General features: G+C 42.8%; 1 protein-coding gene across 1 annotated transcript; it reads right to left on the bottom strand.

The window, feature by feature from the left end:
• Positions 1–46,753: 46,753 nt before the first annotated feature.
• LOC141100268 (caspase-7-like) lies at positions 46,754–53,663 on the bottom strand. The gene is made up of 5 exons (XM_073588610.1): positions 53,534–53,663; positions 49,210–49,426; positions 47,474–47,646; positions 47,255–47,384; positions 46,754–47,019 (listed from the first exon to the last, which is right to left on the bottom strand). The coding sequence occupies exons 2-5, from the start codon at positions 49,415–49,417 to the stop codon at positions 46,799–46,801; spliced, it is 732 nt and encodes a 243-aa protein (XP_073444711.1). The 5' UTR covers positions 49,418–49,426; positions 53,534–53,663; the 3' UTR covers positions 46,754–46,798.
• Positions 53,664–72,089: the final 18,426 nt, after the last annotated feature.

Raw genomic sequence — 72,089 nt, 5'->3', positions numbered from 1 at the left:
GAAATATCCATCCCCTGCGTAACTTCAATTTCGTCACTGATTCTTGCACATTATTGTCAAGGATCTGCTGATACTGAGTTGAATCCATACGACCCTCAACTTTAACAAGATTCCTGGTGCCGGCATTGGCCACACAGCCCCAAAGCATGATGGAACCTCCACCAAATTTTACTGTGGGTAGCAAGTGTTTTTCTTGGAATGCTGTGTTTTTTAGCCTCCATGCCTAATGCCTTTTTGTATGACCAAACAACTCCATCTTTGTTTCATCAGTCCACAGGACCTTCTTCCAAAATGTAACTGGCTTGTCCAAATGTGCTTTTGCATACCTCAAGCGACTCTGTTTGTGGTGTGCTTCCAGAAACGGCTTCTTTCACATCACTCTCCCATACAGCTTCTCCTTGTGCAAAGTGCGCTGTATTGTTGACCGATGCACAGTGACACCATCTGCAGCAAGATGATGCTGCAGGTCTTTGGAGGTGGTCTGTGGATTGTCCTTGACTGTTCTCACCATTCTTCTTCTCTGCCTTTCTGATATTTTTCTTGGCCTGCCACTTCTGGGCTTAACAAGAACTGTACCTGTGTTCTTCCATTTCCTTACTATGTTCCTCACAGTTGAAACTGACAGGTTAAATCTCTGAGACAACTTTTTGTATCCTTCCCCTGAAAAGCTATGTTGAATAATCTTTGTTTTCAGATCATTTGAGAGTTGTTTTGAGGAGCCCATGATGCCACTCTTCATAGGAGAATCAAATAGGAGAACTACTTGCAAGTGGCCACCTTAAATACCTTTTCTCATGATTTGATACACCTGGCTATGAAGTTCAAAGCTCAATGAGGTTGCAAAACCAATTTAGTGCTTCAGGAAGTCAGTAAAAAGTAGTTAGGAGTGTTCAAATCAAGAAAATAAGGGTGCCCATACTTTTGCACCGGTCAAATTTTGTTTAAATGCAGATTGCACATTTTCTGTTAGTACAATAAACCTCATTTGAATCCAGAAATATAACTGAGTCCATCAGTTATTAGATATATGAAACTGAAATAGCTGTTGCAAAAACCAAAATTGTTATAAAGAAAAAAGGTTAACATTAATAGGGGTGCCCAAACTTTAACATATGACTGTATCTCTAATCCTGGAAAAGGAGGTGATGCAAGTACCATCCCAGATATCTCCAACCTTTTTTATATTTGAATCAAACCATATATTGGGTAAAGAAAACTTATATATCCCTGTAAGCAATTTAAGGGGAAAGTTTTGTATAATAGTTTTTTTCTTTAATTTGGCAAATTTCTTCCAAGCCTCAAGAATAGCATGAAAAATTGGGTGCTTATGGCTTTTAAGTGAAGGTTTTAGCATGTAGGTGAAAAACAAATCTTGTAATGGAGCATAAGTGTTTGAAGCCGATTCCAAGTCGATCCACGACTGGGATTCCTCCTCCCTAAACCATTGCTGGCTGTGCCTAATCAGAGTTGCCTGATAGTACGCCCAGATGTTTGGTAAGGCTAGGCCTCCATTAGTTTTCCTTCTATACAAGATATTGGCTGCAACCCTCCTTTTTTGTTTCCCCATACAAATGAGTTTATCAGATTTTGAATTTTTATTATTAGTTTTGCAGGGTCCTAAAGATATATAAAATATTGGGTAATATAATAATAAATTTTATTTCTATAGCGCCGACATATTCCGCAGCACTTTACATTTCAGAGGGGATTTGTACAGACAATAGACATTACAGCATAACAATAACCACATAGATCATAACAAATACCAAGAGGAATGAGGGCCCTGCTCGCAAGCTTACAGTCTATGAGGAAAGAGGTAGACACGAAAGGTGGGTGGTAACGGTTGCCCTGATCGTATGGACCATCCATAATGTTAAGTGTGTAACAGTACAGACACAGAGGGCTAATGGATGCATAAAGCATGTGGGAACATGATGCAGGGAACCTGGTTATGGTAAAACTTTTGGCTGTGCCACACAGGGATAGATTAGGTTAATGTGTTGAGGCGATAGGCCAGTCTGAATAAATGCGTTTTCAGGGCACGCTTAAAATTGTGGGGATTGGGGACTAATCGTATTGACCTGGGAAGTGCATTCCAAAGAATTGGCGCAGCACGTGTAAAGTCTTGGAGACGGGAGTGGGAGGTTCTGATTAATGAGGATGCTAACCTCAGGTCATCAGCAGAACGGAGGGCGCGGGTAGGGTGGTTTACTGAAACAAGGGAGGAGATGTAGGGTGGTGCTGAGACATGGAGGGCTTTGTGGGTGAGGGTAATAAGTTTATACTGAATTCTGGAGTGGATGGGTAGCCAGTGTAATGACTGGCACAAGGTAGAGGCATCGGTGTAACGATTGGTGAGGAATATGATCCTGGCTGCAGCATTCAAGACAGTTTGGAGAGGGGAGAGTTTGGTAAGAGGGAGACCGATTAGAAGAGAGTTACAGTAGTCGAGACAAGAATGAATAAGAGAAACAGTAAGAATTTTTGCAGAGTCAAAAGTAAGGAAAGGTCGAATTCTAAAAATGTTTTTGAGGTGCAGATGACAAGAGCGAGCCAGTGATCGAATGTGGATGGCAAAGGAAAGCTCGGAGTCAAGTATGACCCCAAGATAGCGGTCATGTTGCTGGGGAGTAATAGTGGAACCACACACAGAAATGGCAGTGTCGGGTATAGGTACATTTGTAGAGGGAGGAAACACAAGGAGTTCAGTCTTTGACAGGTTCAGTTTCAGATATAGTTAGACACAGCGTTTCGACAATCGCCGGTGTTTTCTAGAAAGGCTGGCGTGATGTCAGGAGAAGAAGCGTATAATTGGGTGTCATCAGCATAGAGATGGTACTGGAAACCAAATCTGATTGTTTGACCAATAGGGGCAGTGTACAAGGAGAAGAGGAGGGGGCCTAGAACCGATCCTTGAGAGGAACCCCAACGGTAAGGGGAAGGTGAGAGGAGGAGGAACTGGCAAAAGATGCAGTAAATGTGCGGTCAGAGAGATAGGAGGAGAACCAGGAGAGAACGGTGTCCTTGGGGCCAATGGAACGGAGCATGGTGAGGAGGAGCTGATGATCCACAGTGTCGAATGCTGCAGAGAGATCCAAGAGAATTAGCATGGAGTAATGACCATTGGAGTAATATTTTAGTACCAAGACTGTCAAATAAGGTAAGATCAAGAAGATTAAAATGCGCAAAGTCTTTAGTAATCTTGTCTATGAAAGAAACAATATTCGTAGCCACAATTGATTGGAAATTACTAAAAATATGAATGCCCAGATATACCAAACTTTCCTTCTCTAGTTGAAATTTAGTCCTATACAGTACCTCCTTAATATCACTATGTAACACATTAAAGGGCAAGATTTTAGATTTATGTATATTGACTTTAAAAAAGGAGATTTTAGAAAATTGCTCCAAGACAGTCATCAGGGCCTCAATTGATTTAATCGGATGTGACATAGAAACAAAGAGGTTATCTGCAAAGAGAGTGAGTTTATGGGAACGCAGTCTGGTGTTTATTCCTGAAATGAGTGTTAGTCCTGATTGCTTCGGCAAGAGGCTCAATTGCCAATGCGAAGAACAGAGGAGAAAGTGGACACCCTTGCCTGGTGCCATTTGAGATATTAAAAGGCTTAGAAAAATGATTATATAGATTTTAGCGTTTGGCTCAGCATATAGGGAGAAAATGATGGACACAAATTTATTGTCGAATCCGAATTTAATGAAAACGGTTTTTGGATGTAACCAATTTAAACTGTCAAACGCCTTCTCTCCGTCTAGAGACAGGAACAGAGAAGGAACGCTTGAAGTCTTGATCAAGTGGAGTAAATTCGGAATTCTCCTGGTTCCATCAGGCGCCTGCCTGCCTGTAATTAACCTGACTTGGTCATTTGTTATTAATTGTGGTAGGGCATTTTTGAGACGATCCGCCATAATTTTAGAATAAATTTTTATGTCCCCATTGAAAAGGGAGATGGGCCTATCGGTGTAAATTTTTTTCTGACTCACTTTTCTCCTTGGGAAGCATTATTATTGTGGCCTCTAGCATATCTTTAGTGAAGGAGCCAATAGTGGATACATGGTCGAATAGATTTTTTAATTGCGGGGAAATAACTGTAGAATGTTTTGAAATATTAGTGAAACTGTTAGGACCAGAGGATTTTAGTGGTTTCAGCTTCTTGATAGTATTGGTAATCTCTTTAATGCTAATAGGATGGTTTAGTAGTCTTAAATTTGCTGGAGATTTAAACCGGCCAAAAAGGAATCAATCGCTAATTGGTCCTGAATTGGAGTTGAGGGGTCTTTTTTAAGTTATACAGCTCGCTAAAATATGCCGCAAAAACATCTGCATTGTCTTGCGAGTGAGATTTAACATTCCCTGATGGAGATTGAATCTTCTGCATTCGTCTGATTGCGCATTCTCTTTTTAACTTGTCCATCATATGTTTCGTTGGCTTGTTAGATGACGAATATTAAATAAATTTAGAAGCCCTAAGGCTACTTTCATACATGCTTTGTTTTGCAGCGCGTTTTTCCCGCAAAAAAACGCATGGAAAAACGCATACAAATGCTGCGTTTTTTTCAAGCATTTTTATGAACATGCATGAAAAAAAGCAGCGTTTTTAGTGCGTTTTTTCCAACATTAGTTGGCCCCTCACACTAACCGAAACCATGACTTTACTAACCCTGACCCTTAACCAAACCATACCATAACCCTGACCCTAACCCTTAACCAAACCATACTAACCCTAACCCTTAACCAAACCCTACTAACCCAAACCCTAACCCTTAACCAAATCATACTAACCCTAACCCTAAACCCCCTTAACTAACCCTAACTCTAACCCAAACCCCTAATTTCCATTGTCTAACTAATGGTCAACAAAAAAACGCATACATGAGCATGCCAATGCGCACCCATAGACTTATAATGGGTGTCTTGCTTTAAAAAAACATTGCGTGCACATGCGTTTTTTTGAGGCAAGTCGGACGCCCAAAAAAATGCAACAGGATGCATTTTGTGTGCCCGAGCGCACACCACAAAAAAACGCATGCTCGTAAAAACGCATACAAACGCATGTGTATGCGCACATAAGCGCATCCCATGCAAAATATAGGGGAAAAAAAGCATGCGTTTTTTAGCGCTAAAATACAGCGCAAAAAAATGCAAGTGTGAAACCAGCCTAAGAGCTGAATCATATTCGGTCAGGATCTGTGAGCTATTTCTAGAGGAAGGGCGTGGGATGGGGTAGCTAGACTGCTCTGTTGCTCTTCTTTGGATTTTATTTGTAATTGTAGCGTGGTTATTTTTTCTCTCCTTTCCTTTTTGTATCTTGAAGAGAGCTGCATTAAACAACCATGAACAGCAGCCTTATGCGCCTGCCATAAGGTACATGGAGTCATTTCCCCTAAAGAGTTTTCAATAATATAGTCACTAATGGTTTTTTCTATAATTTGTTTGTGTGGGAATTTTGAGCAGAGTTTGATTAACTTTCCAAAGAAAAGTATTCTGTGTTGAAGGCCCTACATTAAATTTTGCCATGAGGACTTGTTCAAAATTTCCACCTTTCTGAATCTGGACAATGAAAAGATATTAATAAGAAAAAGGTCAATTCTTGATGCGGAATTGTGTATGTCGGAGTAATGTGTGTCCTCCCGAAATGATGAATTCGAGGCATCTGAAGATGTCAAATAGCTCATTTTTCATTAGCCAATTATTCAAGAAGGAAGATGAGTCGTGCTGGGGAGGACGAGTCCATATATCAGGCACAATATTGAAATCACCTACCAGCATCAATTCCCCTTTCTTAACTTTGTCAATTTTTTGAATTTAGTTATTAGAAAAAGGGAATTTCTTTTTATTAGGGGCGTAAATGTTGACTATTGTAAACAATTAGCCATTGATTGTACATGCAAGAATGTGGTGTCGACATCTAGTATCGGCCTCCTCACTAATCAGTTGGAATGATATTCTGTTGCTGATAATGATTATGCACCACCTTTTTTTTTTTTTTTTTTTTTTTCTTCTTCTCACCCAATGCTTTAAAAATGGCTGGGACCCTAGGAGGTAGCGACCATGCTATTTTAGAATTTTGGATAACTAGAGGAGGAAGACCTGTGAAGACTCAGACGTCAAGGTTAGATTTCAGAAAGGCAGATTTTAAGGGATTCAGAAAGAGAATTGGAGGGATCCAATGGCTGGATATCCTTAAAGACAAAAATTTCCAGGAAGGATGGGAAATCTTGAAAAATGAAATTCTCAAAGCACAATTGTTAACAATTCCGAAAAGAGGGAAGAATAGGAAGCATTTAAGGAAACCAGGATGGATGAACACAGAACTTAAGCACATGCTAAAAAGGAAGAAAAAAATGTTTATAAAATGGAAAGAGGGAGGCATATCTAAAGAAGAATATAATGCTGTCTGCAGAACCTGCAGGGCACAAATCATATTAGCTAAAGCTGAAAATGAATTGAGGCTTGCAAGAGATGTCAAAAGCAATAATAAAGGATTTTAGGGATATGTCAAAAGTAAAAGAAAAGTCAAAGATGCTATAGGATTTTTACAGGATGAAAATGATGAAATGGTAAGACAGGATGTTGAGAAGGCCAAACTTTTAAATTCCCATTTTGCATCTGTTTTCTCTCAGAAAGGAAACATAACATCAACTGTTCTTCACTGTCCTATTAAGGGTATAGAAGAATCCAGGATATCTATAAACAGAAAGATAGTGAGGAAACACTTAGCTAACCTAAATGAATTCAAGTCTCCAGGTCCAGATGAATTGCACCCCAGAGTACTGAAGGAGATAGCAGAAGAAATTTTTGAACCCCTCTCCATAATCTTTGAAAATTCTTGGAGAACAGGAGAAGTCCCAGAAGACTGGAGAAGAGCAAATGTTGTTGCTATCTTCAAAAAGGGGAAGAAGGTGGACCCAGGCAACTATAGGCCGGTGAGTCTGACTTCTATACCAGGAAAGATCTTTGAACAAATTATTAAACAACATGTATGTCAGTACCTGGATAAGAATGAAGTGATTAAACAGAGTCAGCATGGGTTTGTAACTAATAAGTCATGTCAGACTAACTTAATTTCCTTCTATGACGGAATCACTGATTGGGTGGATCAAGGAAATGCTTTAGAAATAGTATATCTTGACTTCAGCAAAGCATTTGACAAAGTATCTCATACAATCCTTATTGAAAAAATGACTAAGTATGGAATGGACAAGGCAACTGTTAGGTGGATTCATAACTGGCTTAGTGATCGGACCCAAAGAGTGGTCGTAAATGGCTGCACATCCAGTTGGAAGAATGTCTCAAGTGGGGTACCACAGGGCTCTGTCCTGGGCCCTGTATTGTTCAACATCTTTATCAACGATTTAGATGAAGGAATTGCGGGTAAACTGATTAAATTTGCTGATGACACAAAGCAAGGAGGGATAGATACTACTAGAGAAGAGAGAGAGAGGATTCAGAAAGATATAAATAAACTGGAGAAGTGGGCAGCAACTAACAGAATGGTTTTTAACAGGGAAAAATGCAAAGTACTACATCTGGGCAATAAAAATGAAAAAAGCATATACAGAATGGGAGGAATAGGGCTAAGCAACAGCACATGTGAAAAAGACTTGGGTATACTAATAGATCACAGACTGAATATGAGTCAACAGTGTGATGCTGCAGCAAAAAAGGCAAATGCAATTCTAGGATGTATTAACAGAAGCATACAGTCTAGATCACGTGAAGTCATTATTTCCCTCTACTCCTCTTTGGTCAGACCTCATCTGGAATACTGTGTCCAGTTTTGGGCACCACATTTTATAAAAGACATCAACAAACTGGAGCAAGTTCAGAAAAGAGCGACCAGATTGGTGATCGGTCTGCAAACCCTGTCTTATGAGGAAAGGTTGCAGAATTTGGGAATGTTTAGTTTGCAAAAGAGAAGACTGAGAGGAGACTTAATAGCTGTCTACAAATATCTAAAGGGCTGTCACATTATAGAAGGATCAACTTTATTCTCATTTGCACAAGGAAAGACTAGAAGCAATGGGATGAAACTGAATGGGAGGAGACACAGATTAGATATTAGAAAAACCTTTTTGACAGAGTGATCAATGAGTGGAACAAGCTGCCACGAGAAGTGGTGAGTTCTCCTTCAATGGAAGTCTTCAAACAGAGGCTGGACAGACATCTGACTGGGATGATTTAGCGAATCCTGCTTTGAGCAGGGGGTTGGACCAGATGGCCCAGGAGGTCCCTTCCAACTCTACGATTCTATGAAAATGTGAGGGTATTGTTTGTGCTTGAAAGTGGGGTGGTTGTCTCTCGCCAACTTTACCTCCTGTAGATATGCCACGTCAGTTTGATATAGCTTGATTTCTTTCCATGTTGTGTATCTTTTATAAGGGCTTTTAAGGCCTCTGACGTCATATGAGAGGATATTGATATCCATTTGTTCCCACCCTAGAGCACAAACCAAGGTACGTAGTCTGGGGAAATATGTAATACAAGAAAAACGAACAAAGAAAGAACAAAAAAGAAAAAATGAATACAAATTAATGGAGTTCTCTTGAAGGAAACCCAACAGTTGTGGTTTCTCTTCTGAGTTTGGGGGTAAAAAAAATGTGGCAAATGTCCTACATGACCAGCCAAGGTCTATAAAAATGCGCTATAATATTACAATACGCTAGAAGTAGAACCAGTATCTCTAAGGAAGGAACCCTTAATATTATGTACATTCAACCCCTATCCCTAAGGTCTTAGTGAAGGAAGGCAATGAAATCCCGACCTTCATCGGTTCCAGGATGTTTCAGTCTGCTGTCGTTTCATTGGTCTTTTTGCTGCTTCGCCTCTTTTCGGCTGTGCCGAGTGGATGACTGCCTGTGTTGCGCTGATATTTGAAGGAATTTCGGTGTTGCTGGACTTTTTCCCCAAATCTCAGTCATGGGTATGACGTGTTGATAAAGGGGAGGATATTTCCCAAATGAATGGTTCAGCACCGCAACATGGTGTTCTCAGCTGTCTCTCCGGCTTACTGGCCAGTGTCTTCCCGATGTCTGTTTATCACCCTATGACAACTGCAGATAATCACATACTTGAAGACTCTTGGAGCTTGTCTGCTGGGCCGGCACAACAATTGAAAAATTTTAGAACATTTGTACCTCTTCTTCAAAATTTAAGGTCTTAAATAGGCACATACTTTTATTTTTTTTTTTGTCTATTTTAACCCCTTCACCCCCAAGGGTGGTTTGCACGTTCAAGACCAGGCCAATTTTTACAATTCTGACCACTGTACCTTTATGAGGTCATAACTCTGGAACGCTTCCATGGATCCCGGTGATTCTGACATTGTTTTCTCGTGACATATTGTACTTCATGTTAGTGGTAAAATTTCATTCAAATAACTTGCGTTTATTTGTGAAAAAAATGGAAATTTGGCAAAAATTTTGAAAATTTCGCAATTTTCCAACTTTGAATTTTTATGCCCTTAAATCACAGAGATACGGCACACAAAAAACTTGATATCTAACATTTCCCACATGTTTACTTTACATCAGCACGATTTTGGAACCAAAATTTTTTTTTGTTAGGAAGTTATAAGGGTTAAAAGTTGACCAGCGATTTCTCATTTTTACAACACCATTTTATTTTTAGGACCACATCACATTTGAAGCCACTTTGAGGGGTCTATATGATAGAAAATACCCAAAAGTGACACCATTCTAAAAACTGAACCTCTTAAGGTGCTCAAAACCACATTCAAGAAGTTTATTAACCCATTAGGTGCGTCACAGGAATTTTTTTGAATATTTAAAAAGAAATGAACATCTAACTTTTTTTCACAAAAAAAATACTTCAGGTTCAATTTTTTTTATTTTACCAAGGGTAACAGGAGAAATTGGACTGCAAAAGTTATTGTGCAATTTGTCCTGAGTACGCTGATACCTGACTTGTGGGGGGGAACGACTGTTTCGGCGCATGGCAGAGCTCAGAATGGAAGGAGCGCCGTTTGACTTTTTCAATGCAAAATTGGCTGGAATTCAGATCGGACGCCATGTCACGTTTGGAGAGTCCCTGATGTACCTAAACAGTGGAAACCCCCTACAAGTGACCCCATTTTGGAAACTAGACCCCCCAAGGAACTTATCTAGATATGTGGTGAGAACTTTGAACCCACAAGGGCTTTACAGAAGTTTATAACGTACAGCGGTACAATTAAAAAATTATATTTTTTCCACAAAAATGATCTTTTCACCCCAATTTTTATTTTCCCAAGGGTAACAGGACCCTAAAAGTTATTGTGCAATTTGTCCTGAGTACGCTGATACCCCACATGTGGGGGTAAACCACTATTTGGGCACATGGCAGAGCTCGGAAGGGAAGCAATGCCATTTGACGTTTTTGGCTGGAATTGAGATCGGACACCATGTCGCGTTTGGAAAACCCCTGATGTACCAAAACAGTGGAAATCCCCCACAAATGACACCATTTTGTAAACTAGACCCCCCAAGGAACTTATCTAGATGTGTGGTGAGCACTTTGAACCCCCCAGTGCTTCACAGAAGTTTATAACGCCCGGGCGTGAAAATAAAAAATTTGTATTTTTTCCACAAACATGATCTTTTAGTCACCATTTTTTTATTTTCCCAAGGGTACCAGGAGAAATTGGACCCCAAAAGTTGTTGTCCAATTTGTCCTGAGTATGCTGATACCCCATATGTGGGTGAAAACTACTGTATGGGCACACGTCGGGGCTCGGAAGGGAAGTAGTGACGTTTTGGTATGCAGACTTTGATGGAATGGTCTGCGAGTGTCATGTTGCCTTTGGAGAGCCCCTAATGTACCTAAACAGTGGAAACCCCCCACAAATGACCCCATTTTGAAAACTAGACCCACTAAGGAACTTATCTAGATGTGAGGTGAGCACTTTGAACCCCCAAGGGCTTCACAGAAGTTTATAATGCCAGGGCATGAAAATAAAAAAATCGTATTTTTTCCAGAAACATGATCAATTAGTCCCCAATTTTTTCATTTTCCCAAGGGTAACAGGAGAAATTGGACCCCAAAAGTTGTTGTCCAATTTGGCCTGAGTACGCTGACACCCCATATGTGGGAGAAAACTACTGTATGGACACACGTCGGGGCTCGGAAGGGAAGCAGTGACGTTTTGGAATGCAGACTTTGATGGAATGGTCTGCGGGTGTCATGTGCGTTTGGAGAGCCCCTGATGTACCTAAACTATTGAAACTCCCCACAAGTGACCCCATTTTGGACACTAGACCCCCCACGGAACTTATCTAGATGTGTGGTGAGCACTTTGAACCCCCAAGTGCTTCACAGAAGTTTATAACACTCGGACGTGAAAATAAAAAAATCATTTTTTTCCACAAAAATGATATTTTTGCCCCCAATTTTTTATTTTCCTAAGGGTAACAGGAGAAATTGGACCCCAAAAATTGTTTTGCAATTTGTCCTGAGTAGGCTGATACCCTACATGTGGGGGTAAAACACTGTTTGGGCGCATGGCAGAGCTTGGAAGGGAAGGAGCACCAGTTGACTTTTTCAACTCAGAATTGGCTGGAATTGAGATCAGACGCCATGTTGCATTTGGAGAGCCCCTGATGTGCCCAAACAGTGGAAACCCCCAATTATAACTCCAACCCTAACCCCAACACACCCCTAACCCTAGCCCTAACCCTAGCCCTAACCCTAGCCCTAACCCTAAGGCTGTGTGCACACGCTGCGGATTTTGCTGCGGTTCCGCAGCGGTTTTGGCTGCTGCGGACCCCAGTACCATGATTCCCTATGGGAATCAAAAACCGCAGTGCAGACGGTGCGGAATTTTCCACGCGGATTATTTGCGGTTTTCAATCCGCAGAAAGAATTGACATGTCAATTCTTTCTGCGGATTCTCCTGCGGTTTGCCATCTCCTCTAATGAGGAGATGAAAAACCGCAGGACAAAACCGCAGAGCAATCTGCAGGTAAAACCGCAGGTCTTTTGACCTGCGGTTTCACCTGCGGATTTTACAAAATCCGCGCGGATGAATCCGCACCTAATCCGCAGCGTGTGCACACAGCCTTACCCTAACGGGAAAATGGAGATAAATACTTTTTTTTTAGTTTTATTATTTTTCCCTAACTAAGGGGGTGATAACGGGGGGTTTGACTTACTATTTATGGCGGTTTTTATGTTTGGCGGCTGTCACACGCTAAAAGACGCTTTTTATTGTAAAATAGTTTTTGCATCACCACATTTTGAGAGCTATAATTTTTCCGTATTTTGACCCACTGAGTCATGTGAGGTCTTATTTTTTGCGGGACGAGTTGACGTTTTTATTGGTACCATTTTCGGGCACGTGACATTTTTTGATCGCTTTTTATTCCTATTTTTGGGACGCAGAATGAACAAAAACCAGCGTTTCATGAATTTCTTTTGGGGGGGTGCGTTTACACCGTTCCGCGTGCGGTAAAATCGATAAAGCGGTTTTATTCTTCGGGTCAGTACGGTTACAGCGATACCTCATTTAGGTCGTTTTTTTATGTTTTTGTCGGTTTTATGCAATGAAAACTATTTTATATAAAAAATTATTTTTGCATCGCTTTATTCTGCGAGCTATAACTTTTTTATTTTTTCGCTGATGATGCTGTGTGGCGGCTCGTTTTTTGCGGGACAAGATGACGTTTTCAGCGGTACCATGGATATTTATATGCGTCTTTTTGATCGCGCGTTATTACACTTTTTGTTTGGCGGTATGATAATAAATCATTATTTTTTGCTTCGTTTTTTATTTTTTAAGGGGTTCGCTAAAAGGGTTAACTAATGGGACAGTTTTATAGGGCAGGTCATTACGGACGCGGCGATACCTAATATGTGTACTTTTATTGTTTGGTTTTTTTTTATTATTTTCAAAAAATGAATTTATTGGGGAATATTTTTTTTTTTTTACTAATTTATTTGGCGATTTTTTTTTTTTTTTTTTTTTTTTACATTTATTTTTACATTTTTTTTAATTTTTTTTTTTACTTTATTACATAGTCCCAGGTGGGACATCACTGTCCTGTGACAGATCGCTGATCTGTCACATCACAGATCACTGTGACAGATCAGCAATCTGTCACAGGCATTGAAGCAGACTTCCTCTTGCCTGCGCTTTGCAGGCACTGAGGAAGCCAGCTTCTTCAGGTCCCCGAAGGCCCCCGTCGCCATCTTGGATTCGGGGGCCTGGAGGATAGGAGCCCCCCGAAGCAGCGCTGCACATTGCGCTGCCGTGGGGGGCTCAGGGAAGCACGGAGGGAGCCCCCTCCCTGCCGATGCTTCCCTTTAACTCCCGGTACACCGCGATCATGTTTGATCCGCGGTGTGCAAGGGGTTAACGTGTCGGGGGCGGTCCGTGACCGCCCCTGACACATAGTGCCAGGTGTCAGCTGTGATAATCAGCTGACACCCGGCCGCCATCAGCGGCGCTCACCACGTGGGCGCCGCTGATCGCGGTAGACGTACTATCCCGTCCATGGGCATAAGGGCCCGGGCCCCATGGACGGGATAGTACGTCTGATGTCAGGAAGGGGTTAAAAAGCAATTTTTCCTCTTTCCTGCTTTTTAGCCTGCTATTGACCCGCTGTATTTTATACATGGACAAACAGATTTTGTTTGGTTTTTTTTTTGGTTTTTTTTTTTTTTTTACAATTTTTTTTGTTTTTTTTTTACAAACTCATCCTGATTCTATTAGCAATCAATATTACGGGTGTGAGGAACATTTATTCTTGAGGGCTGAAATATGGACTATGGTCTATATACGCAGATTAGTCAATAGAAAGTATCACCTATACTTGGGTATCCGGTTACAGATTCGGGTGTGTACTAATGACGCATAGATGTCATTTTCCGTCATGTTGCAACATTTCCTCATTAAGTCACGTTCTATACCTTGGTCTGGACACTGGTCACTAGACAGACATGACGATTTCTTAGGCATCTCCGAGATCTCATTACAGCATTGTAAAAAAAAAAAAAAAAAAACTGATTTCCCGGTAGGATTGTGTTGTGTGTGAGGTTGTATGTATGGAGTGTTTGGATAGAATTCCTTGTTATTCTTATTGTGCTAATATTGATGTATTGATCTAAAGTCAAACATTCAACTAGCTTAAGTTGACGTTAATGACTTATTGATTCTAATTATTGCTATTGTTAATATATTCAATGTTAAAATAAATGGAAAATAAAGCCTTTTAAAAAAAAAAAAAAAAAAAAATTGCTGAGTTTGCACCTAAGATGAAACTGGTTTGTAAAACAGAGGGAAACCCTCTATTGTACCATCCACTTCAGTTAACATATGTGACCAACACAGCTCTAACTTTAAGGGCGCGGTCAGACGGCCATATTTATTGGAACAAGATAGAAACCCATTGCATGGTCTGACCGGCGGCTCTCCCAGCCCCGAGCGTGACAACTTTATGTATTTCTATGTAGCTGTCACCATCTGGTTAGGAGAGCCGCTAGCCAGTCTGTACGCTGCGGACCTATCCCGATTCATAAGATCATCTGACTGCCCACTAATTCTTTTTATCAGTTCTAATTTATACGGCAAATAGAAATGCTACAAGTATGGCCATGTTCTCCATAAATACTTATATATCTACCAAAATAACCAAGTGCAATCCCACAAATATCCAGATCCCAGTTGTAACCTTCTAAGCTTTGTCCCCATGTGGTGACAATACAGAGGATTTTCCACTGTTTCCTGCACTACCAACCTAGTACGTGAGATTGTAAGAAATCTCATGCGCACAACATTAAAAATTACTGCAGCATAAATTGACAGGAGCTGCGGGTTTGAGATCCGTATTATGTAAATTTTTGCTGCGGATATCAGTGCAAATATTACTCTTTGAAATCAGTGCAAATATTACTCTTTGAAATACATGGGGTAAAATCTTTGCAATGAGGCACATCTGCTGCGAGAGATCTGCAGAAAACACGTTCCTGGGAATGTTGCCTAATGGTCACACAAGTATTCAGCAATAGAATGCAAAAAAGAGTAACAAATGTTGTGTTGAGCATATTTTTCAGAATTCTCTATGCAGTCCAAAGTTGTATACTCGCTGGTAATGAGCATTCACAGATAGCATACAACTTTTGGTCTAGCTACAAGTGTCCATAATGTAGTGTCAAGCTGAAGCATTAAGATTTCCCTTCGCTGGAACTAAGGGGCCAAGGCTGGCCCCTGAAGAAGAACCCCTTAGTATTATCCCTCCTCTACCAAACGTTACAGCTGGTACAATGCAGTCAAGCAGGTAACGTTCTCCTGCCGTTCACCAGACCCAGACTTCCCAATCAGATGCCAGATAGACAAGTTTGATCCATTATTATGTAGAACATTTCCACTGCTCCAGAGTCCTGTGGCAGTAAGCCCGGGTTAGTAATGGAGAGGCGTCAATAAGACACCTATCCATTACTAACATAGTAGAAAAAGACAGCAGGATGGCACTCACCGTTCTCTTGAAATGATTCACTTTATTTCATGTTAATAAAGCACAGGCAATGGCACGGGAGAAATGCAAAAAGACGGACGATAGCCGTTTCGTGCACAATGCACTTCAACAGGTCCCTTTGATTGACTATCCATTACTAATCCTAGAGTTATTCAAGGGTTAAATAAACACACACAATAAGAACAAAGTAGTTTAATGAAAGAATACGCTACACAGTTTTAAAATCTTTATTATACTCCTAATCCCATATCGAAGCCACTGTTCTCCTGCAAAAAAAAAAAAACAATTAACAAACCAACGATATTACTAACCCGGGCTTAATGTCACCTTACAATAGAAAGGTGACATTAACCCCTTATTAACCTCACAAACATTAACCCCACTTGCCACCGCTACAGGGCAAAAGGGAAGAACCCGACAAAGCTCCAGAATAGGTGCATCTAATAGATGCGCTTTTTCTGGGCAGCTGCGGGCTGCTGTTTTTAGGCTGTGGGGGGCCAAGATCAATGGCCTCTTACCAGCCTGAGAATTGCAGCCCCCAGTCGTGAGTTTTGCCGGGTTGGTTCACAAACAGAGGGGGACCCCACGTCGGGTTTTCATTCATTCATTCTCTCCTGCTCACTGTTGCTGGCAGAGCAGGAGAGAAGAATGACAGCCGCATTCAGCACCAGCGGCTTACTGTAGCGCTTCTTCCCCGGCGGCCGGAACTGTTCTCTGTGTGCACGTGTTCAGCACGTTTTGCGGACCGTGTTCTTCCACAAACACTGACATGTCTCCGTGTTTTGCACACAGACACACAGTCCGTGAAAACACACTGAAATATGCATAGACCCATTCATTTGAATGGGTCTACATGTGTCAGTGTCTCCGGTACGTTGGGAAACTGTCACTACACGTACCGGAGACACTTACTTATGTGTGAAAGAGGCCTAATAGAAATAACTAGAAAGACAAAAATAAAACCTCTCAGGAAGAGTCTCAATCATTTTTTGAGCATTTCCTCTTAAAAAGAAAAAAAAAAACCTCTCATATCACTCATTGCGTAATAGAGTTAAAGCAAAAGCCCTCAAAGCGCCCCAAAAATGCACCAAGAAAAGCAACAAAAAACATTTACAAATTGCTTTAGGAAACATCTAATGAAAACACAAAAAAAGAAAGGAAGATTTCCATTTCAAGACCTTGTGAGAGGGAGACTGACTAAAGGATCCAAAGATTGAACACCAAGTCTCCACATGGTCTTAATTTCATAAATGATCTCATGTATTTGTTCTGAACATGGTGATGGGGCTCCTCCTAGGAGTCATTATTCTTATAGATTATTTATATAGCACCATTAATTCCGTAGTGCTGTAAATGAGAAGGGGTTACATACAAAGTTATAGATATCACTTACAGTAAACTAACAACGATGGACTTATACAGAGGGAAAAGGCCCCTGCCCTTGCAGGCTTACATTCTACAAATAGATGATATTTCCTTTTATGTGCTTTGAATAAGGATTACATTTCTTTTCAAAATTCACAGGAGATTTTCTGCTGACTTTATGTTTTTAAAGTTGTCTACATAAAGTTCTAATTTTTCTTGTCTACTGCTGACAACGGAAACCTTCCTTCCTTGGTGCTACATTTAGTCACTGCCTTTCCAAGGCTTCCAAGCCACACCTAGTATAATGTCAAGCTCCCTAATCCAACCTGCTTTTTATCCCTAATTGAGCGTAATACGCAAATCACATGTTTTGTGTCACAAAGTACTTGTCAAAACACCTAACACTTGTCTGGAATTTTTCACATGGACAAAGTGGCAACCCTAGCCAGGACCTTATGATCTTATAATTGAGACTTTTGGGTGATGTCAAATTTTCATAATTATTTCAAGGGAATATTCAGCGCCTCTGATTTGTATCGGGGGTGATGGAAGGATTGCATTATTAGCGATATGAAATTACTTGTATTGAATGGTCATTTTAAATCTCAGAGAGACAGGAGAGTCTTGGAGTTTAAACTCATGACAACCTTTGACACACTCAGAGCAGGAATGAGTGTGTCGCATGGATTTATGTCTTTTTACATCAATTAAGGAATTTGTTCCTTTGACCTTTTGGGGCTTCACAACACAGGACCAGACCGCAATCAGAGGGCAATAAAACTTTCAAGCTCCTTATCTATGAACTGTTCCAATATTTATGGCCTGAACTGTTTATCACTCTCCCATAATGACAGTTCTGCTTCACGTCACTTGTCTTTATCTATTGCATTATTTCTCTGTTGTGTTGTGCATAAATGTTTCTTGAGGTTTTGTATTAGTCTAGCCTGATGAAGAGACCTGAGTAGTCTCAATAGTTTGCAATTTGTTACCATCTTTTCAGTTAGCCATTAACAAGTATCAACCACCGAGGACTCTCAATTCTGAATTTTTTTATTAACTTGGTAACAGTTGGCCACTTGCTAGGCCTTGTGTGTGGCTGGTAGGTACTGTGTATTTGTCCTATTGATCTGAATAGAATCTGCATACCAAACTGAACCATGCCACATCAGTAGTGCCTCTTACCTCATGATGGAAAAGTAAGAAACATGTGGTAACCCCTTTAATGGTGCTCTGCCAGCACAGAATGACTGTTCAAACTAAGTCCCACCACCTGGTGCTTCTCTGCAGAGGCACGGTGGCTCAGTGGATAGCACTGTAGCCTTGCAGCGCTGGGGTCCTGGGTTCAAATCCCACCAAGGACAACATCTGCAAGGAGTTTGTATGTTCTCCCTGTGTTTGCGTTGGTTTCCTCCAGGTTCTCCGGCTTCCTCCCACATTCCAAAGGCACACTGATAGGGAATCCAGATTGTGAGCCCCATTAGGGACAGTGATGATAATGTGTGCAAGCTGTAAAGCGCTGCGGAGTATGTTGACGCTACATAAAAATCAAGATTATTATAATACACCTTTCCATCTGCTTGTTTTCCCTCTATCTACATCCATTCTTCTTTGACAGCTCTGGCTTCATAGGGCCAGAGGAGGACAGAAATAGGGGGAAGCCAAGCAAGTAGGAAGGGGAATATAAATGATTGGCCCCAACATGGAGCACCAAGCTCCTATACTTGGTTTGCACAGTCCTTCTGTACTGACAGAATGTCTTTAAAGGGGAACCGGTCACCTGTTTTGGCTGCTTTAAGATGCGGCCACTGCCTTTCAGGGCTTATCTACAGTATTCTATAATGCTGTAGATAAGCCCCCGGTCTGACCTGAAACATAAGTTTTATAATACTCACCTAGGGGGAGGTGGTCCGGTCCGATGGGTGTAGCATGGCCGGCGCCTCTCATCTTTTTGCGACGTCGCCCTCTTGCTTGCTTCCTCGCTCCCGGCGTCGCACTTCTGCGCAGGCTTAGGCTGGTTTCAGACTTGCATTCAGGAAGGCGGCGGATGGCTGCCTACTTCCTGCTTTCTTCCTCCGTGAAGCTCCGCCTACTTCTGGAAATGCAAAATTTTGCATTTCCCTGCGGTCACCGCGCATGTCAAATCGCCACATGCGGACGCATCTGCATACAACGCTTGTCCCTGTGTACCCAATGTTAAAGATAGGTACACAGGGAAACGCTGGACGCATACAGAAGTAGGCGAAGCTTCAGGGAGGAAGAAAGGCGAAAGTAGGCTGCCATGCTGGGGAGCCATGAGGCAAGCAGGAGGACTGCATCGCAAGAAGATGGGAGCCGCCGGACGCGCGACACTCACCGGACTACATCGGACAGCCCTGAAAGACAGGTGCACTTTAAGGAGGACTCTGCCTGCTACTGCCACTAATGCCATTTACCTGAATAAGTCTGATTTGCAGTCCCTGGACTTATCAAATATTAATAACTCATCCTAGCTCATGACCTATGTATTCAACCAGGGATCCATCCATTAAGGAATTTCCAGAGGTCCTGAAGCACTTCCCATAAGCATTTCCTAGATGACCTGCGACCATGTATTAGCTGTTGCGCCACACCCTATCATGGTTACTCACAGGTCAGGTGCTGACTATATTTACTACAGAACGGACTCTCATTTATTTCGTCGTACGGGGGCGGATGTCTGAGGCTAATGAGTCTTCGCTTATCATTTCCAATAGGTAGGGGCAATGTTCATTCTTGTGAAAGCTGCAATCACATCGTCATCACTTCTCATCTTGGAAACGGTGCAATATTCCAAACTAGTGGGCACAAAACCTTCCACTATGTGCACATTACATGTATTTAAAAAAAAGGTTTATTCCGTTTTACACTGACCTCCAGGGCTGAAGTTCAGCCCTGGCATTTGAGAGCACACAGGGCCACCCGGTGAATGGGAAATATTCTCGTGCACTTGTGGGTTATGGTTGATTTGGGTATGTGTCACATTGTTTAAATAAAAATTGCTGCGAACTGCACTTTATCATGGACAGACAAAACTGAATTCACATAATTTAACATAATCCAACATAGCAATGAACATAGTACTTTTTCCTATCTAGAAAAAAGAACGTTCATAATGGCATAAACAAAAGGGCAACTCCCTTGGAAATATATAGACCTACATAGAAGACGGAGTATGACGCCATGAAATCAATAAAAATAATTGATTATAATGTCAAAAATTATTCGCTCTTTATTAATACAGGTGCATAAAAAGTGTACATTACAAAATACAATCATATGATCAGATGTCGGATATGACACTACGAAAAAGAGGGGATGGATACACCGTACATGTATGGTAAATGCAATAGTACAAAAAATGAGGTTACAAAGCCCCAAAGAAATGCATGAAAACTGGTACCCATGCTAAAGAGTCTCACACTTAACCGTCTAGTGTTGCTATCAAAGTGAAGTGCATAGCACAAAGCATGGGGAATTCATACAAAAGCTTTCCTGTAAAGTGCTATGTGCAAAAAAAGCATGGGGGAATTTGTAGAAAGGTGATCATGCTTACCCATAAAAAAAAGTGCATGTGCGTAGCGTCCAGCCCAAAAACCCCTACGCACGTTTCGCGCTAGGCTTCATCGGGGGGCATGTGTGGTACTGCTAGAGGTGCGGGGTATAAATGACTGAGAACCAGGTGTCCAAAATTAGCATCACTGCGGGAGGAAGTGAGCGCATGAGAGGTGGGCCCCGATCGCGGCGCGTCACATCCGGCCGTCATTACTTGTGGGAGGGACAGGGAGAGGTACAACTCTCCTGACGTCATTGTCCCTCCCCAGGCAGAGCTGACGCCTTCCGAGACGCCCACTGACCACGGGACCAGCCGCGCATGCGCAACCACGCAGCGGCCATTTTAAGTACTGGCCAGAGGAAGGGGCAAGTGGAAATAGGAGCGCGGAACAAGCGCATAAAGCTCGATATAGAAAAATGGAATCACAAAAGTGTCTAAGCAAATTATTTGTATAGATAATGTCTGGTAGTGATTATAGCACCCTTTTGTTCTTTCAATATAATGTCATCATCATTAAATAGGGACACAGCCCACTTAAGATTAATCATAATAGTCAATCTATCGTAGATCATAGTGTCTAAAGAGTGCGATATATCATGCCGTCTTAACAAGATATCAAAATCTCATTTAGTGTATTATAAAACTAAACAAAAATTTTTTTTACGACACTGAGATAATTTATAAAAGCAAAAAGATACAAATGTAGAAATATAATTCCAAAATCTACATAGAGAACAGAAAAAATGACAATAGCATATCCTGTGCGCAAAAATGTAAGGTTCCACGTGATTGATTACACAGGTCAACGAAAAAAATTTTTTTTTCTGGTGTCCAAAATATTTTAATGAATTTGGGGTATTTTTGGGGTGCTGATTCTGAATATGTCATCAGTTTTGCCAGATTGGCTCAAGTTTTTGAGATTTTTGGTATCTTATTTATAGCACTTGTTGGTAAATGCGACGCATCATCTCATTAATTTCTTTGGATTAGTACTTGAACTGAGCAGTTCTCAATATAGTTTTGTGTTAATTAGTGTTCTAAAAGTTTGTTCATAGCTTGATTTTTGCACTAACTTTATGTTGTTGTCTGTTTTCCAGTGAAAAGCATGAACTCATCATGAAGAAGTTGTCTTAACGATCCAGACTCATTCTGTTACATTTGTGGTGAATATACACTGCCAAAACATAGAAGAAACATAACACACTTCGTAAAAAAAGTGTATTTTGCCTATTTTGGGGTTATGCTTGGGGACCAAGACAAGTTTTGGGCACCACACATAGTGTGCAAAGCATGTATCGAATTATTACGAAAATGGAGCAAAGGACAAAGAAAAAGCTTCAAATTTGGTGTTCCAATGGTGTGGAGAGAGCCAAAAAATCATCATGATGACTGTTATTTCTGTGCAGTGCAAGTGCAAGGATTCAATAAGCATAAGAAACGAAAATGGGAGTAACATGGAATCTGCAAGAAGGCCTGTCCCTCATTGTGAAGATGTGCCTGTACCTGTGTTTACCATAAATAACAGTCATCATGATGATTTTTTGGCTCTCTCCACACCATTGGAACACCAAATTTGAAGCTTTTTCTTTGTCCTTTGCTCCATTTTCGTAATAATTCGATACATGCTTTGCACACTATGTGTGGTGCCCAAAACTTGTCTTGGTCCCCAAGCATAACCCCAAAATAGGCAAAATACACTTTTTTTACGAAGTCTGTTATGTTTCTTCTATGTTTTGGCAGTGTGTATTCACCACAAATGTAACAGAATGAGTCTGGATCGTTAAGACAACTTCTTCATGATGAGTTCATGCTTTTCACTGGAAAACAGACAACAACATAAAGTTAGTGCAAAAATCAAGCTATGAACAAACTTTTAGAACACTAATTAACACAAAACTATATTGAGAACTGCTCAGTTCAAGTACTAATCCAAAGAAATTAATGAGATGATGCGTCGCATTTACCAACAAGTGCTATAAATAAGATACCAAAAATCTCAAAAACTTGAGCCAATCTGGCAAAACTGATGACATATTCAGAATCAGCACCCCAAAAATACCCTAAATTCGATGAAATATCTTTGGCACCAAAAATGCTGTTGACCAGTGTTATCCACCATTTCCTCCAAAATTCCAGATGAACTTGATAAGGACATACGGTCAAAAGTAACCCCGCATAAAGCATCCAATAGCTCATACTGACTGTACACTGAGGAAGGATGAATAAAAACAACTAAAAACAAGAACAAAAACAATTTATACACAAAAGTGTATATAATAGCCAGAAGGACATATTAATACTAAAGAAAGGGGGCAAAAGATAACTTTTCATTGAGTCTGTAAGGTGTCATAGAACCCAAAGTGACTATCCATCGGCACTCAAGCTGGGCTAAGATCTTCTTATAGTCCCCACCCCTGGTCCCCAAATGTACTCGATCGATCCCCTTGACTTTAAATGTCCGTGGATCACAATTATGGACTTGCTTGAAGTGCCGAGGGATAGTCTTCAATGTTGTAACATCCAAAGTCTCCTTAGCCGCCCTTATATCCCTAACATGTTCCCTAACTCTAGTACGGAGCTCCCTAGAGGTGAGGCCCACGTAGATCAGGTTGCATCCACATACAGCATAGTAAACCACATATGTGGTGCTGCAGGAAATGTAATTTGTAATATGGTATTCCATACTACCATCAGCCGCCTTAAAGGTGGTTGCCCTAACGATATTTTGGCAGGCCACACATGAGCCACATGGGTAACACCCCCACCTCTGGGGCCTAGCACCGAAAGGGTTAGTAGGTTTAGCCACATAATGACTTCTCACAAGGAAGTCTTTCAAATTCCTTCCCCTTCTAGCAGTCAAGAGGGGTCTATCAGGTAGAATTCCCTTTAATGTCATGTCTGTTTGTAAGACAGACCAGTGTTTTCCCATGATCTCTCTAATCCTGTGCCACTGATTATTGTAAGTCATAATGCACCTCAGTGGTTGTTCTCTAGATGTATTGGCACGCTGTTTAGAGTCAAGGAGTTGTTGGGGGGTCCTCCTGGCACGAGAATAGCCCGACTTAATGTTTCTCATACTATATCCACAATCTCTGAACCGCTGGGCAAGGTCCCGAGCCTGATCCTCAAAGATCCCAACAGTGGAGCATATTCGCTTCATTCTCAAAAACTGACCCACAGGAATGGCTCGAATGGTTGAAACATTGTGGGCAGATGATGCATGTAGTAAGGAGTTGACAGACGTGTCCTTCCGAAATACATCAGTTTGAATTGCACCATCCCCACATAGTTTGATCTTAATATCCAAAAAATCAATCTCACCCGCCGCCACCCTGTGGGTCAGTTTAATGTTACGACAATTTTGATTTAAACCACAGATGAAATCGAGGAGGCCAGACTCGGTCCCCTGCCAAATTATAAAGACATCGTCGATATAGCGATACCAGCACTGCACATGGGACGCAGCACATGCACCATCTCCGAAAACCTCCCGCTCCCAGTATCCCAGGAAGAGGTTAGCGTAAGATGGCGCACAGGCCGCGCCCATTGCAGTGCCGCGTCGCTGCAGATAGAATTTGTCTTTAAAGGTGAAATAATTGTGAGTTAAAATAAACTCGAGCAGTTCTAGGATCAGTGATCGTAGAGCTGGGTCTAAATTACTCATGCCAAGGAAGAACCCCACAGCTTCCAATCCATCTCTATGTCCAATGCATGTATACAGGGACTCTACGTCAATCGTAGCAAACAGCATGTCTGATTCAAGATGGAGACCATCTAATTTCTTCAGGACGTCCGTAGTGTCCCTGACATAGGAGGGCAGCGTCTCCACTAAAGGATGAAGGTAATATTCAATAAACTTAATAATGGGATCGCAAAGCCCTCCCATGCCAGAGACAATCGGACGTCCAGGGGGATCCACTGGATCCTTATGTATCTTCGGCAGAAGATAGAAGGTGGGAACGACCGGATTCTTGACTGATAATCCGTCAAAAATCTTTTTAGGAATAATACCCTGGTTAAGGGCAAGGTCCAAAATATCATAAATGGCTGCACTGAAGGAACTAGTGGGATTATGTGGGAGGATAACATACGACTCACGATCTCTCAGCTGCCGAAAGGCTTCTTTTTCGTACTTTGATGTTGGCCAAATGACCACATTCCCCCCTTTATCCGCTGATTTTATAACAATATCCTTTAAGGATTTAAGCTCTTTTAGGGCAACTCTATGGGCCCTTGTCAAGTTATCCCCCTTGTGTGTCCTTGTCAAAGTTTTTATATCCTCAACTACCAATTTATTGAAGATCTCAATCGATGGACAGAGGGGAAAAAGGGGGGAATGTGGTGGACTTCGGCACAACAGAAGTAGGAAAAATACCTGAGGGGTTGAGTGATCCCTCCTGTTCTAATTCCTCCAATATGCCCAAAGCTTCCTGTTCCGCCGACGAACATAAGGTGGTACTATCAACCGATTTCGTGTGAAGTTTGCGTAGTAAGACTTTTCTTAGGAATAATTGTATGTCCTTCATGGCTGAAAAAAAGTTAAAATCATTAGTAGGAACAAAATTCAGACCCAGACTCAAAACCTCAAGTTGGTTTTTAGTCAAAGAATTATTATTATTATTAAAGAATGGGTGGAAAGGTTAATTACCTCTAAGGCATTCCCAGATTTAGTTTTTTTCTCCAGTGATTGAGGTGGGGTCATTTTACGTTTATTAGAGGATTTACCCCTAAAGTGCCCTTGTCTTCCCATAGCAAATCTCTCTTGATGAATATTAACACGATGGCCACTACTTTGTGGCTCCTCGTCCATAGACGAGGCTGACGAGAATGAATTGTGATGAGTTCTGGGCATAGATTGAACTGGCATTTGTTTCTTTCTCCATCGATATACCTGATTGTTCTAATCTAACTGATCCCGCTGATACTTTTTAGTTTTTGAAGCCACAATCTCCTTCTCCCACTTTGAAAAATCATTTTCAAGCTGTTTTAATAATTGTGAAGATTCTTCTGTGGAAAGTGTGCTATTAAGGGATTCCTGCAGATTATTGATCTCCAATTCAATTTCTTGAAGGGAGGATGTATTGGATTTTATGAGTAACCACATATATCCCTGTGAACAGCCCGAGGACAATTCCTCCCACTGTTTTTTCAATGCTTCATCTTCAATAGTAAAAGAAGGAAAGACTTGTACACGGAGGCCTCTTGGAATCAGGCCCTTATCCAAGTATCTTTCTAGGAATGCCTTATTCCACCACAAACGTATTTTCTTATTACATAGGTATTTGAGTCTAGATACTGATTCATCCGTTACTCTTGTATTTAAAACCACACTAGTGTCATCACCAAAAACCTGATCAAGTTTAGAAAGCCACGTCTTTTCACGTGCCTTGTAATCCATGCTGCTGGATGAAGCTGTGAATACACACAGAAAAATAGACAATTTAACAAAATCCAACATAGCAATGAACATAGTACTTTTTCCTATCTAGAAAAAAGAACGTTCATAATGGCATAAACAAAAGGGCAACTCCCTTGGAAATATATAGACCTACATAGAAGACGGAGTATGACGCCATGAAATCAATAAAAATAATTGATTATAATGTCAAAAATTATTCGCTCTTTATTAATACAGGTGCATAAAAAGTGTACATTACAAAATACAATCATATGATCAGATGTCGGATATGACACTACGAAAAATGAAGCGAATATGCTCCACTGATGGGATCTTTGAGGATCAGGCTCGGGACCTTGCCCAGCGGTTCAGAGATCGTGGATATAGTATGAGAAACATTAAGTCGGGCTATTCTCGTGCCAGGAGGACCCCCCGCCAACAACTCCTTGACTCTAAACAGCGCGCCAATACATCTAGAGAAGAACCACTGAGGTGCATTATGACTTACAATAATCAGTGGCACAGGATTAGAGAGATCATGGGAAAACACTGGTCTGTCTTACAAACAGACATGACATTAAAGGGAATTCTACCTGATAGACCCCTCTTGACTGCTAGAAGGGGAAGGAATTTGAAAGACTTTCTTGTGAGAAGTCATTATGTGGCTAAACCTACTAACCCTTTCGGTGCTAGGCCCCAGAGGTGGGGGTGTTACCCATGTGGCTCATGTGTGGCCTGCCAAAATATCGTTAGGGCAACCACCTTTAAGGCGGCTGATGGTAGTATGGAATACCATATTACAAATTACATTTCCTGCAGCACCACATATGTGGTTTACTATGCTGTATGTGGATGCAACCTGATCTACGTGGGCCTCACCTCTAGGGAGCTCCGTACTAGAGTTAGGGAACATGTTAGGGATATAAGGGCGGCTAAGGAGACTTTGGATGTTACAACATTGAAGACTATCCCTCGGCACTTCAAGCAAGTCCATAATTGTGATCCACGGACATTTAAAGTCAAGGGGATCGATCGAGTACATTTGGGGACCAGGGGTGGGGACTATAAGAAGATCTTAGCCCAGCTTGAGTGCCGATGGATAGTCACTTTGGGTTCTATGACACCTTACGGACTCAATGAAAAGTTATCTTTTGCCCCCTTTCTTTAGTATTAATATGTCCTTCTGGCTATTATATACACTTTTGTGTATAAATTGTTTTTGTTCTTGTTTTTAGTTGTTTTTATTCATCCTTCCTCAGTGTACAGTTAGTATGAGCTATTGGATGCTTTATGCGGGGTTACTTTTGACCGTATGTCCTTATCAAGTTCATCTGGAATTTTGGAGGAAATGGTGGATAATCAATCACGTGGAACCTTACTTTTTTGCGCACAGGATATGCTATTGTCATTTTTTCTGTTCTCTATGTAGATTTTGGAATTATATTTCTACATTTGTATCTTTTTGCTTTTATAAATTATCTCAGTGTCGTTAAAAAATTTTTTGTTTAGTTTTATAATACACTAAATGAGATTTTGATAGCTTGTTAAGACGGCATGATATATCGCACTCTTTAGACACTATGATCTACGATAGATTGACTATTATGATTAATCTTAAGTGGGCTGTGTCCCTATTTAATGATGATGACATTATATTGAAAGAACAAAAGGGTGCTATAATCACTACCAGACATTATCTATACAAATAGTTTGCTTAGACACTTTTGTGATTCCATTTTTCTATATCGAGCTTTATGCGCTTGTTCCGCGCTCCTCTTTCCACTTGCCCCTTCCTCTGGCCAGTACTTAAAATGGCCGCTGCGTGGTTGCGCATGCGCGGCTGGTCCCGTGGTCAGTGGGCGTCTCGGAAGGCGTCAGCTCTGCCTGGGGAGGGACAATGACGTCAGGAGAGTTGTACCTCTCCCTGTCCCTCCCACAGGTAATGACGGCCGGATGTGACGCGCCGCGATCGGGGCCCGCCTCTCATGCGCTCACTTCCTCCCGCAGTGATGCTAATTTTGGACACCTGGTTCTCAGTCATTTATACCCCGCACCTCTAGCAGTACCACACATGCCCCCCGATGAAGCCTAGTGCGAAACGTGCGTAGGGGTTTTGGGGCTGGACGCTACGCACATGCACTTTTTTTATGGGTAAGCATGATCACCTTTCTACAAATTCCCCCATGCTTTTTTTGCACATAGCACTTTACAGGAAAGCTTTTGTATGAATTCCACATGCTTTGTGCTATGCACTTCACTTTGATAGCAACACTAGACGGTTAAGTGTGAGACTCTTTAGCATGGGTACCAGTTTTCATGCATTTCTTTGGGGCTTTGTAACCTCATTTTTTGTACTATTGCATTTACCATACATGTGCGGTGTATCCATCCCCTCTTTTTCGTAGTGTCATATCCGACATCTGATCATATGATTGTATTTTGTAATGTACACTTTTTATGCACCTGTATTAATAAAGAGCGAATAATTTTTGACATTATAATCAATTATTTTTATTGATTTCATGGCGTCATACTCCGTCTTCTATGTAGGTCTATATGAATTCACATAATGTAGAATATACATTTCCCTCCAGGAAAATGTTAATATCTTTCAACATTTTGGACGGACGTATTTGTAATAAAGAGCTTTGTGATCCCAAAAACGCAATGTTTGATAGTACCAGAAAAGTGTGTGAGATGTCTGAAATCTCATGGAAAAGCAGCCTATTTTTTTTCCTTGCAGATTTGATGCAATTTCATGTCTGCGCCGTCAATGCTTTCAACATTTTTCATTCATGCTAAATAATAGGAAAAAAGTGCAACAATATCAAGGTGATTTTCCTGCCAAGAGACCCATTTTTGGTGTAGAAATGTCTGTCTGCAAAGAGAACTTGTCCGCAAGTAAAGACCGGTCTGTAATGGCGCCGTAAAACTGATTACATTGATATCTTTGGTGCAGAAGTCCTCTTTGTTCTTCCTCTGTAATCACCATGTGAAGGTTCCTACTAATGAGATTTCGGTGCACGGGGGTCAGACTGTTTAGTCAGTTTTCCACAGACTTCATTGTTTAAAAAAAAACGGATCCAGTTGACACCATTTTTTAGCCGTACAAAACAGTTGTATCTGCACCACTTTCTTGTTAGATCGGATCCAGCAGCACTAATCCGCTAACTGAAGATACTGCACATGTGAACAGAGCCTTACTTTAGGGAGTCTCGCTTTTTCAGTCCTTGGACCATTATGGTCGTATCTCCTCACTGTTTGGACTCGTGAGCTCATTCTAGAGGTCATTAGACTCCATCTTTTCTAAAAGAATGGTTACAATAGTCTATACATGACTACAGAACAGTGGAAGGGCTGGGAATTCTGGTTACAAGTAAAGCTGAGCAGCAGCACTCCATGTCAGGCAGCAGCTGCAAAAGCAAACAAGATTTTAGGGTGTATAAAAAGAGAAAATCCTGTGATCAAAATGTATTGTTTATTACCCCTCTATATACGCCTTGTAAGGCCACATCTTGAACATGGGATACAATTTAGGCCCCACATTTTAAAAGAGATATTTGAGATTTAAAAGTCAGTTCAAAGGTGTAAACAAGATTATTAACAAGATCTCATTTATAAGTATAAATACATATGTGGTCAATCCATAGTACTGGCACAGGACTTCACATTCCAGGGTGTTACAAAGGGTAATGGAACATTATCACATGTGGAGAACAGTCAATTCCGGCAGCTAAATAGGAAAGGGTTCTTTACAGTTAGAGCGGTCAGACTGTGGAACGCCAACCACAAGAGGTAGTAATGGCCGACACTATAACAGCATTAAAAAAAAAAAAGCCCTGGATATTTTTTTTAATAGAACATGACAGTTCTAAATAATTTAGCAATAGAAAATATATATCTTCGAAGACAGTTTTAACTTTATGGTCCTAGGTCTTTTTTTTTTTCAATCTATATAGTTATGTAGAATGTACAAGAGGAAAATGCTTGAAATGCAATTCCCTATAATATTATTTGCCAGCAATTTCCTCCTTTTTTCGCTTTTTTCTTTGGACGTATATTTAGCACCTTACAATCTCTGCATTTAAACATTGCAGAACCCTCCTGACACTTGCACATATATTCTGTTTTCTCTATTTCTTATGGTGCCTAAGGGAAGCCATAATGATAGGCGCCTGCTGGTAACAAGGGGATTACCAATGATGAAAGCGTTAATACATGGGTCCGGCATCAGTAATAGCCCCTGTTGTAACCATGACAAGATGCCATAAAAGAACGGTACACTGCCACGATCAGCGCCATTACTGATGCGCCTGAGGATGTTGAGCTTGACCACCCCACGTAATGTGCCGACCTTGGGGTAATTTGGAGGTTCTAGCAGGGAAGGGGTTGTCTGCTTTAGACACCCCAAGGGCATGGGAAGGTAACAGGGAGGGGGGGGTCCGCAGTACAGGATTCCCTTCTGTTACCCCTACAAAGAGCTGCTCTCCTTTAGGAGTCCATGGACAAATCTATGACTGTAACTGTTGATAAATTGGGAGGGGATGTTCATCCTATTACGGGTCATCCATAACCAGCAATCCTTTTCGCCAAGTGTCTAACTTCTTGAGACTTGGACCCGGATCTGTAAGGGAGGAATGATCCCGTACATCCACCTGGGATCAGATCAGCCATACTGGGTCTAGCAGCCAATGTGGTGGCAGGTATCGCAGCCGGATCTCTCCCACATCTGGTTTATCGCATTTAGAGCCTATATTTGTTATCTTTCTCTGTAAATCTGGTAAAATGTACGAATTGTAAAATTCTGCCGTTCCATCTGTTATATCGGCACTAACTCTAATCCCGAGGGAAGGGCGACCCTCCAGCCATGGTTGCCTAGAGGTTTCCTCCACAGGGGGTTTTTCCTCTCCTGAGTGCTGAGGGGTGACTCTCCGTGAGTCAGGGGTTGTGCCTTTTTCGGTGTCATGTAAATAAAGCTGAGAACATTTGACACCTAATTACAACGCTTTGTGTCTTTATTTTGGGGTCTTGTGTCTGATTCATGTTGGGGTCCATCACACATCACTGGGTCATAGGTCTGTACATCTGCCGGCCACACCCCCACAAGTGTGCACTCACCCTCAGAGTAAGGACTGACCATACATTACAGGATTACCAGCGGCTTCCTTGCCTCATTCACACAGTGAGTATTTGGGGCAGTAATTTACATCAGTATTTGTCAGCTAAAAACCAGAGGGACAAACAGAAATAAATAAAGCTAACAGCAAATGATGTATTTTTCCACCTAATTCAAGAGTAGCATTGTATGTAGACAGAGACCCTGAATCCAGTGATGTGTCACTGGGCTGCTTGCTGTAGTTCTTATAAAATTACAGTTTTATCAGCAGGAGATTATCACTGCAGGACTAGTACCGCTGCTGGATTGTGGTCTCTATACCCTGTGTCGGGGATGTCGTATAGATTTAATGTATTATGGAAATCTGGGGATTATACAGTGATGTAGAGATTGAGGGGCTCCATTGTTTCTGGGACAGAACGGCGCCAACACATGGAATTGCTAACAAGTCAGACTTTTCACTGTATCTGCGTCCTCAGGACAAACTACAGAAAACATGGACACCTGACTTATATTGTCACAGACTTTTTCATAAAGTCTTTCCAGCTCCAGAAGTTCATGTAGAAACTTCCAAGCTTTATTTGGTTCATCCAACTTCAGTCCAAAATAGGAAAACACATGGATTGGTTACATTGATGAAGACCATAGGGGGCGCTCTGCCATAGCATAGTCCTAACTCCCACCACCAGGCACTTTCTGTCCAGTTTTGGGCACCACATTTTAAAAAAGACATCAACAACCTGGAGCAAGTTCAGAAAAGAGCGACCAGAATGGTGACCGGTCTGCAAACCCTGTCTTATGAGGAAAGGTTGCAGGATTTGGGAATGTTTAGTTTGCAAAAGAGAAGACTGAGAGAAGACTTAATAGCTGTCTACAAATATCTAAAGGGCTGTCACATTGTAGAAGGATCAACTTTATTCTCATTTGCACAAGGAAAGACTAGAAGCAATGGGATGAAACTGAATGGGAGGAGACACAGATTAGATATTAGAAAAAACTTTTTGACGGTTAGAGTGATCAATGAGTGGAACAGGCTGCCACGAGAAGTGGTGAGTTCTCCTTCAATGGAAGTCTTCAAACAGAGGCTGGACAGACATCTGACTGGGATGATTTAGCGAATCCTGCTTTGAGCAGGGGGTTGGACCAGATGGCCCAGGAGGTCCCTTCCAACTCTACGATTCTATGATTCAGACCGATCTTCAGGATCCCGTGTGCAGTGATTCCTGGGGGCAAAATTTGCTGCACGCCCCAATCAAGAGGAACGTAACTAAGCGTGTTGTCTGGTGTAGGCGCTGGAAAACACTTTGGGGTATGATAATCTTACTTTTGGGGTGTGATGCACTACTTAGGTTGGAGATGTGACCTTTAGAAAAGGAAGGACGTATATTAATAATATAGTAGCGGGGCGTCCAGGACACTGAACTTCAAGAAAGCAAAATTCTCTCTGATAATAGATTACCTGGACACTGGGCAATACTGGGAAAATAAAAAATACAGCAAATGGGAGACTTTTATACTAGGACCTGAATAGGACGTGTGCACAATATAAAACACGGAGGCCAAATAGAGCTGTAAGGGGTGCAAGAAATGACAAAAAGAAAACCGGACATTAAAGAGCGTGGATAAGGAGGAGGCAGTAAATCAAGAAAAAATAGATTATGTAGAAAGAAAAGCAAGGCAGCAAAGACTTGGTCACGGAGACGCATTGCCTAGGAAAGTAAAAATAATCCAAAATCACTCTTCAATTGCATAAACAGTAAGAAATTAAAAAATAAACGTGTTGGACCCCTCAAATTGATCTGGAAAAAAAGGTGGAAGTGGATGAGGGAAAAGTCAATCTAAGTAAACACCTTGTCTACAGTATGTACACAAGGAAATCCCATGATGGATGATATGATCAGGGATGCCAGAAATTCTCCATTAAATGTTACCTGTCTGACCAGCAGGAAGCACGGCGCAGCCACAAAATCACTAAAGTAGACAAATGAAAAGACCCGGATGACAGACGCCCGTGAGTACTGCACGACTTAAAGAAGCCATACTCCTCCTCCCATCAAAGTTTTATCCTCTTAATATATTGCAGTCATCATATTACAGTATATGGCACTGTGTACTTACAATTGCTCATTTTGCTCTTCGACCCAGCTAATTCTTTTGTTTTCTATTAGGTCTATCATTAAAATCTGACTGGCTGAATCCTTCTAAGCACTCCATAGAAACATGAGGTCAATTTTGTCTGCACAAGAAAGGCCTGTTTCACACTTCCGTTTGCAGGCGCTAGTCACAGTCCGTCGTTTGGGTAAAAAAACGGATCTGCCGGATTTGCCTGGCAGATCCGTTTTTTTCCCCATAGACTTGTAGGGGCGGCGGATTGTGACGGATGGCCTTCCGTTGCGTCTGTTGTGCGGTGGATCCGTCATAAAATTTGGGTCCGTCAGGAAAAAAAAGTCCATGGGAACTTTTTTTTTGTCTGCTTCAAAAAGGCGGACGGTGACAGATTCGTCTGCGTCCGTTGCCTGGTAGAATGGACGCCTATAGGTGACGGATCCGTCTCCGTCCGTCACATGACGGAATCTGTTGACGGAGTCCATTTCTTTAAATTGAGCATGCCCGGAAGAATTTCCTTTCATGGAATTTAACCCCAAAACTTGTTCTGGCACAAAATCTCGCTCTCTCTCCCCCCATGTTCCTTTACATTCCAAAGTCTGCAGTTTCGATGGATCCGTTAAAAAAAATGAACAAACGGATGAAAAAAATGGATGCAACTGATTAAAAGGATCTGTTTTTCCGGCGGATCTGCTAGATGGATCAGTCAAAAAAAAGGATCCGTCGCATCCATTTTTCACTAATTTCGACGGATCCGTCATGCTGTTAAAACGGCGGATTTTGACTGATGCTGTGTGAAACAGGCCTATTGTGTCACCGCAAAAGTCTATGGCGGGGGGGAGGATGAGCAGCTGGGTCAGGGGCTGCAGAGGGGAATGATTCCTGCAGGGATTAGAGACTTCCTGTTTCTACATAGAGCAGAAAAAAGAGAAGAATTAACAGGGTAGAAAGACAAAATGAGCAATTGTAAGTACACAGTACTATATCGTACTACGTCATATGATGATTGCAATATATTAAGAGTATAATAACTGACGGCAATGTTTCTGTAAGTACCGTGAAAGACAGACCACCAATTCTAATATTCCATGGCAGTAACTTGCATGCCTCTTTGTGCTGCCCACTCACCGCTGTCACCATCTGGCTTCTCTGTGTCAAGCCAGCTCACTGACTTTTGCCTCTTGCAGCACTGCAGCATATAAGTCTGTTTCCATTTGGCTTTAGAGGGGTGCGGCCGGTCTCTGCGGGAATTTAACCCTGCTGTGTCCTGCAGAGATTAGGTTCCTTGGCCTATCTTGTGCCAGCAGGCTTTATATTAGGCAGCTCCTCCCACCACTCTTGGCCCAAACATTGGCTCCTAGTCAGTTTGTTCTGCTAGTGTCCTGTTAGTTCACGTGGTTTTTGTTTCTCTCGTTGACCCGGTTCATATCCCCATCCTGTCTGACCTCTCTGCTCCTAACCTCGGCTAAATATCCTGAAGCTGTGCTGCCTGTCCCAACCTCAGTCCGTCTGTCCTCGTCCTTGTCTTTGGCCTCCTGTACCTGGTACCTGCGCCTCCAACCAGGCCCGGATTGATAATCTGGCGAACTGGGCAGATTCCCGGTGGGCTGGTGGCTCTGAATTACAAAAAGGGCCGCTCGCCCATTAAAACTTGTGACTAGGCCCTGTGTGCGCTCGCGCTCTGTTGGTGCACGCGCTGATAAGAGCCGCAGCGGCCCGCGTCAGTGTGTGAGCGCGGCCGCGGCCGTCTTCAGTGCGGGCAAGCAGGAGAGTAGGAGCACACAGGGCCCAGGTCAGAAATTTGAAAGGGCCGACTGGGCGCGCACAGGAAGCCTCTCTGCTCTCCTCCAGGGGCGTCGCTATGAAAGCTCCGCGGCTGTTGTCCTCCTGTGCAGCTCGCTCTGAGGGAGATAGCCAGCGCAGAAATCAAGATGAAACATCAGCAAAAGATCAGCATAGGTGGCTGCTCCCAGGGAGAGATAAGCTCCTGTCAGCAGGTGACAGCTTCTCCTGCTCTCATCTGCTAGTATCCCGGTAGAGAGGAGAGACCGGGGGATGTGCAGGGACAGAGCTGCTGTGAGCAGGAGAAGCTGAAGAGCTGCACGTGGACACCAGCCTCCCCTGCACCACAGAGGAGAGTGTGTGAGGCTGTGTGTGGCTGTGTGTATGTGTGTGGCTGTGTGTATGTGTGAGGCTGTGTGTATGTATGAGGCTGTGTGTATGTGTGAGGCTGTGTGTATGTGTGAGGCTGTGTGTATATGTGAGGCTGTGTGTATGTGTGAGGCTGTGTGTATGTGTGTGGCTGTGTGTATGTGTGAGGCTGTGTGTATGTATGAGGCTGTGTGTATGTATGAGGCTGTGTGTATGTGTGAGGCTGTGTGTATATGTGAGGCTGTGTGTATATGTGAGGCTGTGTGTATGTGTGAGGCTGTGTGTATGTGTGAGGCTGTGTGTATGTGTGTGGCTGTGTGTATGTGTGAGGCTGTGTGTATGTGTGTGGCTGTGTGTATGTGTGTGGCTGTGTGTATGTGTGTGACTGTGTAGCTGTGTGTATGTGTGTGGCTGTGTGTATATGAGGCTGTGTGTATGTGTGTGGCTGTGTGTATGTGTGTGGCTGTGTGTATGTGTGTGGCTGTGTGTATGTGTGTGGCTGTGTGTATGTGAGAGGTTGTGTGTATGTGAGAGGTTGTGTGTATGTGTGTGACTGTGTAGCTGTGTGTATGTGTGTATGTGTGAGGATGTGTGTGTGTGACTGTGAGGCTGTGTGTATGTGTGAGGCTGTGTATGTGTGTGGCTGTGTGTATGTGTGAGGCTGTGTGTATGTATGAGGCTGTGTGTATGTGTGAGGCTGTGTGTATGTGTGAGGCTGTGTGTATATGTGAGGCTGTGTGTATATGTGAGGCTGTGTGTATGTGTGAGGCTGTGTGTATGTGTGAGGCTGTGTGTATGTGTGTGGCTGTGTGTATGTGTGAGGCTGTGTGTATGTGTGTGGCTGTGTGTATGTGTGTGGCTGTGTGTATGTGTGTGACTGTGTAGCTGTGTGTATGTGTGTGGCTGTGTGTATATGAGGCTGTGTGTATGTGTGTGGCTGTGTGTATGTGTGTGGCTGTGTGTATGTGTGTGGCTGTGTGTATGTGTGTGGCTGTGTGTATGTGAGAGGTTGTGTGTATGTGTGTGACTGTGTAGCTGTGTGTATGTGTGTATGTGTGAGGATGTGTGTGTGTGACTGTGAGGCTGTGTGTATGTGTGAGGCTGTGTATGTGTGTGGCTGTGTGAGGCTGCTTTTATGTGTGAGGCTGTGTATGTGTGAGGCTGTGTGTATGTGTGTGGCTATGTGTATGTGTGTGTGAGGCTGTGTATGTGTGAGGCTGTGTGTATGTGTGTGGCTATGTGTATGTGTGTGTGAGGCTGTGTATATGTGCGATACATGTGAGCTGTGTGATACGTGTGAGCGTGATCTTGTGATACATGCGTGTCTGATACATGCATATGTGAGCTGTGTGTGTGAGCTGTGTGTATGTGTGAGGCTGTGTGTATGTGTGAGGCTGTGTGTATGTGTGAGGCTGTGTGTATGTGTGAGGCTGTGTGTATGTGTGAGGCTGTGTGTATGTGTGAGGCTGTGTGTATGTGTGAGGCTGTGTGTATGTGAGGCTGTGTGTATGTGTGTGGCTGTGTGTATGTGTGTGGCTGTGTGTATGTGTGTGGCTGTGTGTATGTGTGTGGCTGTGTGTATGTGTGTGGCTGTGTGTATATGTGAGGCTGTGTGTATATGTGAGGCTGGGTGTATGTGTGTGTATGTGAGAGGTTGTGTGTATGTGTGTGACTGTGTAGCTGTGTGTATGTGTGTGGCTGTGTGTATGTGTGAGGATGTGTATTTGTGAGGCTGTGTATGTGTGAAGGTGTGTGTGTGTGTGGCTGTGTGTGTGTGACTGTGAGGCTGTGTGTATGTGTGAGGCTGTGTATGTGTGTGGCTGTGTGAGGCTGCTTTTATGTGTGAGGCTGTGTATGTGTGAGGCTGTGTGTGACTGTGTGTATGTGTGTGGCTATGTGTATGTGAGGCTGTGTATATGTGCGATACATGTGAGCTGTGTGATACGTGTGAGCGTGATCTTGTGATACATGCGTGTCTGATACATGCATATGTGAGCTGTGTGTGTGAGCTGTGTGATACATGCGTGTGAGCTACTTGTGTGTGTGAGCTACTTGTGTGTGAGAGCTGTGTGATACGTACGTGTGTGAGCTGCGTGTGAGTGTGAGCTGTGTATGTGAGCTGTGTGATACGTGTGTGTGAGATACGTATGTGAAACGTGTATGTGTGATATACATGTGTGTGAGCTGTGTGTGAGTGTGAGCTACTTGTGTGTGTGAGCTGTGTGATACATGCGTGTGTGTGAACGTGAGCTGTGTGTGTGTGTGAGCTGTGTGATGCATGCGTGTGTGAGCTATTTGTGTGTGTGATACATGCGTGTGCGTGCTGTGTGATACGTGTGTGTGTGTGAGATACGTGTGTGATACGTGTGAGATACGTGTGTGAGCTACATGTGTGTGAGCTACTTGTGTGTGTGTGTGAACTAGTTGTGTGTGTGAGCTGTGATACATGCGTGTGTGAGCTGTCTGTGAGCTGTGTGTGAGCGTGAGCTGTGTGTGATACATGTGTGTGAGCTGTTTGTGTGTGATCATGAGCTGTGTGATACATGCGTGTGTGATACGTGTGAGCTGTGTGTGTGAGCTGTGTGTGAGCTGTGTGATACGTGTGTGTGAGCTACTTGTGTGTGTGAGCTGTGTGATACGTGTGTGAACATGAGCTGTTTGAGCTACTTGTGTGTGTGAGCTGTGATACGTGTGAGCTGTGTGTGTGATACGTGTGAGCTGTGTGTGTATGTGATACGTGTGAGCTGTGTGTGATACGTGTGAGCTGTGTGTGTGTGATACGTGTGTGCTTTGTGTGTGTGTGTGATACGTGTGAGCTGTGTGTGTGTGAGCTACTTGTGTGTGAGCTACTTATGTGAGCTGTGTGATACGTGTGTGTGTAAGCTAAAGCAAAAGTTGGCACAACCTGCCAGTGTTCTACGGTTTGGGTGAGGACATTTATTGTATGTGGGCTGGTGAATTTTTTTTTTGTGCCAGGGCTGCTTTTTGGTCTCAGTCCGGCCCTGCCTCCAACCTTCTGGTCTGCTGCAGCAATCCTGGTGACTGCCCTGGAATGGTAACCGGTATCTACTGACAGCTCAGACTATCCTCACCACCAGAGGCTCTAGTGAAGACTCGGTAGATGCCTAGTTACACCCCTCCAGGGTAAGCCCAGCCCTTGGTGCAGTGGGTCCACATCCACCAGTGTAACAGCTGCATAGCAAATGTGGTACCAATATTTAAGAAGGGAACCACATCTGAACCTGGAATTAATAGGCCAGTAAGTTTAATCTGTAGGGTAGGAAACACCATTGAGGGTTTTCTAAGAGATGATATCATGGAGTATCTCAATAAGAATAACCTAATTTTCCAATATCAACATGTGTTTGAGGGATCTGTCCTGCAAACTAATCCTATCGATGAGGAGGTAAGTTCTAAATTGGACCAGGGAAATACAGTGGATGTTGTCTATCTGGACTTTTCATAGGCATTTGATACGGTGCCACGCAAAAGGTTAGTACATAATATGAGAGCAATGGGACCAGGGGAAAATATGTGTAACTGGGTTAACAATTGGCTCAGTAATAGGAAACAAAGTTAACAGTGGAATGCCACAGGGATCAGTAATGGCAGAGGTGGACATATCGCCGGTGCAGCCGCATCGGGGTCCAGAGTTGGAGGGGTACCACAACAACGGCACACATCAAGCTGAAATGTATTGTGATGCAGGGAACCCTACGCTGCCATATACACCACAGGCTAATCAGAGGCTGGCAGCTGACATGAGCGTGCCCCTGACTGTGGGAACATGGCAATGACATGCGTCATGGTTTGCACACCGAAGATCATGTGTAGCAAGATGGGAGCAGCAGATCAGAGGTAGAAGCTTACTGGACTGACCGAGGACAAGCGTTTCATCTAAAGGGGGCTTTACACATAGCGATATCGCTAAAGCGTCACCGATTTTGTGACGCAGCAGCGATATCGCTACATGTGATACCTCCGACCGGCTCCCCCGCTGGCTATCACTGATCGCACAAGATCGTCCACGTCCATTTCTCGTCGTCGGCTTCCTGCTGGCGCCGATGAGCGAGCTCTGGACGCGGGCGGAAGGCGGCGGTCATCGCTTCGTCTGAAAGGTAAGTACGACCGTCGAGCATCGCTACATCGCTGGTGAGATCTGCCTGTTTGGCAGCTCACTAGCGACCATTTAGCGATGCACCAGCGATCCTGACCAGGTCGTATCATGGTCGGGATCGCTGGTGCATCGCTAAATGTAAAGGGACCTTAAGGGTACCGTTACACATAACGATGTCCCAGCGATCCCACCAACGATCTGACATGGATGGGATCGCTGGGACATTGTCAGCTGATCGCTGGTGAGCTGTCACATAGACAGCCCCTCCAGCGATCAGGACCAGCGAGCACGCTGGTATCCAACGTAGACACTGGGTTTCTAAGGGCTGCGGGGCCCTTAGAAACCCAATGTTTACCCTAGATACCAGCATGCACTGCAGGCAGGGCGGCGCAGACAGACCGGCGTAGATCTGCTATCTGCTACTCCGGTCTGACAAACTGAATAGGCAGATAGCAGAGCTACTCCGGTCTGTGCGCCGCTCTGCCTCCATCTTCCACCCTGCCTGCAGTGCACGCTGGTATCTAGGGTAAACATCGGGTTTCTAAGGGCCCCGCGGCCCTTAGAAACCCGATGTTTACGTTGGTAACCAGCGTGCAGCGTCGCTCATCGCTGGCTTCCGCTGCCACACGCAGGGATGCGAGCTGCTGGATGTCACACACAGCGATCTCGCTGGAGAGATCGCTGATGTGTCACAAAATCAGTGATCTCGCTAGCGAGATCGCTGTGTGTAATGGGCCCTTACCACATCCTCCAGCACACTGAGGAAAAAGATCTCACCAGCTGGACTAAATTGGGGGGGGGGGTTCCTGCACCACGTGCTGCCGCTCTTCACTGCGTGGAAGCTACATACCTCAGCCTGTTCCTACAAGTTTGGCTGGCCGTAGGTAATTATGCTGACTGGTTGAGGCGTCATCTCCTCTTTCATCCTTCGTGCATTATGTAAATATGAAGAAAAGAAGGTCACGTGGTACTTGTGGGAGAAGGGGTGCGACGTTGATCCCTGCTCAGCGGAAGATACCAGGAGACACCAAGTGACAGAGCGGCCCAGTGCAAGAGCTAGCCCATATGGCAATTGACAGAATTGCCAGTGCGGCCCTGCTGACCTCTTCTTAAACCACTCCACCCCTGTTCACAGATTTTGCCTTATATTACAATCCAGTCCCATTCACTTTGAAGGAGTTGAGATGCAATACCAGACACAATGCAGTGTGGCGCTGGTTTTGGAAGAAAGCAGCCATGTTTTTTTTCTAAACTTGAACAAACATACCAAAGCGCTGGGTCGGTAATAGTCGGCAGGGTCACAAAGGAACCCAAGGCAACCGCTAGCCAACTGAAGACTTTTTTCACATTATCTGATGCTAATATTCATGAGGCCACCATCAGGAGGACAATGAACAACACTGGTGGGCATGTTATATTTCAAATGATCAAATTACGAGACTACTCTCCATGAACAAACCCTTTTATTCCATCTTTAAAAATACACAGGAACAACAAAAATACATAGCAATTTTTCGGTCGTCGTCACTTTCAAGCCAAAATTGTCAGAGATACAACCAAGTTGTATTTTATTTTACCTATGAAATTTTGGTTTTAAAAACATTGGGTAAAGGTCAGAGAATAATATTAAAGTTTTAGCCTGGTCAAGTCAATGTCCACAGCTTAATGCAATAGAAATGTTGTAGAAGGCCCTTTAGTGATCAGCCCATGGGAGAAAACCCACCAACATAACAGAGTTAGAACTATTCAAGGTGAGAACAAGATAAAACGCCTCCAAGCTGGTGTACAGGTCTAATGAGCAATTGCAAAAAAATGTATAGATGCAGGATTTGTTACGCAAGGGGGCCACACCAAATGTGCGATACTACTTTCAATGCACAATGACAGCTTTGATGAGAAGGAACAAGCCATCAAAAGTGTGCTGTGTCAGTGCGAATTGTAAGGAGATAACTGGCAAGCAGAAAAAGCATTGACTAAGCCCCCACCACCTCCTGAAAGTGGGGTCATTTTCTTCTGCATAATGTTGTAGTGGTCAATTAACTAAAAAAGTTTGAGAGCCTAGATACATTTTTTTGAAAAACATAATATTATAGGTTATGGGCACTAGATTCTGTGATGGGGTGGTGATCCAGGGAACTAGTCTGATTGCCGTATGTGGAGTCGGGAAGGAATTTTTCCCCTAATATGAAGCAATTGGCATCTGCCTCGTGGGGTTTCAGTCTTGGTCTGAATCAACATGCATGGGTATAGGTGGAACTTGATGGACTTATGTCTACCATCAATCTTAAAAATTATGAAAATATCAGTTTTTGTGTTTTGTCATGGACAGGTCATAGAACATTAGAGTTGGAAGGGACCTCCGGGGTCATCATGTCAAACCTCCTGCTCAGGTTTCACTAAAACATCTCAGACAGATACCACAATAGTCTTTTGGGGTGTTCCTCTTTTGGACCCCTATCCATCTTGAGAATAGGGCCCTGGCCCTTTATCATTATGTAGACCGCGCATACTGCTCAAGTCATTGGGAACACTACAAAATTTTAAGAACACCATTAAAAATATATACACAGTCACTTCTCTATTCTTTAGAATGCTCCAGGGCCCCATTTTCATTCCCCAAGTTTCAGCAGTGGGACCTACATTTATCGAACACTTAAAATGGCTTGCAAAAGTGTTCACCTCCTTGGCTTTTTACCTATTTTGTTACATTACAAGATTTGTGTGTGATGTATCTGCACTAAATAATCCAAGTTAGTGAAGTGAGGAAAAATATAGGCATAAAATTAAATTTATGGGATCAAATAACTAAAAGTTGGCATGTGTATCTGTACTCACCCCTTTTCTGACGAAGTCCCTAAAAATTCTGTGCAAGCAATTACCTTCGTAAGTCACACGCTTAGTGACAGGAAGTCCACCTGTGTGCAATCTAAATGTCACAAGCCTGCCACTTTACCTTCTCTGAAAGTCCACAGAGGCTGCAACATCATAAAGCAAGAGGCACTACTAACCAAACACCATGAAGACCAAGGAAATCTCCAAACAAGTCAGGGACAAAGTTTTTAAGAAGTCCAAGTCAGGGTTGGGTTATAGAATTTTCCCATTCTCTGATGATCCCCAAGAGCACCATAAAATCCATTATCATCAAGTGGAAAGAGTATGGTACCACAACAAACCTGTCTAGAGGGCCGCCCACCAAAACTCTCAGCCCAGGCAAGGAGGGCATTAATCAGAGAGACAGTACAGAGACCAAAGGTAACCCTGATGGAGCTGCAGAGTTCCCAAGCAGACTGGGAGTATCTGTCCATATGGCGACAATAAGCCATACACTCCATAAAAGGTGGCCTTTGTGGAATAGTGCGCAGAAGAAAAAAACACAACAAAACACTTACCTACCAAAATTGTAATGCTCCATTTGGACTTTGCCAAAAGATGTGGGAGACTCCCCAAATGTATGGAGGAAGATGCTATGGTCAGATCATACCAAATGTTAACTTTTTGGTCACCAAGGTAAACTACAGCTCTGGCAAAAATTAAGAGATCACTGCACAGTTTTATAAAAATCAGCTTCTCTACATGTCTGACAGACATTCCATTCCAATGTCAGTTGAATTCCAACCAGAGTACACCTCATTCTACTTAATGTGCTTCTGACTAGGTGATCACCTGAACTAAATCTTATTTAACGAAGGAAAGTATAAAAAAAAAACCCTGCTGTGGTGTTCACAATCCTCTTGCAATAGGACAAGCTGGATGGCAAAACAAGTGCTAGTAATATCTCAAAAGTAATAGGAATGAAAAAATAACTTTTAACCATGCCAATGGAGTTGAAAAGAATTCTCGCTTTACTAGCAGAGGGATACAGTGAGCGTCATGTTGCCTCCATCTTCAAAATTTCTAAGACGGCAGTCCATTACAACAAGGTCAAGCAGAAGACATTGGGGACAACAAAGCTACAGACCAACAGAGGGTGAAAACGACTCTCCACTGACCGGGATGTCCGTCATCTTATTCGAATATCACTCAGAAACCGCAGGATGACATCAAGTGACCTAAAAAAAAAAAAAAAAAGGAATGACAAATGGCTGCTGGGGTGAAGTGCAAGGCAAGAACAGTTTGTGACAGGCTCCTATAGGCAGGGCACAATTCATGTAAAGCTAGAAAAAAGCCTTTCATCAAAGAGAAGCAAAGGAGAGCCAGGCTGAAGTTTGCCAAAGACCATACGGATGGGACCATAGAGGACAGGAGTAAAGTAATCTTCTCTGACGAGTCTAATTTTCAGCTTTCCCCAACACCTGGTCGTCGAATGGTTAGACGGAGACCTGGAGAGGCATACAAGCCACAGTGTCTTGCACCCACTGTGAAATTTGGTGGAGGATCGGTGATGATCTGGGGATGCTTCAGCATGGCCAGAATTGGGCAGGTTAATCTTCGCGAAGGATGTATGAATCAAGCCGCATACAAGGTTATCCTGGAAAAACAGTTGATTCCTTCTGCTCAGGCAATGTTCCTCAACTCTGAGGACTGTTTTTTTTCCCAGCAGGACAATGCGCCATGCCACACAGCTAGGTCAATCAATGTGTGGATGAAGGACCACCACATCAAATCCCTGTCATGGCCAGCCCAATCTCCAGACCTGAACCCCATTGAAAACCTATGGAATGTAATCAAGAGGAAGATGGATAGTCATAAGTCAAACAAAGAACTGCTTAAATTTTTGTACTAGGAGTGGCATAAAGGTCACCAAAAAGCAGTGTGAAAGACGGGTGGAAAGCATGCCAAGATTCATGAAAGCTGTGATTAAAAATCATGGATATTCCACAAAATATTGATTTCTGAACTCTTCCTAAGTTAAAACATTAGTATTGTTGTTTCTAAATGATTATAACCCTGTTTTCTTAGCATTATTTGAGGTCTGCAAGCAAAGCTTTTTTTGCTCTTTTGACCATTTATCATTTTCTGAAAATAAATACAAAATTTAGTGGTTGGAAATTCAAAGACATGTTGTCAGTAGTTTATAGAATAAAAGAGCAGTTTACATTTTACTCAAAAATATACCTATAAGGAGAAAAATCAGAGAAACTGAAAATTTTGCAGTGGTCTCTTAATTTTTGCCAGAGCTGTATGTCTGGTGCCAAATCAATGCAGCTCATCATCCCAAGAACACCATCCCCACAGTGAAACATAGCAGTGGCAGCATCATGCTGTGGGGATGTTTTTCAGCAAAAGAGACAGGGAAAAATGGTCTGAGTGGAGGGGGAAGATGGATGGTGCGAGATACTGGGATATTCTTGAGCAAAGAAGTGGTTTCAGTCGGTCAGTGATTTGAGACGGAGCTTCACTTTCAAACAAGACAATTACCCAAAGCTTACTGTTAAAGCAACACTCGAGTGGTTTAAGGGGAAGCATGTAAATGTTTTGGAGTGGCCTAGTCAAAGCCCAGACCTTAATCCAATTGAGAATCTGTAGTCAGACTTGAAGATAGACAGTTTCCTCAGGTGAAAAGCAATATTGAAGGGGAGGGAACAGTTTAGACTTGAGGAATGGGCAAAAATCTCAGTGGAAAGCTCATAGAGACTTATCCAAAGCTACTTTCAACTTCAATTGCCACAAAAGGACTTTAGGGGGTGAATAGTTATGCACACTGTAGTTTTCAGTTATTTTGTTCTATTTGTTGTTTGCTTCACAATAAAAAAGAAAACGAAATGTTCACACACAGTTGTAGGCATCTTCTTTACATGAACTGATGCAAGTACTCAAAAAAAAATAAAAAAAATTCAAGGTTATGGGGTAGCAAAACATGAAACTGCATTGGGGTGAATACTTTCACAAGCCACTGTATAGCATATCATAAACAATGTCGTAAGATTCACAGATGGGACCACCCATTTATTTTCAAGATTATTTTCTATTATAAACAAGGTTTAGGGCTCATTCAGACATCAGTGAACCAAGTGTACGTGTAATACACGTGATTTTCACAGACGTACCCATTAAAGTCTATGGTGAACTATTTACATGTCCGTAGGATATTTTGTGATCAGTTAATGAAATTAAAAAAAAAATTCACTGATTGTAAAACTGACACACCAAGCAAATACTTATGAAAAATCTGATTGAGGGAACACAAACAATTAGTAGTTTACATAGAAGAGGGGACTCCATTGCCGAGACCAAAATGAGCCTTTCGTTGACAGGATGGAGAGTGTTAGTGTTGGTTTCTCCCTTCACCATGACTCTTGGACCAATTTCCCACATCGTTGCAAATTATGAAGTAAATTTTGAGAGGGAGTTTTGTATAGTATCTTGTTGCCCAATATCCAAGCGAATAGGACCAACTATGGCTGGGACCACTCTCTCCAACATCAGTTGGACTGGATTATCTTTCTCAATGGTCGATATACCCTCAGTTATAAATGCCCTAAAAACTTTTCAGTTCCAGCTTATCAAATGCAAAATATGATATTTGGACCCGCTGTTTTTTTTTGCTAAGAAAATAAATTTTATTAACTTTTGTATAAATATTTATACAATAAATAAGCAGCTTATGTTTTCTTAAAAAAAAGAAAGATATTGCACATAGATGACAGATAAACATGCATTTTAGTAGTTTTATATTGTGGTTCTTATAAATACTACCTGTCACTTGCCAGAAATATGGAATTTTTTCTTCTAGTGTAATTTCTGCTGTTCTCCTGAAAATGGCGTGATTTTTCTTTTGGTCTTCTAAGATTCCTGAGATATGGATATCTTTTCCCTGCATACAAGAAAGATCTATATCTTTGTACCGTGTTAGCCAGTAGATAGAAGAATATTCAGAATTGAGAGTCCTCAGTGGTTGATACCTTTTAATGACTAACTGAAAAGACGGTAACAAATTGCAAGCTTTCTAGACTACGCAGGTCTCTTCATCAGGCATTGACTTCAGATTTTGCATTAGTCAATGCCTGATGAAGAGACCTGAGTAGTCTCAAAAGCTTGCAATTTGTTACCATCTTTTCAGTTAGCCATTAAAAGGTATCAACCACTGAGGACTCTCAATTCTGAATATTTTTCCCTGCATATAAATCTATCTTTGGCATCCATCTGGGTGCTGTCCTCAACTCTTCGCTGTTGGCGTCTTCAGAAGGACCTAAACTTCCTTGGCTAAAAAAATCCCTAGATTTATATAAAGGAAATATGGGACCATATCAAAAACAGAGAGGCATAAGATCAGAGAACTAAAAAAATTCATAATTATGGCAAGTGACATATCCTCCTTAAGAAGTTGACCCTCTGTACTGTTAGCCAGTTGGTCTTTGAGGTTTCATGGCTGTAGTTGTAGGTAGAGTGGGACAAATATTTATACCGCTGCCATGTACGTGTAGCTACATGCTCAGGCCAAGGTAGAGTTCAGTGTTTTCTGGACATCCATTCCTTGCATCAAGTATCATCCAAAAACCCTTTAGCCAAGTCTCTTCATTGTAAAGAAACAGGTCAAGTTTTCTCCTATCTCCGGAATGGATACAGCTCCCTAGTAAGGTTTGTGATATAGCACGGCATCTCTTTACAACCTCCATTCTTCCCGTTACTTTCGAAATTGTAGGCTACCCTATAAGCCAAGCGGGTTAGTAGTTGAGTCAGTTCAAGATCCTTTTCACTCCCATTTAGCAAGTCATATAATGCCTTTAGGAAGAAAGAGCCCAAGGGATTATTGAAAGCTGCATATCCTGAAAAGTAGAGGGATAAAACAATGATTAAAAGAGACATCAATGTTCAGTGCTACCAACTGTAACCTAATAGGAATTAGAATTTTCCTTTCCTACCAAAATTCGGCCTTAGACTATGGACCTCTGCAACTTCTAGGATGGCCGTACCATATTCCAGATACTAATGATTATATTATCCTCAGCATTAAGTGGCCAACTTACAGCTTTAAGAAGTACGATCATACTTTTACTGTACCTTCACTGCTTGCAAACATGACCACAGTATCTCTGGGAAGGAAGTCAATGTGAGAGAAGGCACTTATGTGCACCGGAGCGCTGTCAGTCTGAAGCTCTGTGCCTTCATCTAGTTTGCCTCCTCTGCATGCCTGTAACCAAAAAGAATAGGCATCATACCATATATATCAAATATAGAGAAATCCCACCGACAAGTCCATCCCCGTGGGCCAATTATTACCTGTATGAAGAATAACTTTGGTATTCCTGCCAGCGCTGGGCTATTGTGTGGTGAGATCAGGTCATAGAGGTCCCTCAGCAGAACAGGCTCCCCATAAAAGTCATATATGATGCCCTCTTCACCATGGCTGGAGAGGATGCTGATAAAGCAATCACCTTGTGGCTTCTTACTCTCTGCAGAAGAGATCAGGATTACTGGTACCGATGAAACATCTAAACCTCACCTGTTCCGCCACTGCAGTTCTCCACTGTCTCCTCCGCTGGCTCACTTGCTTCCTTCAGATCCAGTCTTCTCTTCCACAGTTATCTTCACTCTTTAGCACAGATGAGATCTTATGCAAAGTCCCTCGAGGCCTCATCTGCGCCTGGGGTGCTGGAGTGAAGGCAGAAGAGAAGACCAGAGTGAGGAAGCAGCCATCAGGGAATCGGGAGGGAAGCTACAATGCAAGTACAAGCAATTAGGTTTTTTTGTTGTTTTTTTTTTTTTTTTAAATGCCATAGTGTCCCTAACCGTAATCAAGCAAATCCGATCATTTTGTGAAATTCGAAGCAAACTCCATTTGGTCATCTCTACTCATAAATCACAAATACAAAAATCTCAGCCAAGAAATGCAAAACCCACACTGGCGCATTAGCGCACACAGTCCCCATTTAAATGAATCCATAATTGGTCTAATTATTAATAAAAATAAAACTGAACTGTTCTATTTTCCTTTCATTACCGGCACCTTTTCTAAGAAAAACTATTCTTCCCTCCCCCTGGATGGAAATTCTAAAAATCTCCATACTTGCCAACTTTTCATGGCAAGAATCTGGGGGAGGAAGCCAGTCGGGCTTTTGCTATGTCCCTTTTCTGAAGTCACACCCCTCCATACCCATGTCCTAAATCTCCAAGCCTTGTTCTCCTCCACATGGAAAGAAGAAGTCTCACAGAAAAGTTGATTTAAAGGAGTTTTTAGAATGGCTCGGACCAGCCAGGTAAATTTGTAGACTTTTCAGGGAGCCCAGTAGGCCTCCCATTATTTCTGGAAGTTCTGAGGTAGTCAACAAGTTTGCCTAAAAATCTAACTATTGCAGCTGAGAAACACTTCGTATTCCTCCTCTTGAAGAGGTCCTCTTCCTCCTTTATCCTAATTTACTTCCTTTTTACCCCTCTCCCCTCTTGTGGCTTATTTCTGATCTTATCCTGTACTGGATTTCTCTAAAGAACCCAACAACCCATTAGGCAATGACAATACCTAATTTGCTCTGTGAATGCTAGAACACAGATTAGAGACCATCACTGCTGTCAAAATTATGAAGAGGAGGATGAATGAACTCATGGAGATCAACATCCGACACTGCGGAGACACCATCACGTGTTTCTCAACGCAGTGATTCTAGAGCAATGCCCCCATCCCTTATGGGAAATATGTAAAACATGCAAAACAGAAGCCGCGGAGACACCATCACATGTTTCTCAACGCAAGCAATGACCAGCCAGGTCTTTGCCCGGGAAGGACTTCATTGGAGACTGCCCTTCCCGTGGTTGTTGCTTCCCGGGAAAGACCTGGCTGGTCATTGCTTGCGTTGAGAAACACGTGATGGTGTCTCCGCGGCTTCTGTTTTGCATGCTGTCAAAATTAGACCTGTCAGTTTAGAGGAAAAGTCATTTTAAATTGTATTTTTTGCTTATATAGCGCCCCCTCTGTTGGCGTAGAGTAATTTTGTGAGAGCTCTCTAAACCGTCTCCATTACCTTTCTGGTAGATTTCTCTGATCTCGTTGCCACTGATGTCTGTATAAAGAGATACAGCAAATCCAAGACTGGAAAGTACTCTGTGAAGGCGTTTTATGTCATGCTTGACACTTTTCCGGGGCGGTAATATGGTACCACTGTCCCCTGATCGTGGGTGAAACTCTGTAATGCCGATAATAACAGCGCGGGGCTTGGAAGCATTCGACATGATGAATCACTAAGAAAAACACAAGTGAGAAAAAAAGTCAGTATTAAGATTAAATAGAAAAAAAATAAAAATAATCTCACACGACGAATGAGCGTTTTGATTGTTCTTTGGGGAATTGCCGGCCTGTTTAGATAGGCTTATAATTTGGAAACAAGTATTCCTGCAAACACTTCTTCCCAAATTTTGGCCTGTCCTTTGGATTATCGCCTAGGTGTCAAAGTCATGTGTGTTATCAGCAAAAAAATGTTCCTGCTCTGGCTGTGATAGCCGTCATCTAGGAACAGAATGTAAATCTGAAGGACTAGGATAAAACAGTAGGATAAGATAAAAGGGCATATATACTATTGAAAAGGAGCCAGAATCATGGTTTAAATAAATCCAAGCATTTTAGACATTTCTTGCTTCTTCTTTGACAAGGGGGCATGGCTTAGCAGGATATATGCAGGGGCATATAAAATTAGCCAAATTACAGTACTCCAAAGCTTGGCACAAAAAAAAAGTGGTCAACCTTGAGATGGTGTGAAGGTAGACTAAACAGTGTAAAGGCCCTTTTACATTTAGCGATGCACCAGCGATCCTACCCGGTCAGGATCGCTGGTGCATCGCTAAATGATCGCTAGTGAGCTTCAAAGAGTGCCCAAATTTAATATTAAGCACATACCACTGTAATAAATGTTGCTGTTCTAGTCTAGTCGGAGCTCATTGTAGGTCAGTTTTAGGAAACTTACCCAACCGTATGGTCACACATATAATCGTTCAAACTATTACTAGACATTTATTTTGGAGCTCCATCAATTTGCTAAAGTTGAGATGAGGTTTACAAAGCATCTCCTTTTCTCTGGATGACCCAATATGTTTATAATGATCTAAAAAAAACATTTTTATGGGCAGCTGTAATACTCCCTTTCACTTGAGGAGGTGCTAAAAGAAAATTTAAAGACTTGCTGCCGGGTTCCTACCCATGACTTGTCAGAAGTCTGACCCATGAGGTCTGCTAACGTGGATCCTATGGCAATGTTGGATATTGGTGGGACCTCAGTGTCCATTTTCAGTATGTGTTGTCACCACTATTGAAATAATTGGAAGTTATAGGAACCTAGAGAATCCATATCACAAATAAAGTATTAATGGTTGACTTTTTTGCCTCTATTAACATTTCATCAGTTACGGCAAAAGCTCTGTTACACGGAGCTGCTGAGCAAGACTCGGGTAAAACGTAGTCCCGAAATAGCCCAGAGCGGTGCTGGCCTGTCACTGATCAGAACATCTCTGGAGGATGTGCAAGAAAAATGTGGATTTCTGTAAATGACACTTTCCGGTCTCAGCCAGTAATGGAAACGGATATTAAACAGAATTTCATTCAACATAATGCAACTTGTCACTGAAATATTGTCTTGACAAGCAACATCGCTCTTGGATCTGATGAAGAATGACAGCAGCAACTGAACTATTCTGTGGCGCCCAGGGCCTGTTGTGTCCTCCGGAGAAAAATACACCATAATACAAAGAACATTTGTAATACATGCGCATTATAAGAATACCGACACTTAACACCCCCCCATCCAATAATAAAAAGTAGTAATTGCAAAACCATAAATTGAAAAATTAAATTCAGCACTTTTTTTGCATTATTTTGTAAAGCCAGTATGATCATTGTTACTTTTCCCAAGGCCTATGGCACCTTCCTTGCCTAGACAATACAGTATGTATTGCCAATTTTGAAGCAGGTTTCCTGGAGAGTGTGGGTTAAGTCTAAGGTGGTCTTTTCCCCCCCATTATTATTGGAGAAAACAATCCCTAAGGCCTGTTTCACACTTCCGTTTTTGTGTCCGCCAAACGGATCCGTTTCCGTTTTTTTGACGGAAACTGATGCAAACGGATCCGTTTTTTAAAAAACGGATCCGTTTTTTTGACGGATCCGCGGTAACCGTAATGGAAGTCTATGGGACAAAAAAAACGGATCCTGCAAAAAATGGCGGATCCGTTTTTTTACGGAAAACAACGGATTTTGACGGATTTGAAAAAACGGAAGTGTGAAACAGGCCTTAGGTAGCATAATGCTAGCGAAGGATGTGTGTGGGGAGGGATATTGCCAGAGTCATAGAAGGATCGGTGAAATGAGCGTCGAAATTAGTACTTGGGAACTCAAAACAAGGTCCAGCACAGGAGCACAATTTATTATAGGGTGACTCCAATGCTCTTTGAAAACAGTTCACGTATATGGGTAAAGCCATGTTCACACGGTCAGTATTTTACCTCAGTATCTGTAAGCCAAAACCAGGAGTGGGTGATAAATCCAGAAGTGGAGACTGGTTTCTATTATACTTTTCCTCTGATTGTTCCGCTCCCGGTTTTGGCTTACTAATACTGAGGTAAAATACTGACCGAACACTCGAAATGGCTTAAAGGTTTTGCTCTTGCGACAAGTCGGCCCAGATATAGAATTTCTCCGTAATCTGGTCAAGTTTTAGGCCAGGCTGAGGCAAGCATATTTTACATATGTGTGTATTGGTTTTTTGTCACCCACAAACTGTGAAAAGGGGCAGCATATGTTAGTCTTATCAGATCAGACTCACCCCTTAAACCATCTGTATTTCATCTATTTTTTTTCCTGGATCCAGCGCAACTATTAGCATAATTTTTTTTTTTTTACTAGACCAAATACTTTCTAACAGTTGATGCTGCATCATTTAGAAGCCGAGTTTCTAAATCCATTACGGCACCTTTGCCACCGGCTTTCTCTTTTTTTTTTTTTTAATTCTGTATATAAACTGGCGACCTCCAAAACGAAAGTCCGATCACTTCTTTTAGCCGTTTCACAGCTTTCGAAACTTGAAGCTGTTATAAGAAGTTACAAAAGACAGAACATGTGCACAAGTCTAAGGGTATGTGCACACGCTGCGGATTCTGCTGCGGTTCCGCAGCGGTTTTGGCCGCTGCGGGTCCGCAGCAGTTTTTGCTGCGGTGTACAGTACCATGATTCCCTATGGGAATCAAAAACCGCAGTGCAGACGGTGTGGATTTTTCAGCGCGGTTTTCCTGCGGTTTTGAAACCGCAGAAAGAATTGATATGTCAATTCTTTCTGCGGATTCCGCTGCGGTTTGCCATCTCCTCCATTGTGGAGATGAAAAACCGCAGGGCAATCCGCAGATAAAAATCGCAGGACTTTTGACCTGCAGATTTACCTGCGGATTTTACAATATCCGCGCGGCCAAATCCGCAACCCAATCCGCAGCGTGTGCACGTAGCCTTAGGCTGAGTGCAGACGGTCTTTTTAGCCCTGCGGATTTTTCCGCGCAGAATGGAAGAAATCCGCAGGTCAAATGACCTGCATTTTTCCTGCGGATTTCTTCCATTTTTCCTGTGGTTTTTCATGCGGTTTTCCATCGCGGTTTTCCCCCTGCGGATTTGGACACAGGGGAGGTGGAAAACCGCACAAAAGTAGTAACATGCTGCGTATTTTGCACCGCAGGAAAACCGCGCTGAAAAATCCGCAGCGTCTGCACAGCGTTTTTTTTTTTTTTCATTGATTTTAAGGCTACTGTACATCACAATGCGGATATGCAACGTTTCTGTGAGGTAAAATCCACTGCGGATCCGCTGCAAATCTGCATCGTGTGCACACAGCCTTAGACATTGCTGTGAATTTTTCGACTAAGCTTTTTTTTTAACCCCAGGCAGAATAGGCATCATGTGCATGTACCCCAACCAAAATTTTGAGCAAAATCAGCCCTTGAACCTCAGTCGTAAAATAACTTGTAGTGATGTTACTAATAAAACTTTCCATAGATCAGAAATTGGCACAACACCCAGCACGCCCTGCATACACATTACATAATTAGCACATGAATATTTTTTTCCGAGCAGTAATCTCCTGTCATACTTGCATTATGAACACGAATAGCACGGCCACCTACACTTTATTCCAATAAAACACAATAGAGGATCCATAAAAGTAATAATACGGTCAGCTCCTCGCCCCTTTCATCTATCAAGTGGCTGATGGAATCAAGCTACAAAAAAATGCTATAGAGAACATTGATGCATAAAACAACCTAACACACCATAATTATGGAAGAAATACATTCCCAGGGAAGACTTCTAAAAATGGTTACCTGCAGCCTGCACTCCTTCAATACTGTGGCTTCTGTACAGCCGGCTATGACTTATGTATGTAAGGAGTGTCAGGCTGGGCGGGTTATAAAGCCAGGTGTCACTCTTCCTGTCAGCAAAGTAAAAGCTCGGAGCTGTTATCTGCCCTAATTATATCTTTTATGGGTTGATAGCCATTACCCTGTGATTCCTCGTGATTTTCTAGCAGAAATAATATATTTATGGGTTCAATTACTTGTACCTCGAAAACTCCCTAAACTGCAGACTCACCTGTCCTTTCAGGTTAACGCTGGAGTAAAGTTGCAAATACAGGGTGTGGGTGAAAGGATATTTTCTGCAAGCAGAGGCAAAACAGCAGTATGGTCGCAGGGTGTGAATACACGTCATAGAAGTCTTCCACTACTCATTAGGCCTCATTCAGACATCAGTTTTATACGTACGTATTCTATTCAGATTTTAATGCCCGCAGTCTACTATGCCTGAGTGTCCGTCTTCAGCAGGTGTACATGCCCGAAAACGATGCATGGCAGAGAGCATGTTCACTCTGTCGATACCATTATAGTCTATGCCCCAGTTGACGCATAAGTCCGAATCCTGTTTTCCAGGATTTTAAAACATGCATTTTAAAGTGTCACTGCAGAGTTGAACGTGGACCGCACGGATGTTTATTTTCTGTGGGAGGGCCGGAGGTAATTAAGCATATGAGAAAATGTGAGAAAATGACTGATGAACAACTGATGATAAAAACTTACACACTGACCAAATGATGATGAAAATCTGTACTTTTTGCATGTGAGAAAAATCACGGATGTCTCAATGAAGCCTTAGTCTAAGGCTGGGGTCACACTTGCGAGTGTGATGTGAGAAACTCACTCGAGTCTCTTGCATCAATACCCAGCACTGCCACCGGCACTCAGACAAGAGCGTTCAGCTGCATGTATTTCTATGCAGACACACACTCCGGTTCGAGTGCCGGCAGCAGCGCCGGGTGTTGATGCAAGAGACTCGCTCGAGTTTCTCGCATCACACTCACAAGTGTAACCTCGGCCTAAAATTGATTAAACTGAAAATTTTAACTAAAAGGATCAGCCACTCATTAAAAAATTTGAACAAATGATTTTGTTTTTTTTCGAAAAGTTTCTAATTCGTGAATGATCTCAGGATGATCAGTTCATCTTTAGCAATTATTACGGTAGCTAAAATTTGTATTTCTGGTAAAATTGTGTCATTTTGTACAATAATTTTAGAATATTATGGCAAAAAATGTCGCATTGTGTGAACATGGCCTTTAACCCCTTTCCTACAATGGACATACTATTCCGTCCATGTGACCTGGGACCTAAGTCCCATGGACGGAATAGTACGTCATGACCTTTAATGCGACATCGCGACTTAAGTCGCGGTGATCACATTAAAATGCCGACGCCATCTTACCTCAGGATAGATGGCCTCGGCATCCCGGGCAGTCTCCGCCCTGGCCCGCCCCTTTGTGAGCTGTGATTGGCTGTTCAATTCAGAACAGCCAATCACAGTGCTTCTCTTTGTTTCAGCCAATCAGATTGGCTGAAACAACAGGACCCTAGGCTAGGATTGAGTACCGATGTACTGGATCCTAGGACTGGTGCCTGGCAACGCCAGGCACCGGAGAAAAGCCCCCAGATTGGCGCGATCGCGCCACTGTGTCCTGCCGGTACCGGCCCGGATCGGTGCTGTAATAGCACCGATCCTAGGCCGGAGCCTAGGACAGGCCCAGCAGGAAGTGGTTGGCGCGATCGATTAGATCGGCGATCGCGCCAGCCACAGGGCACAGCTGCGGTCACGCTGTGATCGCTCTGTGCCCTGCTGATGACCTGGCCATGACCTGCCTAGGAATCGGAGCTGTGAGTTCCGATCCTAGGTAGTTACCATGGTCACCAGGCAGAGCAGGGAAGGGTGGGATCGATGTAATTATTCGATCCCACCAATGACAGGTCACAGCAGCGATGTGACCGCTCTGTGACCTGCCCCTGACCTGTCTGACCTGTCTGCAGGGGTCCTCACTCTAGCTGAGGATTCCTGCAGAGAGGTCAGATGCAGCAAGAGCTCCTGTGCTGGGTATTGTGGTGCCACAGCTTGTAGCATCACAATTCCTGCAGAAGAAAAAAGAAAGAAAACTACAACTGTAAGTGTTAATTGATCCCTGATCCCCTGCCCAATCTATCTTCACCCCCCCAATCTATCTTCTTCCCCCCTCCACCCCCCCTTTTGCGCCGCCTCCGTGCGCAGCCGCCGAGCGTTGATCGGTGACGCAATTCACCGATCAACACTTGTGCTCGCTTTTTTTTCCTTAGCCCCCTTTACGCCACTTCCGCACACATCCCGTTTTTCATTTTTTTCACCCCCCTTTGTGCCACCTAACTACAACCCTAACTGATCCCTGCCCAATCTCTCTTCATCCACCCCAATCCCCCATCCCCCTATTTTTACCCCCCTCCACCCCACTTTTGTGCCACCTCCGTGCGCAGCCGCCGAGCGTTGATTGGTGACGCAGTTCACCAATCAACACTCGGACTCGTTTTCCTTAGCCCCCTTTGCGCCACCTCCGCACACACATCCCGCAGCCGCAAAACTTTGATAAGTGACACACATCACTTATCAGAGCTTGTGCCTGCAGTTTTTCATTTTTTTCACCCCTTTTTGTGCCACCTAACTACAACCCTTACTGTTGATCCCTGCCCGATCTCTATTCATCCAACCCAATCCCCCCAGCCCCCTCTTTTTACCCCCCTTTGCGCCGTTTCCGTGTGCACATTTAGCAGCCGCTGAATTTTGATAAGTGACGCAATTCACTTATCAAAGTTCGTGCCGGCTGTTTTCCATTTTTCTTTTTCACCTCCCCCCTTTGAGCCACCCCTATGCACACATCCAGCAGCCACTAAATTTTGATAAGTGACGCCGTTCACTTATCATATCTAGGACCTGCTGTTTTAGACTTTTTCACAGGTATTTTGCTCCCCATTTCCTTTTAGCTTTTTCTTACAGAATAGTGTGCACCAATCACTAGCCCCCCCACCACATACACAGTTATAAATAAAGTACACCCAAGCACCATATTTACACAAAAAAATGTCCCGCCCATCACGTTTCTCCCAACGGCGCTATTCAATGGAGGAGGCATATGCTTTACTTGCCTCCGACACTGATAGCGAGGATGACGATCCGACTTTTCTTTATTTTTCGGATTCTTCATCCTCTTCCCCCTCCTCATCTTCCTCCGCGGGTCCTGCGGAACCGCCACGCAGACGCTCCATGACAGAAGATGAGGCAGCGCCCATCATGCCCGCAGCTGATTCAGCAGACCCTGTGTGGACCTCGCCCCCCGAAAATTACGAGCCACCGTTTCCTGATTTTGTGGCAGAATCAGCAATCAAGTTTGACACCACTGGCCTCACAGAAATTGACTTTTTCAAAGTCTTTTTCTCTAAGGATTTTGTTAACCTCATGGTGGAGCAAACTAATTTGTACGCTCGGCAATTTTTGGAGCAAACCCGCGTTCATCCTATACTAACTGGTCTCCTGTGGACGCAGTTGAAATGACGCAGTTTTGGGGCCTGGTCCTCCACATGGGTATCCTGAAGAAGCCTGAAATTCGGCAATATTGGAGTGTTGATATTTTATACAACACTCCAGTGTTCTGAATGGTCATGGTCCGGACGCGTTTTCAGGCCATCCACAAGTTTCTGCATTATAACGATAATGCACAGTGTCTCGCACGAGATGACCCCAACTTTGACCGTCTGTTCAAAGTTCGGCCGGTCATCGAACACTTCAACAAAAAGTTTACTGAAGTGTACGTGCCCCAAAGGAACATCTGCGTGGATAAGTCCTTGGTCCATTTCAAGGGAAGGCTCGGATTCCGTCAATACCTGCCCAGTAAGAGGGCCAGGTATGGAATCAAACTCTATAAGCTGTGTGAGAGTACCTCAGGGTACACCCACAAGTTTAGAGTGTACGAAGGAAAGGACACCAGGATTGAACCCCCTGAGTGTCCTCCTGACCTGGGAGTGAGTGGGAAAATTGTGTGGGATTTGGTGCACCCACTGCTGGATAAAGGTTATCACCTCTACACTGATAACTTTTATACCAGTGTCCCACTCTACAAATCCCTCTCTGCGCGAGGTACCGCAGCTTGTGGTACTGTCCGCAAAAATCAGAGAGGCCTCCCGAAGACGCTACTAGGGCAGATGCTCCAAAAAGGTGAGAGCAGGGCCCAATGTAGCGACCACCTGCTGGTGGTCAAGTACAAGGACAAGAAGGATGTCTTTCTCTTGACCAACATACACGGTGATGGCAGCGCCCTCAGCACTGTACGAGGTACCTCTGCACAGGTCAGCAAACCTGAATGTGTGCTGGGGTACAATAAAAACATGGGGGGCGTTGATTGCTCCGATCAACTCCTCCAACCGTACAATGCTTTGAGAAAGGCCAAGGTGTGGTACAGAAAGCTGGCTGTGCACATCGTCCAATTGGCAATGCTCAACGCATTCCTGCTGCCACAATGTGCACACCACACCGATACCTCGTACCTTAAGTTCCAGGAGGTAGTGGTTAAGGCCCTGATGTTTGGCACTCTGGAAGGAGCGGGCCCCAGAACTTCCGGAACTGAAGGTGCTCATATTGTACTAGGTCAGCATTTCCCGGGGGAGGTCCCGCAAACTGCAAAAAGAGGTAAATCACAAAAAAGGTGCCGAGTGTGTTACAAAAACGGAATACGCAAGGATACCATTTATCAATGCGACACCTGCCCCGGAAAACCTGGCCTGTGTATGAAGGATTGCTTCAAATTGTACCACACCTCAATGCACTACTAAATTACTTTACCGGAAACAATAGATTAGTTGGGGCACATCTAGATAAGTTCCTTGGGGGTCTAGTTTCCAAAACAATGTCATTTGTGCTTTTTTTTCACTGTTTAGGCACATCAGGGGCTCTGCAAATGGAAAATGACGCCCGTAGACCATTCCATCTAAGTCTGCATTCCAAAACGTCACTCCCTTCCGACCCCCAACGTGTGCCTAAACAGTTTTTTTCCCACATATGGGGACCAGCGTACTCAGGACAAATTGGACAACAACTTTTGGAGTCCAGTTTCTCCTCTTACCCTTGGGAAAATTAAAAATTGGGGACTAAACGATCATTTTTGTGGGCACAAAATAGGATTTTTTATTTTCATGCCTGGGCAGTATAAACTTTAGTGAAACACTTGGGGGTTCAAAGTTCTCACCACATATCTAGATAAGTTCCATAGGGGGTCTAGTTTCCAAAATGGGGTCACTTGTGGGGGGTTTCTACTGTTTAACCACATCAGGGGCTCTGCAAACGGAACATGACGCCCGCAGACCATTCCATCAAAGTCTGCATTCCAAAGCGTCACTTCTTCCCTTCTGAGCCCCGACGTGTGCCCAAACAGTAGTTTTCTCCCACATATGGGGTACCAGCGTACTCAGGACAAATTGGACAACAACTTTTGGGGTCCAATTTCTCCTGTTACGCTTGGGAAAATTAAAAATTGGGGACTAAACAATCATTTTTGAGGGCACAAAATAGGATTTTTTATTTTCACGCCTGGGCAGTATAACCTTTAGTGAAACACTTGGGGGTTCAAAGTTCTCACCACATATCTAGATAAGTTCCTTAGGGCGTCTAGTTTCCAAAATGGGGTCACTTGTGGGGGGTTTCCACTGTTTGGGCACATTGGGGGCTCGTCAAATGCAACATGGCGTCCAATCTCAATTCCAGCCAACTTTAGGTTGAAAAAGTCAAATGGCGCTGCTTCCCTTCCGAGCCCTGCCGTGCGCCCAAACAGTGGTCGCCCCCACATATAGGGTATCAGCCTACTCAGGAAATATTGGACAACAACTTTTGGGGTCCAATTTCTCCTGCTACCTTTGAGAGAATAAAAAATTGGGGACGAAACGATCATGTTTGTGGAAAAAATATGATTTTTTCTTTTCACGCCCGGGCGTTATAAACTCCTGTGAAGCCCTAGGGAGTTCAAGGTGCTCACCACAAATGTAGATAAGTTCCATAGGGGGTCTAGTTTCCAAAATGGGGTCACTTGTGGGGGGTTTCCACTGTTTGGGCACATTGGGGGCTCATCAAACGCAACATGGTGTCCAATCTCAATTCCACCCAATTTTAGGATGAAAAAGTCAAACGGCGCTGCTTCCCTTCCGAGCCCTGCCGTGCGCCCAAACAGTAGTGTCCCCCCACATATAGGGTATCAGCGTGCTCAGGACAAATTGAACAACAACTTTGGGGTCCAATTTCTCCTGCTACCCTTGGGAAAATTAAAAAATTGTTGCTAACAGATCATTTTTGTGACTAAAAAGTTAAATGTTAATTTTTTCCTTCCATGTTGCTTCTGCTCCTGTGAAGCGCCTGAAGGGTTAATAATCTTCTTGAATGTAGTTTTGAGTAGCTTGAGGGGTGCAGTTTTTAGAATGGTGTCACTTTTGGGTATTTTCTGCCATATAGACCCCTCAAAGTGACTTCAAATGTGAGGTGGTCCATAAAAAAATGGTTTTGTAAAATTTGTTGTAAAAATAAGAAATCGCTGGTCAACTTTTAACCCTTATAACTTCCTAACAAAAAAAAAATGTTGTTTCCAAAATTGTGCTGATGTAAAGTAGACATGTGGGAAATGTTATTTATTAACTATTTTGTGTCACGTAACTCTCTGGTTTAAGGGCATAAAAATTCAAAGTTTGAAAATCGCAAAATTTTCTAAATTTTCGCCATATTTCCATTTTTTTCATAAATAAACGCACGTTATAGCGAAGAAATTTTATCACTAAAGTGAAGTACAATATGTCACGAGAAAACAGTGTCAGAATCGCCTAGATCCGTTGAAGCGTTCCAGAGTTATTACCTCACAAAGGGACAGTGGTCAGAATTGTAAAAATTGGCCCGGGAGTTAACGTGCAAACCACCCTTGGTAGTGAAGGGGTTAAGGGGCAATGTGATTTGAGCAAGGTTCATGTCTGGAGGTAATACAGGTACAGTTGTGGCCAAAAGTATTGACACCCCTGCAATTTTGTCAGATAATACTCAGTTTCTTCCTGAAAATGATTGCAAACACAAATTCTTTGGTATTATTATCTTCATTTAATTTGTCTTAAATGAAAAAACACAAAAAGAATTGTCCTAAAGCCAAAATGGATATAATTCCACACCAAACATAATAAAGAGGGTGGACAAAAGTATTGGCACTGTTTGAAAAATCATGTGATGCTTCTCTAATTTGTGTAATTAACAGCACCTGTAACTTACCTGTGGCACCTAACAGGTGTTGGCAATAACTAAATCACACTTGCAGCCAGTTGACATGGATTAAAGTTGACTCAACCTCTGTCCTGTGTCCTTGTGTGCACCACATTGAGCATGGAGAAAAGAAAGAAGACCAAAGAACTGTCTGAGGACTTGAGAAACCAAATTGTGAGGAAGCATGAGCAATCTCAAGGCTACAAGTCCATCTCCAAAGACCTGAATGTTCCTGTGTCTACCGTGCGCAGTGTCATCAAGAAATTTAAAGCCCATGGCACTGTGGCTAACCTCCCTAGATGTGGACAGAAAAGAAAAATTGACAAGAGATTTCTACGCAAGATTGTGCGGATGTTGGATAAAGAACCTCGACTAACATCCAAACAAGTTCAAGCTGCCCTGCAGTCCGAGGGTACAACAGTGTCAACCCGTACTATCCGTCTGCTTCTGAATGAAAAGAGGCTGTATGGTAGGAGACCCAGGAAGACCCCACTTCATACCCCGAGACATAAAAAAGCCAGGCTGGAGTTTGCCAAAACTTACCTGAAAAAGCCTAAACCATTTTGGAAGACTGTTCTCTGGTCAGATGAGACAAAAGTAGAGGTTTTTGGGCAAAGGCATCAACATAGAGTTTACAGGAGAGAAAAAAGAGGCATTCAAAGAAAAGAATACGGTCCCTACAGTCAAACATGGCGGAGGTTCCCTGATGATTTGGGGTTGCTTTGCTGCCTCTGGCACTGGACTGCTTGACCATGTGCATGGCATTATGAAGTCAGAAGACTACCAACAAATTTTGCAGCATAATGTAGGGCCCAGTGTGAGAAAGCTGGGTCTCCCTCAGAGGTCATGGGTCTTCCAGCAGGACAATGACCCAAAACACACTTCAAAAAGCACTAGAAAATGGTTTGAGAGAAAGCACTGGAGACTTCTAAGGTGGCCAGCAATGAGTCCAGACCTGAATCCCATAGAACACCTGTGGAGAGATCTAAAAATGGCAGTTTGGAGAAGGCACTCTTCAAATATCAGGGACCTGGAGCAGTTTGCCAAAGAAGAATTGTCTAAAATTCCAGCAGAGCATTGTAAGAAACTCATTGATGGTTACCGGAAGCGGTTGGTCGCAGTTATTTTGGCTAAAGGTTGTGCAACCAAGTATTAGGCTGAGGGTGCCAATACTTTTGTCTGGCCCATTTTTGGAGTTTTGTGTGAAATGATCAATGTTTTGCTTTTTGCTTCATTCTCTTTTGTGTTTTTTCATTTAAGACAAATTAAATGAAGATAATAATACCAAAGAATTTGTGTTTGCAATCATTTTCAGGAAGAAACTGAGTATTATCTGACAGAATTACAGGGGTGTCAATACTTTTGGCCACAACTGTACATCCTGTGTCTGTCTGTTCTTCAAGCAGTTGTATTGCAGGATGTTGCAATTCTCATAGCCCTGTGCCATCCGCTTTTGCTGAATTTGCACGCCTCTGCACAACCTCTAGTATCTGCCTGTCAGCCACAAAGGTATTTATGGCCCGAAGCAAGTTTTTTGAGTATTTCTTGCCAGGAAGTTCCAGTCATGTGACTTCATGACATTATTAGGAATTTCCTGGTTTCCTCCGGCCTTATATTTGCTCTAGCTGACACACATCCGATAGGCCCAGTATAGTGATTGTCAGGGAGGGATTACAGATAAGACAAGTCATACTGTACCTCTCACCAATATGACCCAGAAATAATGAAACAAGGAAATTCCACACCTCTGAATTCTTGCCACTGGGTTAGAAATAATGGCATCCCTTCTGAGAGAAATATTTACTATGACCCAAAACCTTCTTGCCAACACTAGGGGGAGTATTGTTATATATTGGCTAATTTTCCCAGGAGGTTCCAGGAGAGAAGGCAAATCACCTGAGTGACACAGTTGCGAGAGATACATTGGAGAAAAGTATTGGACACGTCTTTATCAACAAATTCAGGTTTGTCATTCAGTCCAAACACTAAAGGTGTATAACATGCGGCTCCTCTCCCTAGGTGTATAACATTCGACTCCTCACCCCCCCGGGTGTATAACATCTGGCTCATTGCCCCCCGGTGTATATTATCCGTCATGTAGTCTCCCGGTGTATAACATCTGTCCCCTAATCCCCTGGTGTATAATATCTGTCCCCCCAGTGTATAACATCCAGCCCCTCGTCCCCCTCTCTGGTGTATACCATCCAGCCCCTTGTTCCCGGTGTATAACTTCCAACCCATCACCCCATCAGTGTAAAACATCTGGTCCCTGGCCCCCCTTTGTATAACATCCGGCTCCTTGCCTCAGGTGTATAACATCCATCCCCTAGCCCCCTGGTGTATAAAATCCGGCCCCTTGTTCCCCAGTGTATAAAATCCAGCCATTCGCCCCTCAGTGTATAACATCTGGCTACTTGCCCCCCTGTGCTTAATATCTGGTCCCTCACTCCCACTGTATAACATCCGGCCACTAACCCCCAGGTACATAACATCTGGACCACTGACGGACCCAGACAGAAAAGGGCCCTGTGCAAGAACAGTATATGGGTCCTTTGCAGCTCAAGAGCTCCAAAAAATGCAAAATTGCACCTGCTTTGGAGGTGGAAATGGGCCCACTTACCTCATAGACCCCTGTGCGACTTGGTTGCACTAATCATATGTCCTCCCCTGGGAAATAGAAGGGACTGCAGTATCTCAACCAGTCCAACCTCCTCTGGCATTAACCCTACCCGATATGGACAGGTTCTGTTTTAGCGCTTACATTTTTCCTTCCCTTCCTCCAAGAGCCATAACTTTTTTTTTTGCCACTTAGCTGTATAATAGCTGTATATTTTTTTTTTTTTGCGGTGTGAGTTTTTCTTTTGAACGACACCATTCATTTTTTCATGTGATGTACTAGAAAATGGAAAAAAAAATTCCAACTGGGTTGAAATTGCAAAAATACCCGCAATTGAGCAATTGTGTTTTCTTTTTGTTGTTCTTACAGCGTTCATTATATGGTAAAAATTCCCTGCAGTATGATTACACAGATAAAAAAACATGTATTGTTTGTTTTTATTTAAGTGACAAAAAATAAAATCATGAAAAATAAAATGTGCTTGTGTCGCCGTTTTCCAAGACCTGTAATTTTTTCAATTTTCGGTCAATAGTGCTTTATGACGGCTTGTTTTTTGCTGTATGAGCTGACATTTTTATTGCTAGATGCGATGTTTTGATCACCTCTTATTGCGTTTTTTTTTACTTATTGCGGCAGGCAAAGAAACAAAATTCCAGCGTTTTTATTTCTTGTTCATTAAACCTTTTCCAGATTTGGTTAATTAATGTTGTATTTTGATAGATCTGAAGTTTACTGACGTAGCGATACCAAATATGTGTATTATTTTTTTTAATTCTTTACTTTTAATTGGAAAAGGGAGGTGAATCAAACTTTTAGATTCTTTTTTTTCTTCATAATTTTAAAAACTTATTTTTTACTTTACTTACATCATACTGACATTAATATAATAACTTAATATACAACACATAACCTATATATAGTTTTACTAGTAATACAACTCTGGGGCATTACCGATGGATCACGCTTCTCTATCTGGCAAGTCTGGGTTTGGCAAATGCCGGGGGAACATTACCTAGTGTGCCAGTTGTAAAAAAAAAAAAAAATAGACAAAAAAATGTGAAATTAATAATGAATCAGGCCCTTGATTTAACAGGCAATTGTGAATTAAATGAGCATTCGCATCACATTACAATCTGTGGCAGCCTGACGCAGCGCACGCTTTACTGGTCCTCAAGAACCCGGCCAAAATGATCTGTTTCAGCATTTTTAGTGTTATTGGGAATGCGTGGCATAACTGATGCCCGAGGTGACATATATTGTAGGTACAAGCAATAAATTGCCATATCATTCAGGATCGCTAATCCACAGCGCTCAGGCAGCATTTCAATTAAAAGAACACCAGGGGGCGCCATAACAAGCAACAACTTTTTATGGTTATTCCGGTAAAAGAAGTGGCGTTCAAGGGAAAAATATCAATGAAGCTCGACTGCAAATGACAATCGGCATTAACCTAGTGGAACTTTTCTCTTTCAGTATTTTAGAAGTTGACTTCAGTGGGGAGCGCAACGCACAACTGAAGCACAGCGTCATTGTGTGTAGTGGTCTTTGTGGTATGGTGGGAAGTCTAAGGCTGTTCCCACGATGAGCTCTTGATGTTGTGGATTTTCTGCACCCATTAATTATAATAGGTTACGGTTAGTGATGGGCGAGCACTAAAATGCTCGGGTGCTCGTTGCTCGGGTCGAATACTGGTACTCGGACAGAACAACGAGCCCAATGTAAGTCTATGGGAGACCCGAGGATTTTTACCGCGATCCCCCCGGGGGGTCCTTTTAAGGTCTAATGCGTCAGAAAATGATGGAAACACTGCTCAAATGACACAGGAACATCATGGGGATCGCCCATTGAAGCATTCCTGACTCCTAGGTCACAGCTGTAAGCACTATTCTCAGAGTTTCACGCCATTTTTATAGGTGCACCAAAAAACATACAAAAACGAAACCAAAATGGAATTTCTGTGAAATATGTTAAGGTACATCCTTTCCAGGTTAATGACTAGTGATGAGCGAGTATACTCGTTGCGTTGACAGATACTAAATTTCCGAGCACACCAAAATACTCGGAGGACACCTGAGCATGCTCGGGAAAACTCGAACAACGAGAATACTCGCTCATCACTATTAATTACTTGTATATAAGGCAAAATAATTAACCCCAGACAGAAATATTCCTCCACCACTTTTGCACGCAGCGTTTTTCATGCTTTATTAAAGTCACAGAGCCTATTTTTAGAGGGGCATCAGGCAGCATTAATATTCTTAACGGGCCATTATTAAACAGTGGGTCTCCTATGCTGTTACTGCCTATGCAGTGAGTGGCTGTGCTGCCAAGAATTACAACGCACCCCAATACCCCTTTCACGAGAGGTACAGGAGGGCCTCCTGAAAAAATGTTGCATTGAATGCAAGGCCTGCCCTGCTATCAAGTCATATTTACCCCAATATGCCTTTGAACCCAGATACTGGAAGGCCACATGATAATTCACTTCAGTCTTCAGTTGGTCCTGCCATACAGTTTCCTTATGCATTGAATACAAGGACCGCCTTGACCCAAATTTGCACGCACCCCAATCCCTCCTTGGAAGAAACATGGAGGAGGGCCTCCTAAAAAAAATGTCCCATTACAGAGGAGCTGGTCTCCTAGACTCGTAATGCCCATACACTAAGTATATGGGCTGACAAACATTACCCCATGGGGGGTACATTTTTAAAAAATATTTTATGGGGATTATAGACACCCTTTCCAAAAATTGGACTGGCTGTAGCAGCACGGAACACGTTAACCCTGGTGATCTAGTGGCGGTGGATGATGAGACGTTCAGGAAGGCCTCATTAAAAAACTAGGCCCAATTTAAAGGAGCGGGTCTCCTAGACTCGTAATACCCATACACTAAGTGCATGGGCTGACAAACATTTCCCCCTGGAGGAGTAAAATTGTTAAAAATATTTTATGGGCATCATAGACACCCTTGCCAAAAATTGGACAGGCTGTAGCAGCACAGAACCCGTTAACCCTGGTGATCTAGTGGTGGAGAATGAGGAGACATAATGATAAATCATACTGAAATCAAATAAATAAAAAATATGAATCCACCTATGAAAGAAAATAACAAAAGGGAGGGGCTAACACAGGTTCATAGGTATGAAGCCAGAATGTGTTCAACGAGATATGTTTGTCCCTAGCAACAGCTCAGAGACAGGGATATAAATAAAAATATAATATAATAGTATTTCACTATTTTTATATTGGAGAGGTATACACTAGTTCATAAGAGGATGTTCCACAGAGAGAAAAAATGGAAAATATAAGAATAAATGGGAAGAATGTACGTACATCTTATTTTAATGAGATTTCCCCCTGGGGGAGTAACATTTGTTTTGGTTTCAAATTATTAACGGGCATCATAAAAACACCCTTGCCAAATATTGGACTGGCTGTAGCAGCACAGAACACTTTAACCCTGGTGAGCTAGTGGCAGAGCATGAGGAGACATTGATGAAGGCCTCATTAAAAACTAGGCCCAATATTGAGGTGCGGGTCTCCTAGACTTGGAACGCCCATACACGCAGTGCATGGGCTGACAAACATTTCCCCATGGGGAGTACATTTTTTAAAAATATACTATGGGCATCATAGACACCCTTGCCAAAAATTGGACTGCCTGTTAAAGCACAGAACACGTTAACTCTGGTGACCTAGTGGCGGAGAATGAGGAGACATAATGATAAATCGTAATGAAATCAAACAAATAAAAAATGTGAATCCACCTATGAAAGAAAATAACAAAAGGGAGAGGCGAACACAGGTTCATAGATATGAAGCCAAATTGTGTCCAACGAGATATGTTTGTACCTAGCAACAGCCCAGAGACAGGGATATAAATTAAAATATAATATAATAGTATTTCAATATTTTTCTATTGTAGAGGTATACACTAGGTCATAAGAGGATGGTCCAGAGATAGTAAAACTGGAAAATATAAGAATAAATGGGAAGAATATACGTACATCTAACTTTTATGACAGTTCCCCCTGGGGGAGTAAAATTTGTTTTGGTTTCAAATTAGTAACGGGCATCATAAAAACACCCTTGCACAAAAATTGAGTGACTTTTGCATAACAGAATACGTTCACCCTGGTGTTCTACTAGTTGTGGATGATGAGGATAAGGAGGAGGATAACACCAAACAGACCAAATCAGGAAGCGGATACCAATATGTGGTTGTGAAGAGGTGCATGAGAATACACCTCCACAAAAAAGGTGTTGACAGGCGGATGCGCTTATCTGTTATAATTCAACCAGCGGCACTAAAAACCAGCTCTGACAGAATGCCAGCAGGGCAGGCCAGGACCTCCAAGGCATAGAGAGCTGTTGTGAGTTCATTCTCACCAGTTGTGAGTTCCCCTTCTGGACTCCCTCTGGTGGTGATGGGAGGTGGTGCGGCTAGTTTGATCGGTGGAGATCTGCCACCTGCTAGTTGTGTGGTAAGATCAGGGATCTGCAGTCTGCATAGTTACCAACTTCTCTGGTTTTCTGTGGCTTAGCTTGTTTTGTTTTTTTTCTCCTCGGTGACCCATTCATATCAGAGAGCCAGTTCATGCCACGTGTCCAGCTTGGATACCCAATAATTAAAAGGCACAGAGGAATCCCGGAGGACGTTTGTACGATCTGCAAGGTACTTCCTCAGCATCTTCCCAAACATTGCACTTCTTGCGCTAGCACCCCTTGCCACTGTGCCGGCACGATGGGAGTGTCTGAGAAAACTGTCCCAGAACTTTGCCATTGTTCCCCTGCCTGAGCTGGATTGTACTTCTCTCTCTCTTGCTTGGACTCCTTGGTTGTACAATAAACTCTGACGTCTGCTGCCAGCGTTCTCACATGGGAATTTTTTCAGTAATTCCACTACAAGGGCCCTCTGGTACAGCAACATTTTTGTACACCTCTCTGCTTCTGGAAGAGATTTGAAGTTCTCCTTGTAGCGTGGGTCTAGAAGTGTCACCAACCAGTGATGAGTGTCAGCGAAAATTTTTATAATGCGAGGGTCACAGGAAACGCAGCGCAACGTAAAGTCAGCCATGCTTGCCAGACTGCTAACACGCAAGACTTCTGAGTCCTCACCAACAGGACGACTGACCATGCTGATAGGAACTGAAGGAGTTAAATTGAGTTCTGTCTATGTTGCATTCTCTTGTTTAAAACCTTATCTGTTCTTCGAGGAGATGTCTCAGACATCTCCCTTGTGAACCAAGGTCAAATACCTCTGCTTTTTCACCTAAGTGACTTTCTTTGTAGAAAACAAGTTGTAAAATCATTTGTACTGCGCATGTCTGTAAATGTCTAAATTCTTTACTATAAAAGACGGAAGCCTAACTGATAAGCCAGAGGCGTCTTGGAGGCATCCCGAGTGGTTTTATACAGCTTGTGTCTGTGTTATCCTTCTCGACGGAGCAATTGATTAGAGACATATGGTGCTTCACACCTAAGAACATCGGTCCTTCAGATGAAAGAGTAATCTGAGGGATCCCGACAGTTTCCTGGCGCCCGAACAGGGACCTGATATAGGCACCTCTCCAAGACTACCCGATCTACAGACCACTCCAGTTACTGATGAAATTGTGAACAGCAGACCTAAACACCTGGCCAGGTAAGAGATCAATTTTTCTCTTCTCTGCTCTTCATAATCTATCATTATAACTAAGGTCCGTATAAAGGGGAATCTAGTAGAGGAGGGGGCCGTAAAATCAGGTCCATATAAGAACTCTGAGGAAATCGGGTGTGACACGCATATGTAATTTCTGCTCGAATGAGAGGTTACTGTAGGTTCTGTCTGTGCACAGCTATTTTTAGAAAAAGAGCTGATGCAAATCAAAATGGGAGAGGTCTGACATTACGGAATATAAGGCTGGGTGAACAGTTCATACTGCGCAGCCCGGACGGACAAGTTTTTCACAATAGACGATTCCGCACTAGAAATAGAGGAGGTTGTTGAATGGCTACTTTGATTTGAAAGGTTGTTGAAAGTAGAAAAATAAGCTGCACAGTAGGTATTCGTTCAAAGAGTGGTGATATTGCCTAACTGGGCCATGTGACAGCGTCCTTTCGGGGAGGTCACCGCCTAAGCTTAAATCAACACCCTTTACGAATAAACCTTGTGACAGATAAGAGTGTGACCGAATGAGCACAGGACCGTGAAATGAGCCTGTGACAGGATATGACTGAAGAACCCCAGTAGATGGACACTTTATTTACAATCCTGTGTGTTGTGGGAGTATTTCTGTTTGGATGCTACCTAGCATATAAGTACACGAAACACGTAGTACACCGAGGAACAGACACTCCATTTAGCCTGTTAGCACCTTAGGAAGAAGGTAACGAGGTATAGTAGAGCCTAGTCTTGAGCTTACCCAATACACCACCTAAGGCAGGGGACTAACAGGAAGACAACAAGAGAAACAGGATAAGAATAAAAGATAAAATGGGGAACAGTCAGGGAAAGACACCTGAAGAAGGAAATCGGTTATGTGATATAATTGAGGATAGATATGGAAGTAGTGCAGCAAAGAACCTGGAAAAAGTATTAATCAAATCCAAAGTGCAAGATAGGCAGGCTGTGTGAATCCTTGTATATATGTCTATGAGAACCTCTGAATAAGATGAGAGATGAGTAATTGAGTAAAAAAAAAAAAAAAAAAAAAAATCAGTGAATGAGCACGTATGAATGAATCATCACACATCATTTTTGTGTCAAGAGATTTGTGACCTTTCTAGTTGTGGTGGAATCCCGGACAGATGCGTTATAGATATTTCAAATCTACATCTGAGACTGAATGAATTGAGTAATGATATAGTTCGTGTTATATGTGGCATTACATTGTAAAGTTTCCTGAATGCATTTGGCCAGAAAAAGGGCAAGGCATGGTTAATCTCATTATACAGTTATCTGCCCTTACAGTGAAATCCCGTGATTTTGAGTTTCTTTGTAGAAATTGATTTTGATAAGTCTAAAGAACTACAGAATTCTGTGAAGGACGACGCTGCATTCTGATGGGAGGGGGGAAGGATGGAGCTGCGTAGTTTTTCTTCTCCCTTCGCTCTTATCTCTGCTGAGTGTGAGCTGTGCTCAAAATTCTCTGTAATTCTATCCGTAAGGTACACGCTGAAAGATTTGTGCATTTTAAAGCAACAGTACTTAATTGAAGATTGGAAGTTAAAAGTAAGATATGGTGCCTAATTTAGAAGGGAATTGTAAGTGATTGCTTGGTCATTAATGTGTTTGAACCTGCTTCTAGTTGTGTGATTGATTTGTATAGCAAATTGTGTCAAATTACAAGAGACAGAGAAGGAAGGAAGCAGTAAAACAAGTGGGACAAATATTGAAAAAGGCAAAAATACCAGTGTGTGAATGTTTGGATGTACAAAAAGGCACAGACAAGGGAAGAAAATAGCAAGTGAATAAATGATGCTTGAGAATGTGCAGCAGTGTGGAAGGTGTATTATGAATGTTTGATTGACAAAGTGTAACCAGAGACCCAGACAAAACAGATGGACTTGTAAACACTGTCGTCAGACTCAGACAAACCCAGACTGAATAGCTACTTGTGTGACCTGTGCTGCTGACCTAAGAGAATTGCACTAAATCCTATCCAGACAAGATCATAAGAAGCTGACATGATAGTGTGGATAGTGGGTAGTGGGGACATTGGCCCTTGAGGAGTAAGCTGACAGTAGACATCAGACGGCCAACCCCATCAGGACCTAGAAGTGTGACTAGAATAAGAAAGATACAGGTGTATTATCCCTGGAGCCCCTCTGACCAGCTAGCTTTGCTGAAGCAGCTGCCTGACCCTGAAGACCAACCATTCCCGTTTTACAGACACATAAAGGAAGTACAGCAGACATATAAGTGTACCTGGGCAGACCTAGAGAGGTTGGTGAGTTTAAAGGCAGGTGACGCACTAGATCATATAATTAAGACACACAGATGTGACAAAGAATCAGGCTTGGGGCATGGATGATAAATCTGCACGATCTGGGGAGACGTACTGTCAGTCACTAAGACAATGGGCTGCAGTGGAACAATCAGAGCAGTCTGTACTCCTGACTAATGTGACACAGCAAAAAGGAGAGAGAGTAGAGATGTACTTTGGACGGTTACAGCTGAAATGGGCAGACATGGGGTACATTTGCATAAACCCACTTGATGTTAGAATACTGGTGAATGCATTCATTGACGGTATGAACAAAGACTTACGAGACGCAGTACAGACAGCCAGACCTGAATGGAGACATGTAGATCCGAAAGACCTCCTTAAGGTAGCTAAAGAAATTGAGCAAACAAGGACAATAAGACGACCTGTCATGTATGCTGGAGCACAAGGAAAAAAGTGGAGACGTAATAGGGAAGGCATGTGAGATGACACTGACGTTTCTTTTGACAATCTATTCCCCACATGACATCCATGCCATACTCCTACAAGTTCAACCAAAACATCTGTCTATGGCCAGACAGCTCCGACTTGAGTGTGCTCTACTAATTCCTGAGTATGTCACTCCTCAAAAGATGTAACGTTCTGAATCCAGCCACCCTCCTGCCTGTGGATTCAGAAAAGGGGGAATTGGTGACCGTATTGGCAAGTGAG

Source organism: Dendrobates tinctorius, unplaced genomic scaffold (assembly GCF_039654945.1).
Source record: "Dendrobates tinctorius isolate UK_male_01 unplaced genomic scaffold, ASM3965494v1 ptg000104l, whole genome shotgun sequence".
Classification (NCBI taxonomy): domain Eukaryota; kingdom Metazoa; phylum Chordata; class Amphibia; order Anura; family Dendrobatidae; genus Dendrobates; species Dendrobates tinctorius.
Note: the sequence above shows the minus strand (reverse complement) of the source record. Positions and strands in the feature narration are given on the sequence as shown.

Bases quoted from the DNA above. Each gene is read 5' to 3' on its own strand.
- LOC141100268 (XM_073588610.1), bottom strand. From the start codon at position 49,417: ATGTCGAATGCTTCCAAGCCCCGCGCTGTTATTATCGGCATTACAGAG. The intron at 47,385-47,473 runs GTAATAATTGGC...TTTTGGTTACAG, and splicing joins CAAAGTTATTCTTCATACAG to GCATGCAGAGGAGGCAAACT. The intron at 47,020-47,254 runs GTACAGTAAAAG...TCTACTTTTCAG, and splicing joins CATGTTTGCAAGCAGTGAAG to GATATGCAGCTTTCAATAAT.